The sequence below is a fragment of the Pinus tabuliformis genome, chromosome 2_2, assembly GCF_031772625.1.
Source record: "Pinus tabuliformis cultivar Carrire ecotype Pingquan chromosome 2_2, CPIR1, whole genome shotgun sequence".
NCBI lineage: Eukaryota > Viridiplantae > Streptophyta > Pinopsida > Pinales > Pinaceae > Pinus > Pinus tabuliformis.
The window spans coordinates 213,711,400-213,783,488 of record NC_142300.1 but is presented as its reverse complement, the minus strand read 5'-3'; the positions used below and the strand labels follow the sequence as shown (position 1 = coordinate 213,783,488).

At 37.9% G+C, this 72,089-nt stretch overlaps 1 protein-coding gene across 1 annotated transcript; it reads left to right on the top strand.

Moving 5' to 3' along the window:
• The first annotated feature begins 56,667 nt into the window (after positions 1-56,667).
• Positions 56,668-58,603, top strand: LOC149192082 (uncharacterized). The gene has a single exon (XM_089406302.1). It carries the CDS (start codon positions 56,984-56,986, stop codon positions 58,316-58,318), a length of 1,335 nt encoding a protein of 444 aa, XP_089262428.1. The 5' UTR covers positions 56,668-56,983; the 3' UTR covers positions 58,319-58,603.
• Positions 58,604-72,089: the final 13,486 nt, after the last annotated feature.

Below are 72,089 nucleotides of genomic sequence, written 5' to 3'. Positions count from 1 at the left end.
CAATCGTGCATACAAAGTCTCAATGCTACTGATGAGCGGAGGGATCTGCTCATAGTTTCAGATCAGCATACAAATCCATGCTTTGTCTAGCTCCATTTGCACCTTCATTATCCTCTGCAAGTAAACTGGGGCTCCCTTGTATCTCGTTGTCCATTCCTATACATGTGAAATAGAAATGTGTATGCCATGAGAATTTGGGCAATCTTCATGCACCATTGCTGAAAACCATGTAGATAGACAACTTCCTTGTGCACGGTGACAAATCCATAAAAAAATTTCGCATGGTGGTCTCAAGAGTCGATTCTTCAGCAAGTATCTCTTTTCTCATCTCTACCATATCGGATCCTATAGATTATTCTGTCCTCTGCCTAGCCACTTGCAAGTTGATGAGCCCCAAAAATGGATAATTATATGGGCTCATTCAGCCTCCTAATTCTACTTAATCCACCATTCTCATTAGTTTATTGCATGTTTTTAATTATATTTATGCTAATAGAGTGAATTGGGTTAGTCATTATGCCAACACGTCTAATGTGTGCTTTATGTAGTCTTTTTGGTCAATTTGGAGACAAAATCAAAGGTTTAAATGAGCACTTGGAAGCCAAATTCATGGAGAGGATTTTTAGGAAGGTGTCCCGTTCATTTATGGGCCCTTACCTCGAATTCTCCACCATCATCTCGGAGTTCAAGGGCCACCAAATCGATTATCACAAGGGCAGCCAAGCAAGCGCTAGTAAAGTTGTTGTTAACTACAAGTTTTGGCAGTCGAGTTCCTAAAATTTAGGAGGGATGTTGGGGTCCTCAATTTGTATAAATAAGAAGGCTTAGGGCCTCATTTCAGTTAGTCACTTTGTAGGTAGAAGTTAGCTAGTTTGTAGTTTGATTTTAGTTATTTTTTTAGGCAGTAGGCTAGCTTTGCATTTCAAATCAAGCTTTTCCTTGTGGACAGTTTTTGATGTAACTATTATTTCTTGAGCAATAAATATGAATCCAGCTTTGCACCAAATCTAATCTTCCTTAGGAGGCTGTAGCTCTTGGGGTTGGGCCCAACTCAAGTGCCTAGTACTTCCTTTGTTTACTTTTATGTGTTTTTGCTGCATTCTTAGAATAAAATCTGCTATTTAGATTTAAATCTTGTTTTGTTGTTTAGGTTGCTTTTGATGATTAAAAAGGCTTTTTATGTTCAGATTGAGTTGATAGGTTATTAACACGGAAAATCTTCAGAAAAAGGCCATCAAGGACCTCTAATCTCACCTCTCCCTCAGTGGTATCAGGAGATGGGATCAAGGTGACCTTGCTGCCACCAAAAACACTGTCTTTGCTTCGCCATGCAATCATTAGTGTTCGATTTTTATTTGCAGAAGTTGGTTACATGTTTAGATTTCTAATTGCTTAGTTTGCATAGCTATCTCACTTGTTTCATTGCAAATAAACTTTTGTTCCATTTCTTTGCTATTATCTAGGTCAGATTAGGTCAAAGTAATTAGCTTCTTGGTTTTCCAAGTCTTCATTTCTCTAATTCGAAAGATAACTTGCAGAGCGCCCGTAATACCTCTCCATCTACCTGTACTCCATCAATCCCATCTGCTCCATCCTCCAACTTGGATTCTTGCCTCACGTTTACCATTTGCTCACTTTGTCCTAATTCCCATATTTTTGTGCAACATTGATCCACTCCTCCTTGAACAAATCCAACCATTTGTGCCACTCCTCAGCTCCATACACCAAGTCATAGACCTCCTCACAGCCTTGTCCTACCCCCATACTCACTCCTTCACCTTTCTCTCTCCATCCATCCTCCAAAATCCCATTTCTGAGCATCCTGTAGAAAATTACAAACATCCTGTAGAAATTCCAGAACATCTTGTAGAACCCCTGCAGACTTCCTGTAGAAGCTCACGAATGAGGTTTCTTGATAGCCAAACTCTGTGAAACTCTCTGGAAGGGTGTTAGGGACCCCTTAGGCCATCTCTGAACCTTCCCGACCTCCTCCAAGCATTTCCTCTCGCCAATCCACCTATGCACGGTCAAAAACAGTTAAATCACATGCATGATAGTTCTAACAACTTATTCAAAAATACAAAAAGATGTTTTTTTTTTCAGATGTTACTGTAGAAGTAGCTCAGACACATGCATTTTACCTTCCTAGAAGTCAATGGAATATCTTTCAGTAGCTTGCATCCTCTTTCTTGCATCAGTAGGGCTAGCTGGTAAAATTAGGGTTTGCTAGGGTTTACGTTTCCTTTAAGCTTTCTAGTTTCTTTTTGCAAGTAGATTAGCCTTCTTTGAGTTAGCTTTCAGCCATCAGTTAAAAGGCTTCTTCTGAGAGCTCATAGAAGTTGGCTTAAGCTCCTAGCGGACTTGTGCCAACTAATCAAGTGACAGTCGCGGCAAGAGCTAGTACTTGTGCATACAGCACCATCGCTTCCAAGTTTGTTACGAACTACCGGGTTGATAAAATTAAAGAAGGGAGTTCCAGGAGTTGTAGCATTATTGCTGCAATACTGGGGCCCACCATTCTTTTTGGCGCCATTGCCGGGGAAGCATCAGAGTATTCGTGATTGCTGATTTTCTTCTATTTTCCATTACAAGCTTGTGCTAAGTAGTTTATTTCATTTCCATTATGCAATTTCGTTTCTGCAAAAGTAGAGTAGTATTTCCCGCTTTCATAGATTAGCATTTCAATTCTGCAATTTCAATTCTGCAAGTGTAGATTAGCATTTCAATTCCGTAATTTCAATTCTGCAAGCGTAGACTAGCATTTCATTCTTGCAATTTCATTTGAGCAAAATAGATTAGTCCTTTCCTGCTTTCATTTCAATTCCGCATTTTTATTTCAGCAAGATAGTTAGTTGCAGTTCAAACTATTTTAGTTTTGTAGGTACAAGCAGAAAAAAAAGAAGAAGCTAAAAACAACCAAAAAGATTTCCTTCCGTGCCTTGTAGGAGTAAAGATAATTCAGAAAAATGATTGCACAACACCCCCACTGCTTCACACAGCCAACCTTCTCTCTTTTTCGATGGCTATGATTAAAGAACCCTTAGGTGGACAATAAGACATATTTGAAGAACCTCAAGGGAAGAAGAAGAAGAAAACATTCCTCTGGAGAAAATGGCTACAAACAGAAATGTTGGGAGCAGTACCTTATCCAAAAACGAATTTTCAAATCAGATGGAAGATTTCAAGAGCGAGATGAGGCAGTTTCTTGCCATGCAACTGGATACCTTGCGGATCCAAAGGAAGCAAGAGGAAGCCAAGAGGGCTTTGGCCATCTTTTGTCCCAGGTGCACTAGAAAGCATCCTAGGAACGAATGTCCATTGCACTCCATAGAAGTGTGTTTTGTGTGTGAAAGAGACCATCCTACAAACCAATGCCCTTCCTTGCCTGGACTTAAAGCTGCATATCAGAGAGCCAAAGGAGCCACTAAATCACTCTATTATATGAACCAAAGGAGGCCACATGGACCCATACCCTACCAGCAGGGAATGCAAGGGACATCCCAGACCTATTACGACCCCTATCAAGCCACTTCCATGCCTTCTTGGGGTCCCCCTACTCATCCTTCCTGGTCCACACCCCCTCCTTGGTTGTATCCTCCTCAATACCATGCTTCTCCAGTTGCTCATTCGTTTCACTCGTATGCTCAACCACAGCCTCAGTGGAATGCACCTCATCAAGGGTGGTGGCCCCAATACAACTCTCCTCCCGCTCCTTTGCTTCCACCACCTGCCCAACCACAACCCCATCCACATCCATCTCAAATATACACCCCCACTCAACTACTCGTACCACCATTTCCAAATCCACACATTGGAGTAGCTCAACTCCATTACAATGCTAAGGCACAACATGTCCAAACAACTCCTCTTGAGCTCCAAGATATTAACCATAGCTCAGGAAGAGTATTGGAGAAAAGAGATTATATTGACAACACTGGAGGATCACATCCAACAAAAGAAGATTCAAGAGAGGAGATCAAAGAACCATGGGTTGCACTTGATGAAGAGAAGAGATCATAATCAGAGATCGAGAAATCTCCCTCATGGTTACCATCAAATCCTCCATGTAGTCAAGAGAAAAATCAGCAAAAAGAGGAAGATGAGAAGGTCATGATAGAAGGTGACATGAAGAATGATCCAGATCAGCAAGAGGACCAAGGATACTAGAGCTATATTGAGATATGGTTCCAGACAGTCACTAAGCTGCAGCAGTACTCTCTTTGTCAGCTATGTTTGATCCCTTCAAAGTCAAATTATTTGGTATCTGAAATCCGGATAGCTGTCAAAGCATTCATTTCAAGCCACCACATCATTTTGTCTTTAATCTCAATGTGCACATGGCTCCATTGGAAGTATTCTTATACTTGAAAATAATTCTATTTTTCAAGTAGGATAGGGTAGGAAAAAAAGAGAAAAAGGAAAAAGAAAAAAAATGAAAAAAAGATGAAAATAAAAATCTAAGGTCAAAACCTCCTCGGAGGCGCCTTAAATTGGCTCATTGATTGAAAACCTCCATGAGGCGGTCAATGGGTTGGAAAGAAAAAAAATAAAAAATAAGATCCCTGGGTGAAAACCTCCCTTGGAGGCGCCCAGGGCAGGCAATTAGGGTGAAAACCTCCATGAGGCGCCCTAGTTGTTTTCAAAAAAAAAAGGAAAAAAGAAAGAAGAAAAAAAGAAGAAAAAATAAACCTAATTTCTATTGAGTAATTGTAGGTTGCAAGAAGGACATTGCAGGTCAAGAGGATCGCTCAAGACGAAGACAGAGGAAGTTTTGTGCCTTCTATAAGGAGTTCTGTGTCTTCTACAGGAAGCCTACAAAGAAGCCAAAATCGATCTCCGAAGAGGACTGGAAGGCTAGGAATATGTCCATGAGGCCTGCAAGCATCCATGTTTCCATCCCTCACCCTTCTCCATCATTTTTTCCATCTCATTGTGCTTCTTTCCTAAAAACTGCGTGTTCTACAGGAAGTTCCTGTAGAAATTACAGGATTTCTACAAGAAGCTAGAAATGGATTTCAAAAAGGCAGTTTGGCAAACATGATAGCTTCCCCATGGGTTCATATGTCCTCCTACAATCCTCAAACCTCTCTCCCATCAATTCCATGCCTACATCACAGCCCAAACTCATTTTTTCTTTCTATGCAAAAACTTGCAGAATGCTTTGAAGCAAAAATACATAGAACAGAATTTGTTTTTTCCCTCACATGAAAACCGTGCATCAATTTACAAAACCATTTTATGGATAATTGTACAGGGATGATGGAAACATGCTCGAGCAGTTTCAGCCAATTCTGGTGCACGATTTCCAAGAAACCAGCCTCCATCACCTTCAACCATTTTTGCATTTTCTCCATATCCTTGCATCTATTTCAAAACCTGTTTCATAGGGAGATGGATATGGATGATAGTAACCTACCCAAGTAGTTTCAACTGATTCCAATGCACAATTTTCGAGAAATTGATCTTTGTAATCTTCAGCCATTTTCGATTTTTCTTGAAATCTGTGCATCCATTGATCGCAATTTCGCTATGGGAGGTGCATAATGATGATAGAACCATGCTCAGAAATTTTCAGATCGATTCGGTCTATCGTTTGGGAGCTGTGGAGAAAATAAGTCACTGTCTTGTAAAAATTCAACATCAGCAGCTTGAGGGTGCAAGTCTGAACGTGGAAACAAACTCCTGCAGCGTAGATCCGGCCAGAGGATACCTGCACAAGAAAAACAACCATGAATCAGCAACCAAGCCATCATGCAACCACAGAAACAAATGCATGCAGCAACAAAAAGCACCTCACAGCAGCCACATTCGACTTCCAGGTACGTGACTAAACTCGTTCCTCTAATTGCATGAATGTAATTTGAAAACTGCGTGAGCAATGAGATGGTTGTGATTAAAAAATCAGTGGCCAGCTAACTGGCCACCCTCATCCAGTTCAAAGAGCGCTCGATGGGTGAATATGACACGTGCGCTCAACCATCTCAGGAGGAAATCTGTAAGCAGGTAGTGGTGACCGTTTAAACCTTAGCTTGATTGATGGACATGGTTACAGGTAGAGAACAAATAGTTAAACACTGCAGTGGGGACCAACAGTCTGCATGGCTCACCCTCCATCAACGGAAATCTTCATAAACTTCCAATCGAACTCTCACCACTGTTGTTTCTAGTTTATCATCATCCTTGCAGCTGCAACAATCTCCATACCACCTCCATAGCAGTAAACCAAGCTTTCTCGGCCATTTTTTTTAAACCCTCCTGCTTATCGCGTTCTACAAGAAGAATTTCTACAGGAAATATGGCACAGCTTTTAGAAGCAGGGAAGCCTGGACTTTTCTTCATCGAATTTGGGGTTCTGAGAGAGGTAGGCTTGAGACACTCTTCCATGCATGATATATTCCGCAAAGATGATGAACTGAGCTGTTTTGAATTGGAGGGTTAGAGACAAGTCTGCCCGTGAGTCGAAAATAGCAATTTTCCTGTGTTGCACGGAATTTCTCAGTTGGTTCTGCGTCAATATTCTCATCCACAGTTCTTGTTAAAACATTTTTTTTCCCTGTAGAAAAGATAAAGCACTGTGAGGGCTAGCTTGTATAAAAAATAATAATAATAAAAATAAAAAATAAAAATAATAAAAAAAAAAAAATAAAAAAAAATAAAAAAAAATAAAAATAAAATAAAAATAAATAAAATTATGCACGTTTGTATGTATGCTGGGAGTAAAAAAATTGAAGTGCTGTACCCTGTCTGTGGAAACCAAATTTCTCCCTCCATAAACGGGCAGCCGAGTTCTGGGCAACAAAAGCATTAGAACCAAGGAATTGGTGTAGATTAAACTCTAAACACCTGAGATATCCTTTCTTGAAGTTCAAAGGAGGAAACCATAAAGTAGTAGTCCCTTTATGCTCCGAGCATTAAAACGAAGCACTCTCACCATGCCAGGGGGGTTTATCAGGAAGGAACCCTCGGATTCCAGTAAATTACGTGAACATCCTGAGGTGGTGAACCTCTTCACCTGTGCCAATTGGATGACCTTTTGTGACAAAATGTAGGGTCCTGATGATGAGATAAAGGAGGAATTCTTAATGTCCCTACAACCTAAATCAAAGACACAGGCCACAGCGAACTTCAGAGGGTTGACCCTACAGCTTACCCCTAAACTCATTTGTCAGGTCACTGGTCTTCCATTAGGGATACCCTGGAGCAAAGAGGAGAGGGCATTGGGCCAAAAAGCCAAGAAAGAATTCTTCCTACCTGAGGAACGTTTTGCAGAAGACAAGAATGGGGAACACACTGAGGCAAGAGAGAAAGCCAGTGGTAAATAAACACAGGACAGACCACCACAGAAAGAACAAGAAGAGAAATGAGGGAAAGGCCAAGCTACTGAGCCCAAAACTGTGGATGGAACAAAGGCACAAACACCAAGGGAGAAACGATCGCAGAGCAGGGCAGAGAGGACTGAAAAAGTCCAAGCAAGTGAGGACACAAACAAGGCAACCACACCAAAATTAAAAGGAAAGGCATCCCCAGCCAAGCAGACCGAAACAGTGAAAATAGTTTCTACAGGAAGCTAGAAAACAGTTTCTACAAGAAGCCAGAAAACAGTCGACACAGGACTTTCTACAGGAAGCATGGAAACAGGGCAACAAAAGGAGAAATCGCCTGAGATTTTAGCCAGGGAGGCAGCAGCTGTGTTGGCTACCCTAAGCACATCTCCAAAGCAAAAACGAAAGCGAAAGAGGGAGCCTTCCATGTATTTTAAGGCAAGAAGGAGTATGTGGATAAAAACTGGTAGACCCCAGCCACAGTCAAAAGAGCCAATTATGATTGTAGACACCCCAGCTAAACAAAAGGAAAAGTCTCCTTCAAAGGTATCCATCACCTATGAACGGGGAAGCCCAAAAACGTCCACCTAGAGAGAAATGATTAAAATGTTGGACACAAAGACCTCTCTATGGGATGCTGAGATTGTTCTACAGGAAACGCTAGCTAAGCTAAGAGGTACTGAGAAATTGGAGGAAAAGGCAGCCAAACAATCACAGGAAGAAGGAAAGACAAGGAAACATCTAATGAAAAACAAAGGGAGGACAGGCTGCAGGTTGAGGTTGAGGTGCTAACAAAACTGCTACAGGAAAAGGAGCACAGGCAGTGGGAAGAAGCAGAGGGAAAAACATGGTTTCATGACCGAGAAGAGGACATCATTTTAGAAGCTTGGCATGACAGGGAGGCCACCAGGGCCATCAAAGATGAAGAGATAGATTAGTTGCTCAGAGGATGAGCAACACTTTCATTAGGGGGGCGATGATGAGCCCCAAAAATGGATAATTATATGGGCTCATTTAGCCTCCTAATTCTACTTAATCCACCATTCTCATTATTTTATTGCATGTTTTTTATTATATTTATGCTAATAGAGTGAATAGGGTTAGTCATTATGCCAACAAGTCTAATGTGTGCTTTATGTAGTCTTTTTGGTCAATTTGGAGACAAAATCAAAGGTTTAAATGAGCACTTGGCAGCCAACTTCGTGGAGAAGATTTTTAGGAAGGTGTCCCCTTCATTTATGGGCCCTTACCTCAAATTCTCCACCATCAGCTTGGAGTTCAAGGGCCACCAAATCGATTATCACAAGGGCAGCCGAGCAAGGGCTAGTAAAGTTGTTGTTAACTACAAGTTTTTGCAACCGAGTTCCTAAAATTTAGGAGGGTTGTTGGGGTCCTCAATTTGTATAAATAAGAAGGCTTAGGGCCCCCCTTTCAGTTAGTCACTTTGTAGGCAGTTGTTAGCTAGTTTGTAGTTTGATTTTAGTCATTTTTTTAGGCAGTAGGCTAGCTTTGCGTTTCAGCACATTTTCAAGCTTTTCCTTATGGACAGTGTTTGATGTAACTATTATTTCTTGAGAAATAAAGATGAATCCAGCTTTGCACCAGCTCTAATCTTCCTTAGGAGGCTGTAGCTCTTGGGTTTGGGCCCATCTCAAGTGCCCAGTACTTCCTTTGTTTACTTTTATGAGTTTTTGTTGCATTCTTAGAATAAAATCTGCTAGTTAGATTTAAATCTTGTTTTGTTGTTTAGGTTGCTTTTGATGATTAAAAAGGCTTTTTATGTTCATATTGAGTTGATAGGTTATTAACAGGGAAAATATTCAGAAAAAGGCCATCAAGGACCTCTGATATCACCTCTCCCTCAGTGGGATCAGGAGCTGGGATCAAGGTGACCTTGCTGCCACCAAAAACACTGTCTTTTCTTCGCCATGCAATCATTAGTGTTCGATTTTTATTTGCAAAATTTGGTTACATGTTCAGATTTTTGATTGCTCAATTTGCATAGCTATCTCACGTGTTTCATTGCAAATAAACTTATGTTCCATTTCTTTGCTGTTATCTAGGTTAGATTAGGTCAAAGTAATTAGCTTCTTGATTTTCCAAGTCTTCATTTGTCTAATTCGAAAGATAACTTGCAGAGCGCCTGTAATACCTCTCCATCTACCTGTACTCCATCAATCCCATCTGCTCCATCCTCCAACTTGGATTCTTGCCTCACGTTTTCCATTTGCTCACTTTGCCCTAATTCCCATATTTTTGTGCAACATTGCTCCACTCCTCCTTGAACAAATCCAACCATCGACGCCACTCCTCAGCTCCATCCACCAAGTCTTGGACCTCCTCACACCCTTGTCTTATCCCCATAATCACTCCTTCACCTTTCTCTCTCCATCCATCCTCCAAAATCCCATTTCTGAGCATCCTGTAGAAAATTACAGACATCCTGTAGAAATTCCAGAACATCCTGTAGAACCCTTGCAAACTTCCTGTAGAAGCTCACGAATGAGGTTTCTTGATAGCCAAACTCTGTGAAACTCTCTGGAAGGGTGTTAGGGACCCCTTAGGCCCTCTCTGAACCTTCCTGACCTCCTCCAAGCATTTCTTCTCGCCAATCCACCTCTGCACGGTAAAAAAGAGTTAAATCGCATGCATGATAGTTCTAACAACTTATTCAAAAATACAAAAAGATGTTTTTTTAAGATGTTACTGTAGAAGTAGCTTAGACACATGCATTTTACCTTCCTAGAAGTCAATGGAATCTCTTTCAGTAGCTTGCATCCTCTTTCTTGTATCAATAGGGCTAGCTGGTAAAATTAGGGTTTGCTAGGGTTTACGTTTCCTTTCAGCCTTCCAGTTTCTTTTTGCAAGTAGATTAGCCTTCTTTGAGTTAGCTTTCGTCCATCAGTTAAAAAGCTTCTTCTAAGAGCTCATAGAATTTGGCTTAAGCTCCTAGCAGACTTGTGCCAGCTGATCAAGTGACAGCCATGGCAAGAGCTAGTACTTGTGCATATAGCACCGTCGCTTCCAAGTTTGTTACGAACTACCGGGTTGATAAAATTAAAGAAGGGAGTTCCAGGAGTTGCAACATTATTGCTACAATACTGGGGCCCACCACAAGTCCTTATCCATTTTATCATTCTCCACTTACAAGAACTTTACATTTGAGTTTGTGGCTTCTGCATTAACCTTAGAGGCATCTACCATGGTAGCTAAATGCTTTCTAACACTTGACATAATCACCCTATCCTTCACATATGTAGGTGATGCATGATCATCTAGGAAATTCTTTCTCTATGCCTATACAATCCTCTGTTGCAACTCATCAAATGATAGATTTTACACATCCATCACCGAATCATCATCAAGGAGAAAAACCTCTCCTTGCTCGCTTGGGATTGGTTCTGATAATAGAGGTGGTGGAGACTGCGAGGCAAACTTAGATGCTCTCGGCATGAGGTCGTTATCTTGGTCCTGTGGCTCTTGTTCCAACTTTATGTCAGTTTCTTCAACCATTTTCTCAATCTGTCGAGCAAGCTCCCAGATTTGTATATGTTCACCCTCTTCTTCATTTGTTGTTTTTTATAACTCTTCAACCTATATTGGCGTAGTTTTCTCTAAGATCACACCTTGCCCTTATTTGTTCCTGTTCCTACTTTTCTTCCCTCTCTCTCCTTCTTAGCTCCTACTCTTCTTTCAACTTCTTCCCTGTTTCCTCTAACTTCCTTTCTGCTTCCTCCAACATTTTCTTTTCTCTCTTCCTATGCTTTTCTCTATTTATGCGATGTTGCCTCTTTTTCCTCCACTGCTAAAGCTACTTTCTCAATGAGAGGACATTCTATGAACTTGCAACTTTTCTCGGCCTCTGGGTCCTCACCAATCTTCCTCTTACCCTTTTCTGCGTCAGTTTTCTACTTATTGCTACTATTGATGTTTCTTCGTAAGGTGTTGCTGCCTGCAGAGCAACTTTCCATTTTGTGGCTATGCTTACTGGTTCATTGAGCTTGGAGTGGTTGTAACAACATCTCCCAGGGTCCTCCTCTACCCAGTGACATGCCCTGTTGATCCATGGATAATACACTCTTGCATAGAGGTTCTTGAAAATCTCATGGGGATTGTACAGATTGTAATCTTTGGTGCTGAACTCAAAATTCACATTCTCCTTGGCTTCGACATCTACATCTTTCAAGCTCTTAATCTTGTACAATCCAATCCACAAAGGAAGAGCACGGCATGGTGCCTTATTCCTCCAATGTAACGCTGCTGATAACCCTAAGGAGATGTGATATGAAACCTCTTGCATGACCAACTTATCAATGACAAACCTTGGTAGCACATGCAGAGGCTTCTCTCTACCAAAAACCCTGATGAAGATGCCACCAGGTGAGGCATACCAATTTGCAATGTTGAGTATTGCCTCCATCGCTTCTTGGGACATGAAAGGTGGATCCTGCTCAAATATCAACTTGTGCACTGGGGTGATGAAATGGTTATCTAGCCTCACCATGACTCCTTGATAGCTGCATTCAGAAAGAAACTTGCAATAAATGTTCACAATAGTTTCTGATGGTGTCCATGTCTAACCCATGCCTGGAAACTGACGCTGGGCACAAATTGCATAAAGTAGGTACACAGTCATATATAATCTCGCTTGCTTATCCTTCGGTGGATTTCAGGAATTAGTAACATGCACTTTCAGCTGAAGAGCCAAAATATTTGACTAGTTGAATGGCCTTCTATCATTTTCCAATTGGTCCAACACAGCCACCCAACTTTGCGAAAAGGTCTCAGTGCTCTCTTGATCGTACAATTGACATGAAAATATTATCAAGAGTTGGTAGGAATTTATGAGTGACTTATTCTTGTAAACATGATTGGGTGTCAATCTGAACTTTGACGACTCTTTCACCCAACTCTTTATGATGTCTCCAGTGTTCACATTGTTATTGGGGGCATAGAAAAGTGCATCCATGTGGTTCACTGATTGTGGTACGTGATACATCTGATGATAGTTTTTCCTCCTAAAGATAGAAAATTGTGTTCCACTCGCACTGCTCATTGTCATCATCTCAGGATATATATTTGAGACAATCCAGTGAATGATGTCTCCACATTGGAATGCGGGGGACCTACATGCAACCTTATATCAGCCTAACTTTTGGATGTTGACATAGACCTACCAATCCTCTAGATCTTCCTTGAATCTTCCTGCAACGATATGCTTGATTTCCTGCCATGTTATCTTCATGTCTTTCTCTATGAACAGTTTTGTGTCTGCATAGAGTGGAAAGCTCATTGACACCTGTTCAAATACATCCCTAGTGCTGCTATCGACAGTATCCTTTCATACAGATTTCTTGGAACCCATGTTACCTGTATCACTAAAGAGATTCTCAACAACTATTGTTCTTGGAGATAGAGAGGACAATCATGGCATACAAATGTTAGATTGAAAGCAAAAGCACTTTAAGAACATACCAAGCAATAAAATGGGAAACTACTGGGAAGGATTGCACAATTATGGGATTGAGAGGTAAGTTATTGCCAGCTAGATCTACGTATTGTGTAATCTCAGCTTCCAGTGGGGAGGTGATGCGGACTGGAACTGCGCAATGCATAGTTCAATCTGGCTTGTGCTGGTTGGGAATGCGCATTGTACAATCCCAGTGGCCAAGGCTTCGGGATTGTCTCCTAGAACTATAAAGTGCACAGTTGGAGCCAGTCCTTGGAAACATCTGCACAATGCCTAGAGCCAAGGAAGAGTTTCCATATCCATAAATGCATAGTGCAAGACAAAAAGAGGTACATCTGGGCCAAGGAAGCCAAGATCTGCCTAAGGGAAATAGGTAACTAAGAAAATCTAAAAGTGTAAGTGAAGGTGGGTGCAAATCTGAGTGAATGATGATGCGTGCAATCAAAACAAGTGAAGGAATCAGTCAAATATAAGAACAATGAAGCTTATGGAGAGAGTCGCTGCAACGATGACCATTAGTTTCAAAAACTAGGTTATGCATGCGACACTTGGGAAAGGAAATGAAAAACTTAAAAAAAAACTTCTACAAGCTAAAAAAAATCAAAACTCCAGCATTTGTTCAATAAAATGGGTAAAACAAATTACTCACAAACCAAGTAAACATAAGCGATAGAAAAGCAACAAAAGACTAGAAAAGCTTGACTTACCTAGAAAAGTTGCGGTGACTGTAGCAAAGGTTCCCATATCTCCTCGGGAATGCGAGAGCTCCAAGATAAAATGTGAAAATGAGCTCTTGCGGTGTCCATTAAATATATTTGGTCGATTTAGGGTTTATGACGCGAACACGAGAAATCTAGGAAAAAGTGACACATGGCGGTAGTTTCCAAAAGTAGCTCAAGTGTAAATCTGACTGCTAAAAATTGATCCCTATCTTTTAGGGATGCTTTTTCACTTTTTTCCTTTTTCTTTTTTCATGAAAGACTTCCATGCATGCACAGATAAATTGCGCAGTTTCAGGGAGAACTAGGCAGCTTGCTGGCACATGCATCAAGAAACTACTAAAGGGATGCTTCTGCGCAATTCTTGGGCTGAGTGGCTCCTAGGATGCCTCTCATGCTTTCCGTGATTTCATAGCTGAAGGAAGGATACCAACTGGGTCTGTGCAATTGTGGAGCTGAAGCTCACTATTGGATTGAACTATGCATTTCATGAAAGCAAGGTTGGTTTCCCTCTAGGATTGCGCAACTCACTAAGGTAGGGCTAGAACCACATTTCAACCGAGTCAAGAGGTTAGCTTGTGGTTAGAAAAAAATAAGGTAAGAAAACACAAGCTATAAAGAAAGGGATAAAACTCAGTGAAAGCACAAGTACCTAGGTTAGTGTGAGATGAGTTGTTGGAAGTTTAGTAGGGAGGTTCCAAAACGAATTGCAGGAAAATTTTTGGAGGGTGGTTGTAGCCGCTACAACATTGACGACACATTGGTAGAACTCCATCTCTCTGTATGGACCTTGTCTTGTGTAAAGTGAGTTTAACTCCTTCGGAAGTATTTTTCAATTTTTTGTTCATCATGGCTTCTTCACCAGCTTGAGTTAAAGATGTAGTCCCTACCTTTCTCTTGATCGGTCAACACACATACCAAACCAACTTAAGTGGGTTGTTTCAATTAGGGGTGAAGGCTATATCGATGCGCAAGTAATATAGGTTGTCAAAGTTTTAGTTTCATTGTTGGTGTTGCTCCGCTGCGAGCAAGATTGGACGGTAACCCGACAGAGTCACTTTAGGAACACAACAATCTCTCCACTGCCATCAATCCTCGATAGTACCCTAGTGGAGTTACTTGCTCCACCTCCCTGTGCATGAAGCCTTTCTCTTCTTTTTCCTTTATTTTATTTTTTCATTTTTCGTTTTTCCAACAACTGTGCATAGGCACTTATTTATTTTATGAGGTGGAAGAGGGATCCCAACTTATTGAGAGCAGAAGAGGTTGTCCCTTTAGAGAAGGATGTTTATATATACCTCTGACATACTTGTTAAGGTTTTACCCCTCACCTTACTCTACTTGACTGAGTTGAAAATGGTTAACCGAATATAGAAAACCGATTAGAGTAGGTGGTACTAGTTAAAAGTGCAAGCGTTGTGATTTCACCAAGAATCACTCTGAAAAGAACGTATTTTCCATCAAGCTACCATTGAATAAAAGTAACATAAGATCTTCATAAGGAGATGGAATAGATAGATAACTAAATGTTGATAGTTTTACAAGTCCTCTTTTATTTCACCCTTCTTGTCTCAAGAAGCCAAGCATGGTTTCATGGGAAAGCTAATCCTACAGGTGCATAAAATAAACAAACAAACGAAGGGAAGTAGTAAAACAAAAGAAAATCCAAGTAAGAAAAAGTAAAACAAGAAAGCAAACACTACTCCTCCTCCTAAGCTAAACACGTAATGGACCGACTCACGTGAAGTGATATTTCCAATGCATCCATCGATGCATTGGTAGAGCCATGTAGATGATGGCATGACTCACAAGAAAGATATTCAAGAAAACCAACAAACAAGAAATATAAAGTGATGAAAACCAATAAGCTCAAAGTTTGGATGCGTCCACAACAAGGAAAAGATTAAAATCACATTAAAGGCACTTTGCAGATGTACCATGGTGTTGTATCACACTGTGCGCAAAAAATAAGCATGTACACACTTTCAACCTTGGAAAACAAGAAAGCATGCAGAAAGAAGAAAATTTTCATTTCGAAACATGACTTGCTACATATGATTCCTCCAACACATGAGCGACAAGATCGTGTGATTCTGGTGGAGGATGTGAAATATGTAAACTAGATTGATTTTCAATGTCATCAAGAGAGTGATGAGGAGTCTAGGTTGAATAAACAAATTTATTATTAGAAGTGGAACTAACCTTAAGGCTACGAGAACCTGACATAACCATCAACTCGGGCTAAAGTGCCTTGACAACTTGAGGGGTTTCAACTTCATCAGCAGGTAAATCACCAAACATTGGTGATGAGCCTAGGTAGTGCAATAAGAATGTTTCAACTCCCAAGGATACCAGCTTTAATTATCAACCCAGGGTTCATACAAACTTGGAGGTGACAGTGCTATATGCACAAGTAAAAGTGAAGGTACTTCCTGTTGTCACTGCTCATCTGGCAAGAGACCCTAGGGGTTCCAAGCTAGACTTCTATAGGATCATAATAAGCTTAATTCTTTGATGGAAGAAGAGAAAATCTATTCTAAGAGAGAGCTACTCTACTGCAGTAATGAAGAAAACAACATGTAATGCTAAACGACACCATAAACTAATTAACCAAATAAACAACTATGCTAATAAAAATTGCTAAATCAATCACTAACCTAATGCTACTATCTAAGTTGCAGAGGTAAAGAGCATCAAACTATACTAAGGTGTAAGCAAAGAAACTTAAGCTAAATTGGTTTTCAAGCGGAAGAGCAATTGGAGGTCAAAATCAGTGAAAGGAGGATGTAAGGAAGCAGCAGTGCATAAGAACCGTTGGATCAACCGACGAATAGAAGATGAACGGTAGAGATCTTATCGCGAAAGATTAAGTGAATAGATGGATGAACAGGTTGAACACACAGGATGAATGACAGAGGTCTTATCGCGGAGGTTAAGTGGATATATGGACAAACTAGATGAACGAACAGGATGAATGGCAGAGGTCTTATCGCGGAGATTAAGTCAAGAGATGGAAAAACAGGATTAATCAGAGGATGGACGGTGGAGATCGTATGTAGGAAAAAAAAACGTGCAGAAATGATGGAGTGGGTTTCGAAGGCGGTACGTAGTTTCTCGCGCGCCCTCAAGGCTGTAAGCTGTATTTTGAAATTTCACGCAATTATCCTAACTGAATGACATGTAGCATGAGAAAACCACTTTTCTCACGTGCTCTTGGGCAGATAACGGTCATGCAAGAATCCGCGCGAGATTTTGTGATAGCCATCGAATTAGGCTAGACAGATCAACAGTGGAGATCGGCCAAGCTAGTTGGTGATAGGGTGATGTGATAGCCGTCGGATCAAGCGAGGCAGATTGACGGTGAGGGTTTAAAGTGCATAAAGTGTTGAGGTGACGTGATAGTCATTGGATCAGGTGAGGCATATCGACGGTGGGGACATAAAACACATAAAGTAAGTGGAAGACTTCATGTGAATTGGACAGTGATTAGAAAGGTTTGTTATGGATCAGATGGTAATGAAATGATGCATGAAGAACATACTGAAGGTGGTTTCAAATGAAAAATGATAGAAAAACTAGTGAGGGTGGGCAAGTAACTGCATCAAACTACAAACTCCATAACTCATGCGAGAACCAGAAACCTGTGTTTTCGGGGTTGCTGAAGGGTATCTTCCTCAAGTCATGGTCCCAGAGGGAGGATATGAGGTTGAGACATGTATGCACAACCTTATGGTGATGTTTTTCCTCTAGCTACCCTGTGAACTGAAAGAAGGCACAAATGAAAGTAAACTTAAGCACAACCGTTCTACTCTATGCTACTGTAATGAAAATGCATCTATTTAATCAAATGAACATAACCAGAATACTACTTAAGCAAATGAACACAACAAAAATCTATGCTACTTAAGCAAATGAACAATGAAAACTAGGAATCTATGCTAACATACATGCACAGTAAAGAGGAGCTTTGGTTGCTCGGGTTAGGCCCTAACCCAAGAGCTTCAACCCTTTGAGTCAACTCAGGTCTGGCTCAAAATGAAACTCATTTTTATTATAAAAACCATGGATTACAAAACAAACCTTCACAAATCTTGCAGCTTAGGAATAAAGTAGAGTTTTACAATAGAAGTTTTGAATCCTATTAAGGTCCTGTTGTGGTCACCAACAACCCCCCTCTTTGTTTGATATTAGTAATAACATCAAGCAAAGGGGGACCCTTAACCAAAAATCCAAAAAATATTTTGTTTAAAAAATATTTTGTATTAACTCCCTAAGAGCTATATCGCGTCGCAAAGGTAGAGAGAATCGTTTTCCCAAAGCGCATAAATAAACTGAAAAAGAGCGACGCGAGAACCCATCGCATCGCGTGCATTAAAAGCGCTCAAAAAGGGAAAACCTAAGGAATCGCCGACGGCCGATATGCGACGTCGCACGTCACAATGTCGCATAAGCAGCACAGAGTGATAAAGCGAAAACCTTGCGATCTTGCGATCTTGCGATCTGCGATCATATAAAACTGCGATCTGCGATATTGACAATTTGCGATAACACTTAATGACGTCGCAGTCCTCGATACTGCGATTCCAATCGCAGAAAGGACTCATCACAAGAATTCTCCGACATAAACGGTAAACCCAAAATTGAGCGTGCACCTTAAGGGAAATTAATGATCGCATGCTTCAGTATCCAAGAATGATTGTATCGCGTTTTTCGAAGAGTCAAATCATGATGAGTGTCATAATTACGCATTCATTAGAACTTAATGCTTTCATGTCAATCTTTTCGTCATTTCTCTTCTTCTTTGCGTAAACTGCAAGACATGTAACTGATATAAATCTATATGCAGGAAACATCTAAGGAAAAGAGGAAAGCGCTAATGGGGTAACAGAGAGAAGATTCCTCCGCAAATGGATGCCGCATGCAGCAGGACCGCGGATTCCAGAGTATCGCCCAACAGGCGCTGATGAAAATAGACTATCTAAGACTCAGAGTCAAAGGCGCACAAAAGCAGCGTGTTTGCAAAAGATCTTGAAGCTCAGACTGGGTAAAGCAAAAAGAGAAACGCAAAAGAAGGAGGACACTCCAGAAAAGCCTGGAACAAAGAACGGAAGCAATTCTCGATACAGGGGATTGTCCGGACAACGCGACTCCTAAATCATTAAGTCATTCGCACGAACGGAAACCGAAATAGCAACAGCAAAATCAGTTCGAAAGGAACCTGGGTTGTACTAAGTATACGCACAGCGAATACACCCAGCTAGAGAAAGGTTTTCGAAAATATCTTCTAGTCTGTCAGAAAGGGGTGCCAGCTCTTGTTATTTCTAATTTTCAAGCTCGAACAGAAGGAAAGGACAACCAGCCGACTCTTTCAGGGCGAACAGCGCATTGCTTACAACACTAAGGAGCAGATACATAAACGGTTAGAAATTAAATTTGATTTTTAGAAATAAATTTGCTTTTAGTAAAAGGGCGGTCATTTGAAGCCGTTCCCTAAATTTGTGTAATTAAGATTAATTAGTTAGTAGTATTTAACCCTTCTCATTGCATTGGAGAGGGGTCCAGAAATTTGTCAAAAACTTGTCCTTGGAACATGCACTTCTGCACCCTCAGAGGAGGTTTTGATGAATGGAAGGATCAAGATTTATTTATGTTTGCATTTTAATGTCTGCTACTGATGTTGCACTACTGTACTCTTAGTAGATATTAGAACAAGTAGAGATAAATCACTATTGCTTGAAGTCTGTGAGTAAAAATCAGTCATAAATGGTACTTTTATCTCTTGACGAATTTCTGCTTATATTCTTAGAGTGATATGCAGCTGATATTGTTTATATGTTAATGTATGAGCATATGGGTTATCATTTGGCACTTTTGTACGGTGGACTCATTTATTTATGCTTGACATATGAATGATTTATTTATGCAATATGCTGTTCACAACTGTTTTGTTTAACTTCTTATGCAGAATGGTTCATCTTAAATGGTTTATATTCTTGTGATAGCTGAATGATCTTTATTACCAGTTATTATATGAAATCTTTCTAAATCGCATAATGGAAAAGATATATCCCGGGTTAGTGTAGATTACATATGTTGCTTTCATTAGATTACTATAGCTTAGAATCAGTTTGCAAGTTAGATTTAAATAAGTTTTAGAATGCTTCCAGAATCAACATAATCAAACTCTACACACACACACATCCCATGCATTGGGAAGCTGGTCCCGTTACCCCCAGTCGGACCCGCTACATCAAACGGGCAAGGAGCCGCCAACCAGGTTCTGGACCGGGTGGGTATCCCCCTTGTTGTTGACCCGATTTCGAAGCCCTCAACATATTTGGCGCTAGAAGGAGGGCCTGAGCATATTGTCTGTTGGAATTTTTTTAAATTAGAAATCTTGAAACAGGATGGCTGCTCATAGAATTCCTATTTGGAGTTGCATCCATGTTCCTGCCTCTTCCAACACTCCACCAGATGTGGTAAGGCTATTGTCTCAGGTAAAATTCAATGGTAAGAATAATTCTTCTGCATTCCACCATGCCCTGCAATTCATTCAAAGAGCTTCGAGTTCTGATATTCAGAAAATTGATGAAGGCGTTTTGTGCAGGATTTTTACTCTTACATTCACAGCCGAAGCTAGAAAATGGTGCAGAAACCTCCCAGTTGCATCAATCCACAGCTGGGACCAATTCGTTAGGACTTTCATCTTGGAATTTGATTGCTATGAATACGACGAGGTCTATGATGAAATCGACTATCTACGGAAACAAGACGAACCCGTAAGGGATTTCAATATGCGATTTCATCTTAAATGTCTACAATATGACCTCGAGAATGAGCTCACAGATGAAGAATCTTCAGATTGTGACGAGTATTTCGTACCTCCTGTATCTGACCAAACAGAGATTAGCCTAGGAGTCTTGCATGCTATAGTACCAGAAAACAAAGACGAAAATACTGAAAGGGAGACTACCTTGGAACTAGAAGATGACTTTGACATAGAGTCAGACAATATCATTTCAAATCAACAAATGTTGATGCCAAGGTTAGATCCACCAACTGTTTCTCTTTCAAAAAATATCGGCACAAAAAGGTATGATCTAAAGCTCGATGCTTATAGTGAATCTGATGAACAAAATTTATTTGATGTTTTTAAATGCATTATTCCAGATTCGCATTTTTCTCTTTACCCCAATGTTTTTAGTGATGACGATTTTTCCCCTCATGATATCAAGCATATCTCAACCGACACAGAGGGTTATTCAAACAAATCATCATTGGGTTTTCAAAATAAAGAGACCACTTTAGCACAGCCTTTGATCAATATCAAACGAGAGCTGCCTGACCTCCCTTGTCTGAAAACATATAATGAAAAAGAGGAACCTAGGGAAAACTGTAAAGTCTTTCGTGATAGTTGCTTTGACAATTGTGATGATGTTGAGTTATCACAAGTAACTCATCTAGGGTCAGTTAATAAGGAACATCTTAGATCAGGAATTATTCCATCCGACCCTCATCTCAAAGCAAAATCTCATTTGAATAATTCTACTATCCAAGACAATGCTCCGATCTATGATTCATATCAAGAGGAAAGCTCCATCCCTGTTCGCAATCATGACTTAGTTCCTGATTCACAAAACCTGGCCAGTTCTTGTGAAAAGCAAAAAGTTGCAAGTAACTCCCAGTTGTGTGATAACACTATTTGTATAAATACCCAATCATTTCTTTCTCATTTGCATTCATTTTGTACAAAATCAGATTTCTTTTTAAATTTTCAAATTTTTGATAGATTATATTTTAGCGATTTATATATGAGAACTTTCATTATCGCTAAAAGCTCAACGTCAACAAGCAACGGGTTACAAGCCATCGAAACTGAAAAACCCTTTTCACAATTTGACTCGTTATCCCTCCTATTGAAAGATCACCAATTCACATCAGAAATTCATCCTAATTTTTATGATCCAATAGGTACTCAGTTGGAAAAAACTTCTCATGAGAAAAGAAAATCAGACAGAATTCCAATTGAGGTTGTAGGTTCTTATTCCCTAGCCAACAATTTCGATCCAAGGGAAATTCGGTTCTTCTTACTGATGCTTGGAAGATTCATACGGCTAGGAATAATAATGAATCGTTGGTTCCATTGGAAATATCATTTTACTTAGTTATTTCCTGTATATAGTTAGAATAGGAGTAGGAGTAATTTAGCTAGGTTGTTAGTTTTGCTTTCAATAATTGATAGGCAAAGTTATTCATATTCTCTACATGACCCTAGGGAATGTTTGCCTCTCTCAAAGTAATGTTTGTTCTGGCTAAATGGCATTTGACGTTTACTAAAGACACCTTGTCTCTGTTAAAGATTTTGGACTTCGGCTCCTATGAACAGCAAATCTTTTGAGAATTTGATCTTTATTATCGATAGAAATCGAACGCCAATTCTCTATCAGATTTTGATTTCGCTTGTACAAATAGCAAAATTTTTGAAAATCTGAATTTTATTATTGACAAATAGAGTTAACTTCACCTTGATTACGATGCTAGTTTCAACCTCTAAAAACTTTGACAAAAGCAACCTTTGGTAAAGAATTGTTTTGTATCAGCACAATGAAAGGTATCATCAATAATAAAATAAGTATTCTCTGTAAAACTGTTGTTTTCAAAAACTCTATTATTGTCGTCCAGAGCTTTCTTAAGGAAAAACAATGACTTCCTCCCTGCTAAAAGGAAATTGCAGCATTCAGAGAAACAATCCAAGGAAAACACTATATCTCAAAGAATAAGAGGTCTCATCACGAGCCGACTTATCATGATCACAGATATTATAACTTGCTGACTTTGCCAATACTGTCTATCAAAACAGGGCAATGACTTAAGATTGTTGCAATCAAAAGACAAGAGGTCTCATTACGAACCGGCTTGTTCAGCAAAAGTGTAAATCAAGTGAATGACTGTGTCATAATTTGGCCACCAAACCAAGACATTGTTCTTTAGAGAATTAAAAAAGGAAAAGTGTGTCAAAAAGGATTTTTTCTCTGGAATGTTGCGAGTAACCTCAAGCAGGAAAAAGGATCATTGCTGGATAACATGGTAACCCTGTCGAGGCTATTGACGCTTGCGGGCAGCAGAGGCTCTACCTACGACAAATGAGCATACTTTTAAGCCAGTACGCAGAGAAGACCTTATTTTATATTTAATCAAGACCAAGTAATGTCTGGTGCGAATGCAAGAAAAAGCCTGAGGAAGCAAGCAATTGGGATATAAAAAAGGTTGAGACAAAGTATCGTTGACAAGGTGAGGGGTAATCTACTCTATCTGTCCATAACAAAATTTAGACATATAAAAATTTTTGTTGTTTCAAAAGTGAACGGTCAATAGAAAAGCAGAGATAACTGGTTCTTCACAGTGAATCGCCATTGTTGTGGTCACCAACAACCCCCTCTTTGTTTGATATTAGTAATAACATCAAGCAAAGGGGGACCGTTAACCAAAAATCCAAAAAATATTTTGTTTAAAAAATCTTTTGTATTAACTCCCTAAGAGCTATATCGCGTCGCAAAGGTAGAGAGAAGCGTTTTCCCAAAGCGCATAAATACACTGAAAAAGAGCGACGTGAGAACCCATCGCATCGCGTGCATTAAAAGCGCTCAAAAAGGGAAAACCTAAGGAATCGCCGACGGCCGATATGTGACGTCGCACGTCGCAATGTCGCATAAGCAGCACCGAGTGATAAAGCGAAAACCTTGCGATCTTGCGATCTGCGATCATATAAAACTGCGATCTGCGATATTGACAATTTGTGATAACACTTAATGATGTCGCAGTCCTCGATACTGCGATTCCAATCGCAGAAAGGACTCATCGCAAGAATTCTCCGACATAAACGGTAAACCCAAAATTGAGCACGCACCTTAAGGGAAATTAATGATCGCATGCTTCAGTATCCAAGAATGATTGTATCGCGTTTTTCGAAGATTCAAATCATGATGAGTGTCAGAATTACGCATTCATTGGAACTTAATGCTTTCATGTCAATCTTTTCGTCATTTCTCTTCTTCTTTGCGTAAACTGCAAGACATGTAACTGATATAAATCTATATGCAGGAAACATCTAAGGAAAAGAGGAAAGCGCCAATGGGGTAACAGAGAGAAGATGCCTCCGCAAATGGATGCCGCATGCAGCAGGACCACGGATTCCAGAGTATCGCCCGACAGGCGCTGATGAAAATAGACTATCTAAGACTCAGAGTCAAAGGTGCACAAAAGCAGCGTGTTTGCAAAAGATCTTGAAGCTCAGACTGGGTAAAGCAAAAAGAGAAACGCAAAAGAAGGAGGACGCTCCAGAAAAGCCTGGAACAAAGAACAGAAGCAATTCTCGATACAGGGGATTGTCCGGACAACGCGACTCCTAACTCATTGAGTCATTCGCACGACCGAAAACCGAAATAGCAACAGCAAAATCAGTTCGAAAGGAACCTGGGTTGTACTAAGTATACGCACAGCGAATACACCCAGCTAGAGAAAGGTTTTCGAAATAATCTTCTAGTCTGTCAGAAAGAGGTGCCAGCTCTTGTTATTTCTAATTTTCAAGCTCGAACAAAAGGAAAGGACAACCAGCCGACTCTTTCAGGGCGAACAACGCATTGCTTACAGCACTAAGGAGCAGATACAGAAACGGTTAGAAATTAGATTTGATTTTTAGAAATAAATTTGCTTTTAGTAAAAGGGCGGTCATTTGAAGCCGTTCCCTAAATTTGTGTAATTAAGATTAATTAGTTAGTAGTATTTAACCCTTCTCATTGCATTGGAGAGGGGTCCAGAAATTTTTCAAAAACTTGTCCTCGGAACATGCACTTTTGCACCCTCAGAGGAGGTTTTGATGAATGGAAGGATCGAGATTTATTTATGTTTGCATTTTAATGTCTGCTACTGATGTTGCACTACTGTACTCTTAGTAGATATTAGAACAAGTAGAGATAAATCGTTATTGCTTGAAGTCTGTGAGTAAAAATCAGTCATAAATGGTACTTTTATCTCTTGACGAATTTCTGCTTATATTCTTAGAGTGATATGCAGCTGATATTGTTTATATGTTAATGTATGAGCATATGGGTTATCATTTGGCACTTTTGTATGGTGGACTCATTTATTTATGCTTGACATATGAATGATTTATTTATGCGATATGCTGTTCACAACTGTTTTGTTTAACTTCTTATGCAGAATGGTTCATCTTAAATGGTTTATATTCTTGTGATAGTTGAATGATCTTTATTACCAGTTATTATATGAAATCTTTCTAAATCGCATAATGGAAAAGATATATCCCGGGTTAGTGTAGATTACATATGTTGTTTTCATTAGATTACTATAGCTTAGAATCAGTTTGCAAGTTAGATTTAAATTAGTTTTAGAATGCTTCCAGAATCAACATAATCAAACTCTACACACACACACATCCCATGCATCGGGAAGCTGGTCCCGTTACCCCCAGTCGGACCCGCTACATCAAACGGGCAAGGAGCCGCCAACCAGGTTCCGGACCGGGTGGGTATCCCCCTTGTTGTTGACCCAATTTTGGGGCCCTCAACAGGTCCTAAGCCTCTCTATTTATCCATCTAAAGTCTCCAACGACTTCCTTCCAATTACGGAGGCTAGGCTCCCCACTCAAGATAAACTGGTTTCTGTCACTTTCACTTGCTCGGCTGTCTTCTAGTCTTTAAAGTGATGGTTATTTGCACTCTGAGCTGATGGAGGAATATTTGGATGGAGGTGTAGTAAATGAGGAGGATTTACCTCCTATAATTACTCTCCCTTGTCCCATTCGATTTTTTACCAAGGTATTTCCCAAAGATCCTTGTTTTTACCCTTTATTCCTTTATTCCTACATTTTTCCTTGCTTTTATCCTTTATTCCTGCATTACATTCACATTAGACCACAAAGCAAAATATCCAACTCCAACTCATCTCAGAAACAAAATATAATCAAAAGTATGAAATAAGTTGTGAGAATAGTTGGTTTGGCTAAGCTAGGAGGTGAATTAAGGCCAATTAAGGCCCATATAATTACCCAATGATGAGGTTCATCATCACCCCCCTACTGAAAGTGTTGCTCATCCTCTGAGCAACTTAGTCAATTTCCATGTCCTTCATGGCTCTAGCAGCCTTTGTCACATCCCATGCTTCTGCTGTGGTCTCTTCTTCTTGTTCATAGAAGCCTGCTTCCTTTCTACTTCTTCTCACTACCTCTTTTCCTCTTCTTCTTTTCTCCCTTCTAGCATCCCTAGGAGTAGTAGTGGACTACATAGGTGTCCTGTTGAGTGCCTCTCTCAACCTTTTAGGGGAGTGATATTCACTGATCTTCAAGATGTGTGGCAGTGTGTTCCATCTCCTTTAGTAGGCATGTATATTATCATCTCTTAGCAGCCTAAACATATCCTCAAAATGTGAAATTGCTTGCTCTTGGGTAGCAAGATATCTAGGCGCCAGCTGAGGATCATTTGAAATTAGATTATGGGCGTTGATTAGGGCCATGGTATTTGATTGTTCCGCTTTGATGAAAAAATAGGTTCATTTTGCTCTCTGGTCAATATTCTTTTCATCTCTGCAGCCCTTGACTTCTCATGGTTCATCGATGATGCCAAAGCCATTGATTGTAGATCTCCTAGATCCGCATTAGGATCCAAAATATTCATGTCTGTGAGGGCCATGTTGTGCAAGTAAAAATTAGGCATTTTGGCCCTATCCTCTAGTGCACTTTTACCACAAAGATCAATAAACTGCCCGCAGTCCTGAAATGGCATGGTGCCCCTTTGTGCTAGTGTTTTAATATGAAATTGTAGCCATTGTTTTCTGAGGTAAAGAGCATAGAATTTAGCTGGCATCCTATGCTGGATGGCCTCTTTTTGTTCTTTCTCCTCTGTTTCAATGCCTTCTTCCTCTCTGTTTTTCTTATCTTCTTCCTCTTGTTGTTCTTTCTCCTTTATTTCAATGCCTTCTTCCTCTTTTGTTTTAGCATCATCCTCCTTCTCTTCTGCTTCATCATGTTCCTTTGTGGGTTCTTCACCTTCTAAGAAGAATTTCCTTTTTTCCACCTCACTGTCTGCTTTGTCTTATTTTCTCCATGAAATTCCTAGGGAAGTGTGATGACCCTACTGATGAACTCTGGGGTGAGATCTATAGTGATCCCTCTAACTATAACAGTGGCATGGATTTTGTTGTGTGGAGTGAGGGAATGAGCAAATTCTTGAGAAAACATAGTTTCCTGTGTATGTAATCCACTATCTTTTTAGAGGACTTCTAGTTCATTTGCTTGTAAATGGGGATGGATTTTTAGATCCTACCTCTTTAGAATGGTGGTAGTGGAAAATTCTCTTGATATTCCCTCTTGAACCCCTCTTTGCCTATCCTATAGACTGCCTCTATGTATCTTGTAGACTACTCCTGTAGACTGTTCTTGTAGGAATTCTCTTGCAGAACAATGGATCCTTGCTTCTAGTGGGTGGCTAGAGTTATGAGAGCTACTTGAGTGAGGGAGTTTCAAGGAGGTGGAATGCATGAATGCATGCAAACGATGTTTTGTTTCCCTTTATACCACCTCATCATTCCCACTCCTTGTAATCAGCTCCCATAGTTGTTAAATCCATAGTTAACCACTTCTTGTCCTACTCCTCCTCTGTTCTTTGAGTTGACTGTAGCCACATGTGAGAGGAAACCCTGCTTTGTATGTGATAACTGAACTAAGGTGGCCAAGTTAACTGGCCACCTTTTCAATTAAAAACCAACTACCTCTTAACCTTTACAACTTTTGATCAAATGATGCATATGAGTGAGTGAGTGGGATACTTACCTGTGATCTTGATGCCATGTTGCAGTTGTCAAATATTAGCGGTGTTGCGTTGTCTATTTGCTACATGGTCATTCTTCTTCCCCCTCTACTGTTTTCTGATGGTTCTTGGCTTTTGGAGGTGTCTGTGATTGGAGATCTGATGTTGTTGCTGTTGTGGAGCTCCAAGATTACCACTTGGCAATGTTTGGTGTCTCCCTTAGAATTTCTTGATCATGTTGCTGGCTGGTGCTGTGAGGATGCTGTAATTGATGGAAAAAGGGAGTAGGAGTGTGTGTGGATGCAGGGATGATGGCAATGGATGAGGTGATTGGTTAGATCATGTCTAGTATGAATTTTGGGGACTTAACCAATCTACCATTCAGGGGATCCTGTAGAAAACACAATCTTTACCTAAATTGAAGCAATGAAGTGAAAAACAAGGGACTTGATGGAGGGATGCATGGTAATGAGTGGAGGAGATGAATATATGTGAGGCAGGGCTCCCTTTGGATCTTCTCTTTGCTCCTTCATTGTCTTTCTCACCCACCTGCAAATAACAATTATGTTTTTTTTCTTAAATTATGATTATTATTATTATTATTATTATATATATATATATATATATATATATAATATATTGATATATTTTAAAACACCTAGGCTGCCTCAGAGAGGTTTTCACCCTAGATATCTACCCTAGGTGCCTCAATGAAGGTTTTTACCCAGGGATATTCTTACTCTTTTTCATTTTTTCTCATCCTTGGGCCGCTTCACGAGGTTTTCAACCCAAATATGGGACTCAAGCGCCTCATGGAGCTTTTCACCTGAATCCTTATTCTTTTTTCTCTTTTTCAGTGCCCTGATGAGGGAGGAGCTAGAAGTTGCTCCACCATCATCACTGTATTATTGATATTGTCAACGAACTCTTGTTTTGATAAAGGCCTCTTGTAAATTTTCAATCGGTGTCCATTAGCAATAAATGGAATGGCTTCTTCATCATAGTTCTTATTTGCACTGAACCATTATCATGGCATCTTTCCACCACATAAGGTTTGAGCCATCTTGTCCTTAGCTTGCCCTTGAAGTATTTATACCTAGAATCATATAACAATGCCCAATATCCCTCTTGAAATTTCTTCTCCTTAATATGTTTGTCATGCCAAATCTTCCTCTGAGGTTGAACTATCTCTGTATGTAGGACGACCTACATTCTGAATTCATCCAAGCCATTCAAATGTAACAATATTTCTTTCTATGCACGACTGAGATCCAAATCTAGTTGGGCTGCCATCCTCAATGTGTTATATTCAAACTCAATGGATACCAAAGCCTTTTTCCCATAGACCAACTCATAGGGTGTAAATCTAGTGGTGGTCTTCCATGTTGTATTATAGGCCCAGGTGGTCTCAACTAGTCTCTCAGTCCAATCCTTCTTGCTACTGCTCACTACCTTGGTTAAGATGTTCTCCAGTGCCCTGTTGGTCACGTCGACTTGCCCATTAGCTTGTGGATGATAAGGAATGGACGTCCTATGCTTGATTTTGTGATGGCTGAGCAGTTCTTCAATCATGCTAGAGGTAAAATGGCTGCCTTGGTTTGTGACTAGCTCTCTAGGGTACCCAAATTTGTAGAATACATTCTCCCTTAGGAACTCAACCACCTTATCTTCTGTTGTTGCCTTAATTGCCTGGGTTTTAGCCCACTTAGTCAAATAATTAGTGCACACAATGATGTGATATTTTTGCTTTGAAGGAGGGTTGATAGGCCCAATGAAGTCCATGCCCCACTTGTCAAATGGCTCGAAAGTCACTTGAGGTTGTAGGGGCACTTCATCTCTTGGAGTAGGCTTTCCCATCCTCTGGCACTGATCACACTAAGTAATGTACTTTTTCACATCCTGATGAAGAGTAGACCAATAATAGCCTGCTTACAACACTTTTAATGTTGTCCTCTTTGCTGCAAAGTGACCTCCACAAGGCCCATCATGATAGGTCAGAAGGATGTCAAATACTTCATCTTCCCTTACACACCTTCTCCAAATTTCATCTAGGCCAAGTTTGAAAAGATTGCCCCCAATCCAGGTGAAAGGGGTGCTCTTCCTGACTATCTTGTTCTTTTATTTAGAGGGAAATTTTGGTGGCAACTATGCTGATACCAAATAGTTTTCTATATCAGCAAACCATGGGGAGAGAACTGAAACAACAAAAAAATGCTCATTTGGTAACTAGTCATCCACCATTCCTTCTTCACCTACAGGCAGATTCATCCTAGATAGAAAGTCTACAACAACATTTTCCTTACCAGGCTTATCAACAATAGTTAGATCAAATAGCTATAATAAAATCAACCATCTTATAATTCTAGCATTTACATCTGGTTTGTTCATTAAACATTTGATTATAGCATGACCAATATGCACAAATGTTTGATAGCCTCTAATGTAATGCCTAAATTTTTTTAATGAATGCACAACAACCGGGAGTTCCTTTTCAGTCACAGTATAGTTTAGCTCAACCTTTGACAGGTTCTTACTGATAAAATAGATGGCATAGGGAAATTTCTCCTATTCTTGACCTAAGGATGCTCCTATGGCTTTGTGTGAGGCATCAACATGAATATGAAAAGGGAGGGCCCAATTTGGGCCTCTAAGGATTGGTGCAGTGGTTAAGTTACCCTTTAGAATGTCTAAGGTCTCTTGACAGCTCTTTGACCATATAAACTCGGAATCTTTGGCCAACAACCCAAACAAAGGAGAGTCCAACTTGTTGAAGTCATGTATGAACCTTCAGTAGTATCCAACTAACCCTAAGAAACTCCTGACATCTCTCTACATTTGTGGAGGTGGGACCCTTTGGATGATTTCTATTTTGTTTGGGTCCACTTATAGTGCTTGTTGAGATATTGAATGACGTAGCTCGGTCCCTCCAGTCATTAGGAATTCACATTTTTTTGGACTGAGAGACAGGTTCATTTCAATGCATTTGCGCAATACTTTTCCTAGGTTAATTAGGGCTTCTTGAAAATCACAGCCATAAGCTATAAAGTCATCCATATATACTTCCACAGCATCATGTACCAATTCAGCAAAAATACTCAAGACTGCTCTCTTGAACGTGGCAGGAGCATTGCATAGGTCAAAAGGAAGGACCCTATAGGAAAAGGTACCCCAAGGATAGGTGAATGTGGTCTTATCCTAGTCTTCTGGATAGGTTTGGATTTGGTTGTACCCACTGAATCCATCTAGGAAGGAAAAAAATCTTCTTCCCTGCCAAGCTATCTAGCACTTGGTCAATGAAGGGTAGGGGAAAATGATCCTTCTTTGCGCCTTTGTTCAACTCCCTATAATCAACACAAATCCTCCACTTACCATTTTTCTTGGGAACTAACACTAAAGGAGAGACCCTGAGATAGGGTAAATGAATCCTGCATCTAGCAGTTTTTGCAATTCTTCTTTGACTATGTCCTTAAGAGTTGGATTCATCCTCCTTTGTGGTTACCTGACTGGCTTGCAACCTTCTTTGATGTATATGTGGTGAGTACACACTGAGGGGTGTACTCCCTTCATTTCCTTATGTTGGCATTATGACACAGGTTTGGCGCTATGACACAAGTGTTGCCCTGGATGGAAACTCACTCAAATGACAGATCATAGTTCAGGCTCTCAGAATGAAGGAAAAAGAGATATACGTGGGTTCCTCTTAACCAATGTGTGTATACACGATGGTTAAACAATCAGAAGATGCGTATACATATGCACACACTTTCATGCAAAGAAAAGTGTGTACATGTGGGAAAAATTATTATTGGTGCATGGTATTTATTCCTTTGTATTTGGACCATGGTATCTCGTCTGAAGTGTTGAACCCAGGTATTTGGTCCAGGGTATTGATTCTTTATGGTTTTGGACCATGGTATTGTGTAAGGCCTAAGACTATAAAAGGGGAAGGAGATCATTAGGCAAAGGTATTGACTCAAGCATTGAATATCTTATGAAGAGCTAGATCTGGAACAATGGTCATTGGGTTATGGTGCATAACTGGATCTGAATCAAGAAGGAAGCTGAGCACAAGAAGAAGGATAAGTACTATTGATGGGTCAAGATCTTAAGGCTTGAATAGTAGTATCTTTGTGTTATTTTGATCTGTTATTTTTGGCACATGACTTGATCTATAAATTTGATAATCTAAGTATAACTAATGTCTGAATAAGTGAAAAGGATAAATTATCTTTTATATATCTGTACGCAGGTTCATCGAAGCAAAGGCGCATATACATGTTGGTTCTGTAATTCAAAATAGCGTATACATAGGTTGGCCTTAATTCAGAAGTGTATGCATGCAGGTTGTACACATTGAAGTAGCGTACGTCTCTTGAAATATGTTTTAGCTACTTCTGTTTATTGCTGCAGTGTTATGGGTTCAGAATTGGTGTCTGGTTACTATTACTGTTTTATGGGTACAGCGTTCAGAGAAGTGACTATTTGATTCAGTTTAGTTTGGTGCAAATGAGATTGGTTATGCAGATATACTTGATGTTTGATTGATGTTATTCATGGATCCAGTCTGAAAATTTGTGAAATGTGGTCCCTCGAAGAAAAGAGAAGGTTGTAGCCTTCTATAGGTCAGCATCTATGTACTAGTACCTTAGCTAGTATAAGAGCTAAGGGGTTGTAGCTCCCTTCCAGGAGAAGCTAGAGAACGAGAGAAGGTTGTAGCCTTCTGCAGGTAGAAGCCTACGTACTTGTATAAGACTGCACCAGTACAGATCCATTGTAAAAAGAAGTTTCTAATTGGAAGAAGATAGAGACGAATTGCAGCAGGTGGTTTTCACCCACATTGGGTTTCTACCTTATATCTTGTGTTGTTGTTTGTGATTTTCTGATCTGTTTTATTGTTCCTGGTTACTCGTTTATATGGTTCTGACACAGATTAATGGTCAACATCAGAAGAATAAATTAAATTACAAGTCTGCAAGTTATACGCGAGTTTCCTTAACTGTAGTTGCGTATATACGCTGTTTTCATTGACTGAAGTAGTGTATGCAAATCTGATTGGGAAATGAAAAATAATTGACCTGATAATAATGATTCACCCCCCCTCTCAGTATTATTTCCAACAATTGGTATTAGAGTAGGTCCTTCAGAAGACGCTTGATCGCTTGAAGGAAGATCTATCATCATGAGAAACTATGAAAAGGAGGCATCTATCATGCCACCAATCTTTGATGGAAGCAACTTCATCTATTGGAAGGTAATAATCACAACCTATCTTCAATCTCTTGGTACAGAAATTTGGGATATGGTGGAAACAGGATACACATTTCCATCAGCAACTCCTATAGATACGGCTGGTAAGAAGCAGTATGAAACAAATGCAAAGGCTGTCAATACTCTATTATGGAATTTATCTCAATCAGAATTCGTCAAGGTTATGCAACTCAAAACTATAAAAGAAATATGGGACAAGATCGATCTAAGCTATGAAGGAGATGATCAGGTAAAACGTGCAAAACTATAAACTCTCAAAATTCAATATGAAAATCTCAGAATGCACAATGATGAAAGTGTGCCTAATTATTTCTTACGTATGTATGAGATTGTTAATCATATGAAAAACTTGTGTGAAGAGATAAAAGAAGTTACTTTGGTTGAAAAGGTTCTAAGATCTTTGTCTTCTAAGTTTGAATCAAAAGTTTCGCCCATAGAAGAAAAGCAAAATCTACAGAGCATTACCATGTCACAGCTGCACGGAATCCTAACTGCTTTCAAAATGAGAAAATGGGGACCATTAGAAATGAGAGAATCTACATTCAAAGCCTTAGGAAAAGGAGAATACAATGAGTCAGTACATATGTCAGAAGGAGAGGAAGAATCAAACATTGTCAAGAATCTTCAATGGGGTTCTGGAAGATTCATAGGTAAGCTACCTTTTAAATGCTTTGCTTGTGGAAGAGTTGGTCACTATGTATCCAAGTGTCCTCATAAAGATAAGCTTGACAAAGGTAAGGAACCAGTTATATGGAACAAAAAATAGAATGTAAGTAAGAAGAGCTATACACACATGAAGACAGTGATGGATTTTCAAATAGTGATGAAGATGAACAAGGTAATGATTATAGACTTTCGATGGCTTTTGAATATGATGATTTCTTGGATGCTATAGATGAAGAAGGTCTTTCTGGAGAAATTTCTAAACTTAAACTTTGTTTAGAAGAAAAGAATATGATTATAGATACTCTGAAATTCCAACTTGCTGAAAGGGAAAAACACAGTGAAAAATTAGAATGTGAAATTGTGGGACTTAGAAAAGATATTGAGAAAACAAAAGCTCTTAATCTTAGATTTGCTAAAGGATATGAAAATTTAGATGAGATTATCAAAGTACAAGGTTCTCCTCTAATCAAGACAGGTCTTGGGTATACTGAAGAATCATCTCAAGTACAAAAGCAATCTACCTCCAAAAGTTAGCTTGAAGCAGCAAGGAGAAGTGAATAGGTTGACAATCGACAGCAAAGGCACAATGCAGATCACCAGGTAAATCAGGAATAATTTACTTCAAGAATGAACAGAGATCACCAATAAATAGAGGGTAATCTACTTCAAGGATGAACAGAAGCTACAACCAACCGCAGGTAAATCACCCTCAATTTGCCTCAAGAATGAATGGCTATGGAAATTACAATCACCTGGACGGAAGGTTTGATAATTGTAGGAATTTCTTCAATGGCAAATGTTTCTCTTGTCATAACTTTGGACACAAAGCAGCTCAATGTGTTGCTTACAAGACCATCATAACCAGAGAAGCACGAAATCAAAGGAGTGTGACTGGAATCATGAAAAGAACCTACAATAACTTTTTTGCTCTTGAAAATGAAATAGAATGTTCTATTTGTAACAACTTCGGTCATGAAGATTCTAAATGCAGGAGTAGGTTTCAGCAAACAACTCAGAAGGAACAAGCTTCATTGAGTCCCAAAACATGGAGGAAGAAAGAACCACAACCAGAAAGATGTGGTATAGCATTATATGCTGAAGGATAGGAAAATCAGTGGTACATCAACAGTGGTTACTCAAAACATATGATAGGTGATAAAGAAAAGATTCAAGCATATAGTGCCTTTGAAAAGGAAAAGAAGGTCTCATTTGGAAATGACACCCCTGCATTCATAAAAGGTAAAGGTTCTATTATTTCGAAAGAAAAAGTAAAAGCTGGAAATGTTATGTATGTTGATGGCTTAAAACGTAATCTATTGAGTGTGAGTCAAATGTGTGATCAAGGAAATGAGGTAATATTTCGATCAAATGGATTTATTGTTCGTGAGCTTGATACAGGAGAAACAATGATCAAAGGCATAAGAACTCCAAATAATTTATACATACTCAAGGGAGGACAACAGCAATGATATCTAAGCAAGAATGATGAACACTGGCTATGACACAAAAGATTGGGGCATCTAAGCTTCTCTCAGATAAGGAAAGCATGCAAATATCAGGCGGTTTGTGATCTCCCTGACATCAGAATTCCAGACAATACAATATGCAAATCATGTCAGTTTGGTAAGCAAACCAGAACTAATTTCCCTGAGAAGGAAGGATCATCTAGCAAGCCACTTGAACTTGTCCATACTGATATATGTGGTCCATCTAGGAAAAGGTCACCTCAAGGAGAAGAATACTTTATATTGTTCATTGAAAACTTTTCCAAGATGTGTTGGATAAGACTTCTGAAGCATAAAGATGAAGCTTTCGAAAATTTCAAAGCATTCAAAGCCTTGGTTGAAAATGAATCAGATCGCAGAATCAGATGCCTCAGGTCTGATCGAGGAGGGGAATTTACCTCGGATGAATTTTTTGATTTTTGTGAATAACATGGAATAATAAGGGAATTCTCTACTGCAAGGACTCCTTAGAAAAATGGAGTAGTGGAAAGTATGAATAGAATGGTTCAACAAATGGCTCGTGCTATGCTTGATGAGTTTGGAACTCCCGCAACCTTCTGGGGTGAAGCTGCATTTGCTGCAGTTACTATTCTCAACAAGAAAAACATCTGGGTAAACAACACTCAAACTCCTCATGAACTTTGGTATGGTAAGACTCCCACCGTAAAATACTTCAAAATTTTTGGAAGAAAATGTTACATCAAAAGGACTGATGAAAACCTTGGCAAGTTTGAACCTAGACTAGATGAAGGCATTCTCCTTGGTTACTCTCCCCACAATAAAGGATATAAGTGTTACAATAAAAGACTTGGAAAAATTGTTGAAAGTATTGATGTAGTGGTTGATGAAGAAGGAAACATTCCTAGGCAAGTAAAATCCGAATATTTCGAAGATGATGAGGACTATCCTTCAACATCAAATCAGACTTATGATGAAGAAGAAACCCATGAGGCACCAGAAGAACAGATAAGGATAGAAGAAAAGACTCCATCCAGGTACGTCCAGAAGAATAATCCAGAAACTCAAATTTTGGGGCAAAAAGAGGCAGGTGTACAAACAAGAAGAACTATTTTAGAAGCTTCAAGCTATCTAGCATTGCTCTCCTCCATTGAACCACAAAATGTAAGTGAAGCATGCAAAGATGAATGTTGGGTCAAGGCCATGAATGAAGAACTTGAGCAGATTGAAAAGAATAACACTTGGGAGTCGGTTCCTAGACCAAATGATAAGAATGTCATAGGGACAAAATGGATATTCAAAAACAAGCTTAATGAAAATGGAGATGTTATTAGAAACAAGGCCAGAGTTGTTTGTAAAGGGTATGCTCAACAAGAAGGTATAGACTTTGAAGAAACTTTTGCACCGGTTGCTAGACTTGAGGCCATAAGAATGTTCCTTACTCTTTCTAGCTTTCAGAAGTTCAAAGTATTTCAAATGGATGTGAAATCTACCTTTTTAAATGGAGACTTAGAAGAATAAGTGTATATTGAGCAACCAGATGGATTCATCTTTGGAAATGATCCAAAACTTGTGTGCAGACTTAAGAAGGCACTCTATGGCCTTAAATAGGCTCCAAGGGCTTGGTATTATCGTTTGGACAAATACCTCCATCAACAAGGTTTTTCAAAAGGATCAGCAGATAGCAATCTATATATAAAAATTGATAATGATAAATTTCTAATACTTGTTGTGTATGTTGATGATATCATCTTTGGTAGCAATGAAGAAGCCATGAGTCAAAACTTTGCCTTGGTGATGCAGAAAGAATTCGAAATGTCCTTGCTTGGTGAGCTGACATATTTTCTTGGCTTACAAGTCCAAAAAAATAAAGACGATATTTTTTTATCTCAAACCAAGTACCTCAAGTAGATCTTGAAGAAATATGGCATGGAAGATTCGAAACTAGTATATACCCCTATGGTAATAGGATGCAGCCTCAGCGCAAATGATGAATCAGCAGCAGTACATCAACCAACAGATAGATCCATGATTGGTAGTCTGCTCTATTTGACAGGTACCCAACCAAACATCATGCATGCAGTGGGAATAGCTGGAAGATTCCAGGCAAATCCAAAGGAAGCACACCTTCAGGCAGTAAAGAGGATTTTCAAATATCTTCAAGGAACAAAAAACTATGGCTTATGGTATCCTATGGATTATGGCATATACAGATGCAGATTGGGAAGGAAGAGTGGATGACAGAAAAAGCACTAGTGATGGTGCATTCTTTCTGGGTTCCATAGTAGTATCTTGGTTCAACAAGAAACAAAATTCAATTGCTTTATCTACAGCTGAAGCAGAATATATGGTTGCTGCATCTTGTTGCATGCAACTCCTTTGGATGATGCAAACTTTGCAAGATCTTCAAATCACTTGTACTCCACCTATCTCCATCTTATGTGATAATACAAGTGAAATCAGTATTTCAAAGAATCCAGTCATGAATTCAAAAACAAAGCATATACCTATCAAATATCATTTTCTCCGAGAACAAGTGCTTGAACAAAAGGCCAAATTGGAGTATGTTCCCTCTAAGGAACAGGTTGCTGATATACTCACCAAACCACTACCCAGGGAGACATTTGAATACCTCAGACAGAATCTGGGAGTAGTTGATGCATCATCTTGCTGTTGAAACTTGTCGGTTTCAGAGAAAAGTCGTTGTATGCGGTTTTCATGAGGAGGATCCGCATACATATGCTAGTTTTAGTGGATATAGTCACGTATATGTTGGCTTGAAGAAAATCAGTGGGGCCAGACTCAGGATGAAAAGAGTCTGATATGGGTCTGACAGAGACCATCTGGCATAGGTTCAGGGGGAGCATATACTTCTAATAATGCATTGTTGGCATTATCTTAGAAGATCTTGGTTCAAGTTCACATTTGTTTTTGGTTTCACGTGGAACAGGTGTTGAGGAAGAACATGGTTGCTAGTCTTAATGATGATTGACAGATACTGCTAATGATAGTTGTTGATGACTATCATACTCTTGTTGTAGATATTTCGTCTCTATGTCATGTATTTCTTTTCTTATCAAGGTCATGTAAAGGCCTACTTTGGTTTCCCCACTATGCCTAGGATGGATAATGTAATGTTCTTGTTTTATCTTATGTAAACTTTTGGTGTATCCCCACTTGGTTGGGTGAATGAGTCAATCCCCACTTGGTTGGGAGATGGATGTATGTATGAGTCTTTGGTGGTAGGAAGGTCATTTATGATGTATAAAGTTATGAATCTTCTTGTAGAACATCTTCTTGCAGACCTTGCCTATAGTTAGGGGGAGCATGGACAGCACAGCAGAGCAGAGATTTCAACATGAACTCAGGGGGAGCATAACCCTTTTCACTTGATAAAAAAAGGGGGAGAATGGCTTTGAGTGACTTGGGGTTGTCATCAAGTCTAAAGGGGGAGATTGTTGGCATTATGACACAGGTTTGGCGCTATGACATAGGTGTTGTCCTTGATGGCAACTCACTCAAATGACAGATCATAGTTCAGGCTCTCAGAATGAAGGAAAAAGAGATATACGCAGGTTCCTCTTAACCAAGGCGCGTATACACGCGGGTTAAATGATCAAAAGGCGCATATACATATGCATGCACTTTCATGCAAAGAAAAGCACGTACGTGTGGGAAAACTTATTTTTGGTCCATGGTATTTAGTCCTTGGTATTTGCACCTATGGTTTTGGACCATGGTATCTCGTTTGAAGTGTTGAACCCAGGTATTTGGTCCAAGGTACTGATTCTTTATGGTTTTGGACCATGGTATTGTGTAAGGCCTAAGAATATAAAAGGGGAAGGAGATCATTAGGCAAAGGTATTGACTCAAGCATTAAATATCTTATGAAGAGCTAGATCTCAAATACTGGTCATTGGGTTATGGTGCATAGCTGGATCTGAATCAAGGAGGAACCTGAGCGCAAGAAGAAGGATAAGTACTATTGATGGCTCAAGATCTTAAGGATTGAATAGTAGTATCTTTGTGTGATTTTGATCTGTTATTTTTGGCGCATGACTTGATCTATAAATCTGATAATCTTGGTATAACTGATGTCTGAATAAGTGAAAAGGATAAATTATCTTTTATAGATCTATACGCAGGTTCAGTGAAGCAAAGGCGCATATACACGCTGGTTTCGTAATTCAAAATAGCGTATACATAGGTTGGCCTTAATTCAGAAGCGTATGCATGTAGGTTGTACACATTGAATTGGTGTACGTCTCTTGAAATATGCTTTAGCTACTTCTGTTTATTGCTGCAGTGTTCTGGGTTCAGAATTGGTGTCTAGTTATTGTTACTGTTTTATGGGTACAACATTCAGAGAAGTGACTATTTTATTCAGTTTAGTTTGGTGCAAAGGAGATTGGTTATGTAGATATACTTGATCTTTGATTGATGTTATTCATGGATCCAGTCTGAAAATTTATGAAACGTGGTCCCTGGAAGAAAAGAGAAGGTTGTAGCCTTCTGTAGGTCAGCACCTACGTACTAGTACCTCAGCTAGTACAAGAGCTAAGGGGATTGTAGCTCCCTTCCAGGAGAAGCTGGAGAATGAGAGAAGGTTGTAGCCTTCTGTAGCTAGAAGCCCGCGTACTGGTATAAGACTGCACCAGTACAAATCCATTGTAAAAAGAAGTTCTAATTGAAAGAAGATAGAGATGAATTGTGGCAAGTGGTTTTCACCCACACTGGGTTTCCACCTTATATCTTGTGTTCTTGTGTGTGACTTTCTAATCTGTTTTATTGTTCTTGGTTACTGTTTATATGGTTCTGACACACAGATTAATGATCAACATCAGAAGAATAAATTAAATTACAAGTCTGCAAGTTATACGCAAGTTTCCTTAACTGTAGTTGTGTATATACGTTGTTTTCACTGACTGAAGTAGCGTATGCAAATTTGATTGGGAAATGAAAAATAATTTACTTGATAATACTCATTCACCCCCCCTCTCAGTATTATTTCCAACACCTTATAACTCCAAGTGAAGGCTTCTAGGTTTTCTCTCAACATGTTGCATAGATTTTCCTCTTCTAAAGCAGAAAGAGATGGATTAATTTTCAAGGTTTTCTCTAGGTTGAATTCTATGGTTTTTACATGGAGTGGTTGGAATTGGCCAAGCATAAGTCAATTGGATGATTTTTCTGGGTTTCCCTTACTTCTTCTTCTAATGGTAATGAACTAGGAGTTGGACTTTGGAGCAAGTGTTCAATTAAGTCATCCTCATCTTGCTGTCCTCCTCCTATGGTTTCTTCCAAAGCATAAAATTGGGCAAAATAAACCTCATCTTCTTCCTCCTCCTCCAACCATAAAGGTAAATCATGCTCTAGGGTAGGTTGAGCAGGAGGGTATAGGACTAACTGTTTGGACATATGCCCATTCTTGATGGTCATATTCCCAGCTCTGCAGCTAATGTAAGCATCATTTGTGGCCAACCATGGCCTCCCAAGGATGACAGGGTAACCAGTAAGCTTAGCCTTAGGCTGGAGAACTAGAAAATCTGCAGGGTACTCCCAGGAATCAATGGAGACCATCACATCCTCCACAATTCCCTCAGGGGTGACTATGGAATGGTCTGCAAGTTGCAGAACTGTTGTGGTCTTCCTCAATGACCCCTGGAGGTTGAGGTTGAGCATGGTGTCCTTGGTCATCACATTAATGACAGCCCCAAGATCAATCAGAGTGTGTGGGAAAATGGTGCCATTGATGTACACATCTACTACAGGGCTTCTAGGGTCCAAATATTTTGGACCCAGCATTACGTCAGACAACTACCCAATGACATTAATGGTAGGAGCATCCCTTTAAATTCTTCCTGGATACTTGAAGCACTTCTCCTTAATTAGCTTATTGTAAATGGGAACATATTTGATTTCCTGGAGAAGGGGGATCTTTACACATAGATTTTTCAATTCTCCCAGAAGTTTAGTTTCTTTTGGGGTAGGTTGGAGTGGTTGGGTTTATCTCTCAAGAAAGGGTGGATTTACATTAAGTTTTCTTCCCTCTCTTTCTTCCTCAACCTCCCTATGTGGAGAGGGAGGTTGGTTGTCTGGGAGAATTCTCCTAGATCTTAGGTTGATCTCCTGGATTTCTATAGCATAAGCTAGGTATGATGTCTTTCCACTGTAGACTTATTAAGCCTGCCTATTGTTCGGGTTCGCATTTGGCTAGGTAGGAATCTAGGGTTCCGTAGGTGGAGTATAGTGCAAGAGTTGTGGCTGGGTAGGTGGTGGAGGCAATAGGGCTAGAACATTGTTGACTTGGGGCCTCCACCCCTGGAGTGGGGTATTCCACTGATGTTGTGGTTGAACACAAGGCTGAAATGACTGGCTGGCTGGCTGGGAATGATACTGAGATGCATAGGACCAAGGAGGGGGTGTATACTAGGAAGGATGAGTAGGGGGTCCCCAAGAAGGTATAGTTGTGGTTTGGTTGGGGTTGCAATATGCATGGGCTGACCCTTGCATACCCTGTTAGTGTGGTCTAGGCCGAGGAGGTCTCCTTTGGTTGATGTAGTAAAGCTGATCAATGACCCCTTCAACTCCTTGATATACAAATTTGAGTCCAGGTAAAGAAGGGCACTTGTCTATGGAGTGGTTTTCTTCACAGGTTGAGAAAATCTTAATACAGTTCAATGGACATTCGTTCCCAGGATGCCTCTTGGTGCATCTAGGACAAAAGATGGCTAGGGATCTTTTTGCTTCCTCTTGCTTCCTTTTGATGTTCATGTTGTCCAATTGCAAGGCAAGGGTTTGCAACATATCACTTTTGAAATCTTCCAGCATATTTCCAATTTCACCCTTGATGGATGAATTGGAGGATGATGTACTAGCCATAGATTGACTACCCCTACCCTTTTTCCTAGTTTCCCTAGAATGGTTTCTAAAGACAATCTTAATATCCTCATAGGGTAATTGGTAGATATCTCCTCCTTCTATCATATGTAAGGTATCTAGAAGATCCTCCCTTACTCCTCTAAGTAGCACCAGATTCAGTGACTCAGGGTCAAGTGTGCACCTAGCCCTTTTGTAACTGAGCTGGAATCTTTCTTCATAGTCTTCTAAGGATTCATCCTGGCCTATGTTCATCTTGAAAATATCTTCTTTAGTGTCCTTTGAACTACTTTAGTCCCTATATTTGTTGTTAAAAGCCTACTGCATCTGAGCCCAATTTGTGATGCTATCTCCAGGTAAACCCATGAACTAGTGCAATGTTGCATCATTGAAGGTAGATGGAAACAATTTTAACTTTTTCTCATCATCTGCATAGTCATAGGTTCGGAATATAACAACAAGCTAAAATAGGAAAGTGTCAGGGTCCTCTGTGGTTAGGCCATGGAAATGAGGTAGAGCAGAGGGGCTTATATTCTTCATCTTAGTGTCCCCATTGGTCTCCCTGATGGGGAAGGCACCCTCAATTCTCTCTCTATTTCCTCTATCATTTTGGTTTTCAGCCATTGGTTCAGTAAGAATGGGTTCTTCGTCTTCTTCTAACCCTGTAGGTTCCTCAAATATGTAAGGTTGCTCACCTAAAGGGTCTTCCAGTTCACCGTCACTGAAGAAGAGAGAAGGTTGAATGTTGGATGCAGTGGGGGTATTTGACAAGAATTTCCCTAAATTGTCCCGATTCCTATGAGGCATGAAAGGAAATGTTTTTTGGTTAGTTTTTGGAAGATTTTTTTTTCAAGCTGTAAAGTACTTTGAAGAAAGGAAATTGCTGATTGAATGAAAAACCACTAACAAGAAAAACTACTTGTTGAATTGAAATTCTACTTGCAGAATGAAATTGCTGATTGAAGGAAGACTACTGACAGAAAAATACTACTTGTTGAATTGAAATTCTACTTGCAGAATGGAAAGGAAAGCAAATAATGACAATTGAAAGAAAGGAAGAAACTAGATTAATTTTGCAGAAATAAACTAATGGAAGAAAATTGGAGACTAGAAATAGAAGAAAGCAATAATCACATTCTACTTAGACACCTCCCCAGAAATGGTGCCAAAAAGTGATGAGCCTAGGTATTGCAACAAGAATGCTGCAACTCCCAGGGCTACCAGCTTTACTTATCAACTCAGGGTTCATACAAACTTGGAGGTGACAATGCTATATGCACAAGTAAAAGTGAAGGTACTGCCTGTTGTCATTACTCATCTGGCAAGAGACCCCAGGGGTTCCAAGCTAGACTTCTATAGGGTCAAAAGAAGCTTAATTCTTTGATGGAAGAAGAGCAAATCTATTCTAAGAGAGAGCTACTCTACTGCAATAATGAAGAAAACAACATGTAATGCTAAACCACACCATAACCTAATTAACCAATTAAATAGCTATGCTAAGCAAAATTGCTAAATCAATCACTAACCTAATGCTGCTATCTAAGTTGCAGAGGTAAAGAGCATCAAAATATACTAAGGTGTAAGTAAAGAAACTTAAGCTAAATTAGTTGTTAAGAGGAAGAGCAATCGGAGGTCAAAATCAGTGAAAGGAGGACGAAAGGAAGAAGCAGTGCATAAGAACTATTGGATCAGCCAATGAACAGAAGATGAACGGTGGAGATCTTATCGCAAAGGCTTAAGTGAATATATGGATGAACAGGGTGAATGAAATGCACAGGATGAATGACAGAGGTCTTATCGTGGAAGTTAAGTGGATAGATGGATGAACCAGACAAATGAACAAGATGAACGACAGAGGTCTTATCGTGGAGATTAAGTGAAGAGATGGACGAACATGATTAATTAGAGGATTGACAACGGAGATCGTATTGCGGGAAAAAGAAACGAGTAGAAATGATGGAGCGGGTTTTGAAGGGGGTTAGTAGTTTCTCGTGCACGCTCAAGGCTGCAAGCTGTATTTTGAAATTTCACGTGATTAGCATAATTGCGCGACACATAGCATGAGAAAACCATTTTTCTCACATACTCTCTAGCAGATAACGGTCATGCAAGAATCCACGCGAGATTGCATGATAGCCGTCGGATCAAGCTAGATAGATCAACGGTGGAGATAGGACAAGCTAGTTGGCGATCGGGTGATGAAATAGCCGTCGAATCAAGCGAGGTAGATCGACGGTGGGGGTTTAAAGCACATAAAGTGTTGAGGTGACGTGATAGCTATCGAATCAGGAAAGGTAGATCGACTGTTGGGACTTAAAGTGCGTAAAGTAAGTGAAATACTTCACGCGAGGCGACAGTTGGATAAACAAATGAATAGGACGGTGATTGGGAAGGTTTGTTGTGGATCGGAAGGTAATGAAATGATGCATGAAGAACGTGTTGAAGGCCGTTTCAAATGAAAAATGATAGGAAAACTAATGAGGGTGGACAAGTAATTGCATCAAACTACAAAATCCATAGCTCATGCGAGAACTAGAAACTTGTGTTTTTGGGGTTGCTAAATGGTCTCTTCGTCAAGTCATGGTTCACAGAGGGAGGAGATGAGGCTGACACACCTGCGCACAACCTTGTGGTGATATTTTTCCTCTAGCTACCCTATGAATTAAAGGAAGGCACAATTGGAAGTAAACTTAAGCACAACCAATTTACTCTACGCTACTGTAATGAAAATGCATCTATTTAAGCAAATGAACAGAACCAGAAGGCTACTTAAGAAAATGAACAGAACACAAATCTATGCTACTTAAGCAAATGAACAATGAAAACCAGGAATATATGCTAGCATACATGTACAGTAAAGAGGAGCTTTAGCTGCTCGGGTTGGGCCCTAACCCAAGAGCTTTAGCCCTCTGAGTTAACTCACATCTGGCTCAAAACAAAACTCATTTTTATTATAAAAACCATGGATTACAGAACAAACTGTCACAAGTCTTGCAGCTCAGGAATAAAGTAGAGTTTTAAAATAGAAGTTCTGAATCCTACTGAGGTCCTAAGCCTCTCTATTTATCCATCTGAAGTCTCCAACGACTTCCTTCCAATTAGGGAGGTTACGCTCCCTGCTCAAGATAAACTAGTTTCTGTCACTTTCGCTTGCTCGACTATCTTCCAGTCTTCAAAGTGATGGATGTTTACACTCTGAGATAATGGAGGAATATTCAAATGGAGGGGTAGTAAATGAGGAGGATTTACCTCCTATAATTACTCTCCCTTGTCCCATTCGAGTTTTTACCAAGGTCTTTGCCATAGTTCCTTGCTTTTACCCTTTATTCCTTTATTCTTGAATTTTTCCTTGCTTTTATCCTTTATTCCTACATTACATGCACATTAGAACACAAAGAAAAATATCCAACTCTAACTCATCTCATAAACAAAATATAATCAAAAGTATGCAATAAGTTGTGAGAATAGTTGGTTTGGCTAAGCTAGGAAGTGAATTAAGGCCAATTAAGGCCCATATAGTTACCCAAATTTGAGGCTCATCAACTGGTGGCTTCGAAAGATTAACAACAAGTGAATCAGAGTTGTGATCAAATGAAGGATTAAAGAGATCACGATAGCCATGATCAGAAAATTCAAGATGTACGTTAGCATCTTCATGATCTGATGAATCATATAAAGGGGTTGATGAGAAAAAAAAATTCACCCTCTGAATTTTGTGAAATGAAAGATGAAAGATTGGGTAGATTCGAGGAGAAACATTTGTCCTCTCCGCAATGAAATGACAGTCTAACATCCTATGTGTTCTATGAATGATCAGAACTAGAGACATCTGGGATTAATTTTCATGAGAAAAAACAGAAAAGGCAGAATCACAGAAAATGTCAGGATAAAGCAGACGAGGTGCGAATACAAGGAGGTCATTCTTCACCATAGGTTCTTCTTTAGATTCCCACATATACTCATAAAAAATGATAGTGCAGATTGTCTTCTCAACACCAACTCCGTCCACAATTTGATCCTCGTGAACATCACTTGTAAAATCTAGAATGGATGAACATGACACACCAGAATCTGGAGGATTAAATGAACCAGAGGAGAGAGGTTGAGAAAACGAGATAACGTGATAACCAATGGGCTTGCAGTCCAAATCTGCACATAAATCCATAGCAGGTGGGCTGGAAGAAGGTTACAGTTCTACAAGTTGGTTCAAAACTTCTCCCACCTCGTCCTGCAGAGTTAGAGTTGTTTGATGAGAAGAGGATGGAGAGTCACTTGTGATAGAAACCTTATCCATCTTAGACTTGGAAGCTCTAACATTGAGGTATGTTGGGAGGGGTTAGAAATATTCTAATTCATGTGGATTGTTAGATATGTGAAGAAGATACTAAAATATTTCCCTTAGAAATTTCCAGTCAATTTCATCTTCTAGGATTTGGAAAGAAATATTACGGAACCATTGCAAAAATTGCACAACAGATCCATCAGGTTCTTTGTGTAATTCAAAGAATTTTCGATTAAGTTATTTATGGTCATAATGAAAGAAAGAACGAAATAACTATCTGATCATGTGATTGAAACAATGAATAGAGGTTGCAGGCAATGTGAGATACCATTGCTTAACATGCCTTTCGAACGTGTAAGTGAACAACCCACAGGCAATTTTGTTTGAGGGGATTTCATTCCTATCACGGATTTCCAAAAAGGAAACTCTGTTTCTTAACAATGTTATTTCATGTTCATCATCATATTTAATTCGTGACATGTCATCGATGACATTTCTTACACTTCGAAATCATAAGCATGAGAAAAACATGTCGGGGTTGAGATTATGATGTATGTCCTAAATGATGTGCAGAGATTCAAAATAGACTTTGAGGGCTCAACTTGTCATTTGGCCCTCCTTTTAGCACTAGAAATTTTGATGGTTTTGGACCCGCCAACATTCGAGGGGATCTCTCCGATAAGAAGTCCTAACTAAACCTCAGACAGTTTGGAGTAGGAGTCGCAGCAGTGGGCGGTAATGTAGTACCTTGATTGCAGTAGTAGGCAAAGATAAGTATGACGACTTTGATTGGAAGAAAGTGTGCAACTTTGTAGCAAATCAAGAGAGATGCATGGGGATTCTAACACACAGAGGGAAAAAGGAAGTGTGTCCCTTAGAATCTTGTAATAGTACGCAACCTGAAAGGAACACACGAGCAGAATGACATCACAAGTTGGAAGCAAATAGTCCACAAACCAAAGTGACAGGTTAATCCAACAACACGCCTTCAACAAGATTCATATAATTGCATACAAAATAGTTCATAAGAAAATGCGTAAGTTAAACAACATACATTGCTAAAGTAACTAGAATAGGCCAACTACAATAACAACATATGGATGAAAACGTGTTGGCTCAGTTATATATTATTAAGTGAAAGTTCCATCCATAAATACACCATTGACAACCACTAGCCCCAATATTGGAACATTACAGTCAACATCGCCTGCTCCTTCAAAGAAAAATACTTGCTCTACACTATGGAGAAGCCAAGGCTCGTCACAATTCTCCAAAGCCTAGCCAAAAGCTTGGCTCCCAAAAACTTGTACTATGATTTATGAGGTTTTATTTATAACAAAGAGTGGGGTGACCCTTGACATTCCCCTTTGACTCTTTGACTACCCTCACGACTCTTTAACTTCCTTATAAATAACTCATTACATTGCATAGTGACTATTCACATTCCACTAGTGACACTTGGAATTTCACTTACAATATATTTACAAATAATATACATTTTACACATATACCCACGTGGGACAAAATAGGCTAGACTCAGCCTAATAGGAAAAACACTATGACTCAGAATCTTGGGGAAAGACCAACTAGGCAACATCCTCTTGATAGTCTTCGGCGATGAACTGATACCAAGCTTGGTACTACGCTATGGTGCCCCATACTGTTTGGTGATGTCTTTCGAAAAATAGAATCTTGCATCCATGGCTTCTGGGTATATGGTCTTGGAACCTTTTTCCAACTCATCTTGAAGCATGCGCAACATTTTCTTGAGTGTGGTTGGACAACCAATGTACCTCTGCGTGTTTTTTGCGGTTAGCTACAAATCATCATTGGTCACCTCTCGCATCAACTGCTCCATGTACGTATTGGCCTCCATCCAGACTTTGTTCTTCTCAATGGCTTCGGTGAGGTAACCAATTGAAGGGATCTTATGTGTCCTCACCATGACATCCAGACTCTTAAACAATTGTGCATAGGAAGCCTCAACTATATTGATGAGCAGAGGGAGTTGTTCATAGTTCTGAATCAAAATCTAAATTTGTGCTTTGTCTAGCTCTACCTGCAGCTTCATTATCTTCTGCAAGTAAAGAGGGGATACCTTGTATCTCATTGTCCATTCCTATACATGTGCAATAGAAATGTGTATGTATTTGAGAGTTTGGGCAATCTTCATGCACCATTGCTGAAAACCATGTAGATGGACAAATTCCTTGTGCACGGTGACAAATCCGTTATAAAGTTTCTACATCATGGTCTCAAGAGTTGATAATTCAACAAGTATCACTTTCCTCATTTGTGCCATAGCGAATCCTATGGATTGTTCTGCCCTCTGCCTAGCCGCTTGTAAGTCCTTAGCAATATGATCATTCTCTACTAACAAGAACTTGACATTTGAGCTTGTGGCTTTTGCACAAGTCTTAGAGGCATCAACCACGACAGTTGGATGCTTTCTAACACCTGACACAATCAACCTTTCCTTCATATATGTAGGTGACACATGATCATCTGGGAAATGCTTTCTTTGTGCCTATACAATCCTCTACTACAAGTCATCGAATGACAGATTGTATGCATCCATCACCAGATCATCATCAAGGAGAACAACTTCTCCTTGCTCTCTTCGGATTGGTTATGATATTGGAGGTGGTGGAGACTACAGGGAAACCTCGGATGCTCTAGACATGAGGTAAGTATCTTAGTTCTATGGCTCCTCTTCCAACTCCATGTCTGTTGCTTCAACGATTTCTAAATCTGTTGAGAAAGCTCCCAAACCTGCATCTTCTCACCCTCTTCTTCATCTGCTGGTTGTTCTAACTCTTCAATCTATATTGGCACAATTTTCTATATGATGACATCTTGCCCTTCTTCTTGTTCTTGTTTCTGCTTCTCTTCCCTCTCTCTCCTTATTAGCTCCTACTCTTCTTCCAACTTCTTCTCTATTTGCTACAACTTCCATTTTTCTTCCTCGAACATTTTCTTCTCTCTCTTCCTGTGCTACGCTCTCTTTATGCATTGTTGCTTCTTTTTGTCCACTGCTAAAGATGCTTTCTCAATGAGAGGATCTTCTCTGAACTTACAACTTTGCTCAGCCTTTGGGTCCTCGACAATCTTCCTCTTACCCTTATCCTGCGCTGATTTGCTGCTTATTGTTGTTATTGTTGTTGTTTATGGAGGTGTTGTTGCCTGTAAAGGATATTTCCATTCTATGACTATGCTAACTGGTTCATTGATCTTGGACTGGCTGTAGCAATACCTCCAAGGGTCTTCCTCTGCCCAACGACATGCCCCATGGATCCATGGATAATACACTCTTGCACAGTGTTTCTTGCAAATCTCATGTGGATCATACAGATTGTAATCTTTGGTTCTGAACTCAAACTTCGTAATCTCCTTGGCTTCAACATCTTCATCTTTCAAGCTCCTAATCTCGTACAATCCAATCCATAAAGGAAGAGAGGGCCATGGTGTCATCTTCCTCCTATGAAGTCTTGCTGATAACCTTGTGGAGATGTGATATGCAACCTCTTGCATGACCAACGTATCCATGCAAAACCTTGGTAGCACATACAGAGGCTTCTCTCTGCCAAACAGCCTGATGAAGGTGCCACTGGGTGAGGCATACCAATATACAATATTGATTACTTCCTCCATCGCTTCTTGGGACATGCAAGGTGGATCCTGCTCAAAGATCAACTTGTACACCAGGGTGATGAAATGGTTAGCTAGCCTTGCCATGACTCCTCGATAACCGCATTCAGAAAGAAACTTGCAATAAATGTTCACAACAGTTTCTGATGGTGTCCATGTCCAACCCATGCGAGGAAACTAATGATGGGAATAAATTGCATCAAGTAGGTACGCGGAAATATAGAATCTTTCTTTCTCATCCTTGGTTGGATTTTGGACATTAGTCACATGCACTTTCAGCTGAAAGGCCAACAAATCCGACAAGTTAAATGGCCTTCCTTCATTTTCTAACTGGTCTAACACAACCGCCCAACTCTGCAGAAAGGTGTTCGTGCTCTCTTGACCATACAATTGGCATGCAAAGATGATCAAGAGTTGGTAGGCCTTTCTGAGTGACTTAGTCTTGTAAACATGATTGGATGTCAATCTAAACTTCGACGAATCTTTCACCCTATGCTTTATGATGTCTCTAGTGTTCACATTGCCATTATGGGCATAGAAAAGTACATCATACAATTCACCGGATGTGGTAAGTGATACGTCTCATGATAGTTTTCCGTCCTGAAGGTAGTAACCTATGTTCCATTGGCACTGCTCAATGTCATCGTCTCTGGATTTGTATGTGAGAGAATACAGTGAATGATGTTCGTACATGGGAAGGTGGGGTACCTGCATGCAACCTTCTATAAGCCTGACTTGTGGATGTTGACATAGACCTGTCGATCTTCTAGATCTTCCTTGAAGCTTCTTGCAAAGATATCCTTGATTTCTTGCCATGTTATCTTCATGTCCTTCTCTATGAACAATTGCCTGTCTGTAAAGACTCGCAAGCTCATTGAAACATGTTCAACTACATCCCCAACGATCCTCTCGACAGTACCCTTTAGTGCAACTTTTTTGGAAGTCATGTTACTTATACTGTTGAAGAGCTACTCAACAATTGTTGTACCTAGAGATAGAGAGGACACTCATGGCATGCAAATGTTAACTTGAAGCCAAAAGAACTTCAAGAACAGACCAAGAAACAAACTGGGAAACTGCTGGGAAGGATTACATAATTTTTGGATTAAGAGGTGAGGGACTGTCAGCTAGATTTGTGCATTTCTCAGTCTCAGCTGCCAGTAGGGAGGTGATGTTGACTAGAACTGTGCAATGCGCAATTCAGTTTGGCTTATGCTAACTGGGATTGTGCATCTCGCAATCCTAGTGGCCAAGGCTTCGAGACTGGCTCTTAGAACTGCACAGTGCGCAGTTGGAACCAGTCCTTCACAGCCTCTGCGTAATTCTTGCAGCCAAGTCAGAGCATTGAGATCCAAAAATGTGCAGTGCAAGCCAGGAAGAGCTAGATCCAGGCCAAGGAAGCCTAGATTTTCCCAAGGGAAACATGTAAATGAGCAGATATGAAAGTGTAAGTGAAGGTGCATGCAAATATAAGTGAATGATGATGCATGCAATCAAAACAAGTGCAGAAATCACTCAAACAGAAGAACACTAAAGCTTATGGAGAGAGTCTTCACAACGACGACCGTTAGTGAAAAAATTAGGTTATGGATGTGACACTCGGGAAAGCCGATGCAAAACTTGAAACACCACTTCTACAACCTAAAACAAATAAAAAAACCGATAGTCATTCAATAAAATAGGTAAAACAACACACTCACAAGCCAAGTAAACAAAAGCGACAGAAGAAACAACAAAAGACTAGAAACGCAAGACTTACCGGGAAAAGCTACGACAACTGTGCCAAAGGTTCCTAGATTTCCTCAGGAATGCCAGATCTCCAAGATCAAATATGAAAATGAGATCTGGCGGCGTCCATTAAATAGTTTTGTTTGGTTTAGGGTTTATGATGCGAAGGCCAAAAATCTAGGAAAAAGCGACACATGACAGTAGTTTCCAAAAATAGCTCAAGTGTAACTCTGACTACTAGAAATAGATCCATATTTTTTAGGATGATTTTTCTCTTTTTTCTTTTTTCTTTTTTTGGGAAAGGTTGTCATGCATGCACGAAGAAATTGCATAGTCCCGGGGAGAATTGGGCAACCCACTGACACATGCATTGGGAAGCTACTAAGGGAATTCTTCTGCACAATTCTTGGGCTGAGTGGCTCCTAGACTACTTCTCATGCTCTAGGTGGTGTCCTAACTGAAGGCAGACCTCCAGTTGGGTCTACACAATTGTGGAGTCGAATCTCACTGTTGGCTTGAATTGCGCATTTCCTAAGAGCAAGGTTGGTTGCCCTCTAGGATTGCACAACTCACTAAGGCAGGGCTAGAACTTGATTGCAACTAAGTCAAGAGGTTAGCTTGTGGTTAGATAGAAAAGAAAGTAAGAAAACACAAGCTATAAAACAAAAGATAAAACTTAATGAAAGCATCAGTACTTGTGTCAGTGCGAGGTAAGCTACTAGGATTTTAGTAGGGAGGCTCTAAAATGAAGTGTAGGCAAAATTTTGGAGGGTGGTTGTAGTCGCTACAACACAAACCTAGAAGAATACTTTTTCCAACAAGTATTTTGAGGCCCTTTTCGCTCATGTAGCCCAAATGCTTATAAAGTAAATCCATTGAGTTTCCTTCTTTTGTAACAACAACCACATCTCATATTTTTGTTGTTTCCCTCAATGTCTACAAGATCCTATCTTAAATCCTCTAGCCATGACCAATGACCCTTTACTAATTGTCCAATTTCCTTTACCATAGCTTATGGAGCAACCTTCATCATCTATTCGCCCAAAAATATCAAGCTCGTACATATCTTTGGGATATGTCTAACACATTTTAGTGATATATTTTGTTCATGCTTCATCTTGATTTAGACACATCCCACTCCACTGATATTATAGAAGTGATTGTTTCCCAAATATACTCTACCATAATCACCAGCTTTATATGCAAAAAAAGTGTTTTTGCATGGAGTTACATCGTGAGATGCCCCAAAGTCAAATGATCATTCAATGCTACTGCAAGAGGTATATAAACATGCTTCTTGTACTGAAGCAACAAATAAAAAATCACTTTTTCAAGATGCAGTAGTGATTTCACCTTCACTTGTGTTGCTTGAAATTTGATTTATGTATGTCACTCTTTGTTCATTATGTTCTTTCTTCCAGGCCCAATAGTTTCTTTTCTTGTGTTCTAGTTTTACATAATGGACAGAAGTAAGTCTTGTCGTTCTCAATTTTGATCACCCTCTTTATCTTACATGCCCTTAACTATTATGTTCAATATTCCTTCCACAATCAACAAAGGATAGAGCTTCTCCTCCCTAGTTTTTCATAATTGATTTGCACCACAACTCTTCATTCATTAAATTGATGTTAGCATATTCAAAATTTAGGTTCATTGTGGGTGTTGAAGTGCTCATAGCTACTATCAAATCCTCCTAGATTTGCAAGGAGCACATAAGTACGATGGCTCTAATTTTATCATCCAAAATAGTTTTTACAAAGGCAAGTTCACTGGTAATTATATTATATTCATTCAATGTTATGCAATTGAAGCACCCTCCTTCATATTGAGATAATATAGTTTCTTCATCAAGCAAAAAATGTTTAATGTTGTGTTTTTCTCATACCAATCATGAATCTTTTTCCGCAGTCCTTATGTTGTCTTTTCACCATCCACATTGAAGTAGACATTCTTTGCTAGCTACTACTAGATTGTAGCAATGGCCTTTCTGCCGACAATTTCTAACATTCATATGTCATTATTGAGGATTTTTTTCCACTCCATCAATTGGGAAACACATATCGTTTGAAATCAATATATATTTCATTTGTGATGTACGTAGGGAAAAACTAGCCTTATTTAACTTATGCTTCTCACTTAGTGATATTGTTTCCATACTTCAGTGGTTAGGTATCCATACTACATAGTAGACCCAACACACACTAATAGCAACAAGGTAGCTCTGATACTAGTTGTTAAAAATAAAAACAAGTAGAGCACAAAATGAACTTAAAATAAAATAGAGTAAAATGATAAAGGTTACCAACATTGCACTAGATTTACCAGGAACACAAACTACAAGGAAAAGATTAGTATCTTTAATTTATTAGCAAAGTTAAATACACAATCTTCAAACTTCAACTTAACTATACATAACCCTTCTCATCTACTCAATTTCACTCATTCATTCTTGCTCACACACCCATTTTACATTACAACCAAGATTCTTAGCCTGTGAATAGACTTTGTTAATCAATATCATGTACCCAAACAATCATAACTTATTTGACTACTTCTATAACATTCCAACTATATATATATATATATATATATATAGATAGATATGTATATATAACTTTTACATCTAACCAATGAATTTTTTTTTTAATTTATAGATTTTTTGTTATGATTTTTTACTAAAAAAAATACTTCATTCCACAAGTATTTTTTATTTATTAGTGAAATACGTTTTTATTTAATAAATAAATAAATATAACAAAATACTCTAATTTAATAATATATCTAATTTGATAACATATATAACGCAGTGACATAATTCTCTTCCATTTAATAATAACATTTTATTTACCCTAAAACTACCTAGTAAAGTGTTTATAATTTAATTCAAACTCTCATAACTATGCTACATTAGTATTTATTCTATATAATAATTATACAAAAATTAGTATTTATTCTATATAATAATTATACAAAATTACTATTTATCTTAATATTAAGAAGAATAACTTTCTCACATATATATGATTTATTTTTTAATATTTATTTTAGAGTTATAATTAAAACATTTTTAAAAATATCTATTTAATTTTTTGAAATATAAAATAATTAAAATTATTTGTTTAATATTAAAAAGTTTATTATTATTTTTATATAATTTTAAAAGCAAATTATATATTAAAAAATAAATCAATCTACTTTTTACTTTTACAATCTTCCAAAACTTTAATATTAATAACCTATCAAAGATTTAAAATTTTGTTTTATCTATTTTGAATTAGAAAAATCTATTCTTATTAATCTACAAAACATGTCACAAAAAAATGTGGTTGGACATTCAATTAAGTAATTGTGTTGTGAATTAAAATATGCATAACTAAGATGATTATATATATATAGAGGGTTAAAATATCATACTACATGTATTAATATTATTATAATGTCTCCAATAAATATGCCTTATAATTATATAATGATTGAACATATAAAATTTAGTGTAATTAAATTTATATATATATATTCATTTTTATTTAAAATATAAGTATTTAAATTATTTTTTTATAATTTTGAAATTATTTACAAATTTAAAAATATATTTTAAATAATAAAAATACAGTATTATATATATATATATATATATATATATATTAAAATTTAAAATAATTAAATTTCACCAATCAATATATAATGATAAAATAGATATAAATAAAATAATAAAGGAACCCTATCACCTACCCAATCCTTTATGTGCGAAAAAAGCATTGCTACTTGTAAATTTTAAGCTATATAACCCTCCATGTAAAACAAAACCACACATCAGATTTGAATAATATATCTAGCCCTCACCACGTAATTGATATGAGCTCGAGTTTGCCACAAAACAAATTGGTACTTTCCATACATCCCTTTTTTCAGAGTTAACTTTCCATACATCCCTGCAAATGCAGTTTCTCTGCAATCTGCTGAATTTTGTCAATGAAAGCATGGTCTCTCTAAAACCTAATAAACTTACTTACTGCATTGCATGGCGCTTATAAAATTCTTAACGGCACTGCAGCAACTGGCCAATCACTGAGTCTCATATTTTAATCTACAATTCCCTCTCTGTGGCGGCCGTGATTATTGAGAACAATCACGATTGAAGAATCCTGCCTTTGGAGGCCCACAGATTAAACTTTGAAATAATGGCCCTTGATTAATCTAGGCGAAATTCCGGCCGAAATTTAGGCGCTAATCGTGAGTCCTTTCAAAACATTGTTCCTTTAAGGTTCAAGGGTCTGCTTCAAAACTTCGATAACTCCTAAGATCAAACATTGGCTAAATTTTGTGAGCGTGGTCTACGCAATAATATATTTATATAAGGAATCCTGTAATTTTTGGATTGTAATATTTAATTTTTTTTTAGTGTTTTACTAAAGATTTTAATATTAGTATTGTAGTCAGCATAATAAAAAATGAATGAGTTTAAATTCCACCCCTGATCACTGTTACCTGATTTTTTAAACATCATTTTTTTATCTTTTGGTTAATTGAACTCTTACTTATGTTTTAATATGATGTCCTAGCCTTTTTCTTGATGTATTTCAATTTATTTTTATATTTTTAAATTATTTTTATGTAAAATGATATTAATTTTGAATATATATATAAGACTCTGTGATGTGATATGAATGGTTGTGTGATGTGATATGAATGGTTGTCTTTGATTTGATTTGATTTATTTATTATTTTTATTGTTATTTATTTTTGTATATTTTTATTATTTAATTATTTTAATTTAATATTTATTATTGTTTATGTTATTCGAATTAATATTTAGTTATTTAAAGTTACTTTTTGTATGAGTTGAGAGATTTATTCTATACTTACTTAAGTATGATGTGTAAAGATGTTCCTTCATCAAAGTTGAAATTTTGTTTATATCTGTCAAAATAAAAAATTTAAAAATAAAAAAAATTTAAATAAGGGTACAAAACATTGAAATAATGTATACTCATAAAAAAATTTGCACTTGAAGAAATTGGATCCCTCTTGGCTCATATTAGATCTGTATTTAAGATGGATCTATCCTAGTTTGTATTTTTTTTGGTATATATTCTCTTATCAAGATCAGACTCTCCATAGAAACTCTAAACCAAACTGGATGATTCTAAATGCTAAAACACAAAAAATTCTAATGTAATTTTTACCTAAAATTTTTCAATTTACAAAATATAAATTACAAAAGCCTAAATTCATAAAATTCTTATCCATTTTAACCAAAAAAAATCTATTAAAAAAAAAAAACATGCAAAAATGTAGCCTATTTAGACTACACCAATTTTTTGGCTTGCAATTTTCAATAATCCCTGTGATAAGGTCTAGTGACCCACCATAGGTCCGTAGTACTAGGACTCCTTTGCGCACCTGTAAATTCATAAGAACGCTTTTGTTTCCTGGGATAGAGGATTAAAACCCTAACCCACATGGCACCGCACACAGACGGAAAAATGCCAACAGCCTGTTTGGTACGAGGAAGGCCAACAGCCTGTTTTGTAAGGATTGCGCGCCATGCATGCAATGATTTCGCGTCCCATCTCTTTTGCCGGGTTTTGACACTCTACGTCTTAATTAAACACTAGTGGCACAGACCTAGCTGGTATCTATAAGACTCACACTCCATTCTCAGATCAATTGGAATATAGAAACCCTTTCCCACTGTCACGACTGAGTCAGAACATGGTGCAGTTTGTTCAGGAGGAGAGCACAAATGCAGAAAATATTCCAACGCTGCGGGCGGACCATTCGCCAATCGCAGGCAGAGTATGTTTCTCCTTCGCCGCCTATGCCCGAAGCGTCATAGACCATCTCAGGCGATGCCAGGTACCCGTGGCCAGAGGACTTTCCGACCAAGAACTCGGCGCCATCGAAGCCTCGTTTGCCTTCGTTTTCCCGCCGGACCTGCGCTCCATTCTCCAAGAAGGCCTGCCCGTCGGAGTTGGCTTCCCGAACTGGAGATCGGGGGCAGCGGGCAGGCAGCAGTTGCAGATGATGGTGGACCTGCCCACAGCCGGGCTTGCCTACGACATCGCAAAGGGTAGATTCTGGTGGAAGGATTGGGGCTCCCAGCCATCAACAAGCCGCGAGGCTCTCCACATTGCCCGGAAAGAGCTGAGCGCCGCGCCTACCCTCATCCCCATTTACACCCATTGCTACATTCCCTCTTACCCCTCACTCGCCGGAAACCCCGTTTTCTTCGTTTACCAAAACGATTTCTACTACGCCGGGTACGATGTCTCCGATTTTTTCCAGCGAGAGGCTTTTGTCCCCCACGAAAATCTAGATACCCCGACTACCCCAAGATCAGCCTCTTGCATCAGAGACCTAATCGATAGTGCCCACATGGATTCCTGCAAAGGAATCGCCGCTAATTCCCCTCGGGCAATCGCAATGTCAGATCTCTTTGAGGGCAATTCTCAGCGAAGAGACTCATCCCCGCTGAAGCCGACTTGTACCCAATTTCACCAGAAACCCCTTCCCGCGGCCACCAAGGTTCTGACCCGGTTCACAATTCAGACCCCTTCCTGGGCAGCCAAAACCGCCCGCAGAATTGATTTCTGGAGCGACCTAGTCGAAAGCAAGCACGACATGAACGTAGCAGCGGATTCCGCAACCGGAATCTTCTCCTCCGACCTGAAACTGGAGATCGATCTGACCGCCAAACAGGCCCGCTGTAAAAGGGTCCGGTGGGAAGACCTGGGCGCGACGGAGCTGAAATACTCGAGCCGTAGATGGGTAACGAGTTACTTGAAGGAACTTCAGTCCAGGTTGCGAAATGGAGGATGGAAGGAAGAAGACATCTGTGATGTTATTAATAATTCCATGACCTGTTCCACAAGTTCTCTTCACCTTACCAAGATTTGTGTTGACAGACAGAATTACGTGGAGAATCTGGCCACCCGGTTTGATGTTCTCTCGGGTTCTCTGAGGAAAGGAGGATGGAGTCCCAAGGACATTGTTGAATGTTTCCACCAAGATGCCATTTATGGTGGGACTCCAAGGAGCCTGGGATAGGATTAACTATGGGCTTACGGAGTTTGGAATTAATTTTCAAGTAAAAGGTTCTGGTTTAATTTTTGGAAGCTTCACCCATAAGTCAAGTAATGAAACCACCAACTTCGGCTTCTAAAATTTTGGTATTTGGAATAGATATACCACCCAAAGACCAGTGTTCCGAAACAATCTCTGTTTCTATACCTAGTGCAGTTGTTGTTGATGGGAATTCAATGCTGCTTTGTAAGTAAACCTCAAGATGTTTACCACCCCGTTTCATTCTTACGCGTATTGTTCATTGCAACTTTGGAGTTTTAATATATATATATATATATATATATCTGTGTTTCTCTGAGATTTTTTATGTTATAGAAATAATTGACTGTAAAGAGCATGCTTTCCGAATAATATTGCCGCAGTATATACGCGTACGATACATAATGATTGATCAGCGTAAAGGTTATTTAGAAAAATGATTATTTGATCAGCTTTTCTTTGACAGTCGCCTTCACTTCTTTGAAGATATGATTGTAGATTTTGTTGGATGGAGCCCTAGTCATTTCCTGTCACATGTTATCATTATATTTTCTCTCACATGTATCATATTTTCTATTACACGTACAATGTTATTCCTATTTCTATTACACGTACAATGTTATTCCTATAATTTCTTGTTAAGTTAAGGGTTAAGTAGTGGGAATATGTATTGTGCATTATTAAGTTGAGTATGCTGTGTTATTTAGATTTTTTGAAAGGGAAGAATCTGTCTTTTGATCTACTTATTTATGTGTATATATCGAAACCAAATGTTTTGACAATTACCTAAAATTACTATTTAATTTTGAAGTACCATGTAACTGCAAACTAAAATCTCAAAAAAAAATAAAAATAAAGATACACATTATTATCTTAACAAAGTCGATTTTCATACCAAGCATTCATTATTATCATTATCATTGTTTATTTTTCTATAAATATGCATGACTAATATCTGTTGTTGTTATTTTCTTTGTTTTATTATTATATGACTTTTCTATTTCCCGTTGTTGTTTTTTTTCTTCATTATCATTATAGTGGTTTATTCTTCTATAAATATGCATAATTAATATTTGTTGTTGTTATTTTGTTTGTTTTATAGTTGTTGTGTTTTGTCCATTATCATTATAATTGTTTATTCTTCCATTAGTATGCATGATTAATATTTGTGGTTGTTATTTTGTTTGTTTTATAATTGTTTTTTCCCTGAGTTAGTAAGGTTATATTTTTTGTTATTAATTTTTGAAAGTAATACACATTTTATTTAAAAAATTATTTTAGTTTTTTTTTATTAATATTTTAGTTTATTTAATTTTTTTCTAACTATTTTGAAAAAATTGATATGATAATAACTGAACTAATATTATTATGATACTTGACAAATATTTCAAGTGAATTATTTTTAATTTTAAAATTATAGGTTAAAAAATGTTTTTAGATATGTTTAATTTTTCACAATATTTTAAGTTTTAATTACAAATTATATCCTCTATAGTATAACAAATTGGATAAAAACTTTAAAAAATACTTTTTTTTTTTTCAAAACCAAATTTTTACTAAATTATAATTATTTTTAAATCTATAATAAATATTCACCTTTCATCCATCACGATTTTAATACTATAAATTCACTTGAAAATCAAATTTGAAATATTTATATGAAATCACTTTTTCCATAATATTATTCTCACTAAAAACATAGTCATTATCACTTAAAAAACATAGTCATTATTAGTATTATTTTCGCTTAATTTAAGTCTAAATACTTGTTAAGATTTATTTTTTTTAAGAAACAAGACTCAGCTCCCAATAAGAATTTGGCTCAAATAATTTAACACAAAAACAAATGAAAAACTATGGTAAATGATTGTTTGGACAACTTTTCTTTGAGAGTTGTCTCTACTTCTTTGAAAAATATGATTGCAGATTCTGTTGGATATCTTGTTATCGTTATGGTTATATTTTCTATCATATGTATAATAGTATCACTATAATCTAGTTGAAGGATGGTCAATGGGAACATTTACATGTATAAAATTATCACTATAATCTAGTTGAAGGATGGTTAATGGGAACATTTACCTGGTTTCGAACAAGAGACTAATATGTGTTTTGTGGAATTTTCAATTCATGTTAACCCCGGGTCCAGGTAAGATGGTTATTAATGTTATATTTTTTTATTCATTATTATCATTATAGTTTTTTTAAGAAAGATGTATATATATATATATATATATATATATATATATATATATATATATATATATATATATATATATATACTTCGAAATTATTAATTTAATTTGTTTTTTCAATTATTTAAAAAAATAGATAATAATGAAAATATCATCATAATATTTATACAATAATTACAAAATAAATTTGACTTAATTATTTAATTTTAAGTTTATAAGTTAAAAATTGGTTTTGGATTTGTTTATTTTTTTTCATATTATTTTTCATATTTTTTTTATTCCAATTTATATAACTATATAGTTTGTATTTTATCATCATGAATTGGTAACTCTTTGGAGTAATTTCCCATGTCCAAGGATATTTAGGAATTTATGACTTAGCAAGAGTTGAGACTCCACTAGGGTAGGGGAGCACACTCCTTGAGCCTTATCACAATAAAACAATGATGTCTCCATGGGATTTGAAACATGTCGAGGGATAATATCCCAACTACTAGGTTGTCTACCTGACTACAACAAGAGTGATGACCAATGTCAAGTGCCCATTGATTTATAATTGTTTAAAAGTCCATAATAAATGTTCACCTTACATTTACCATTTTTTGAATGTTATAATTCCACTTAACCTTAAGATGAATATCAATTTCTATATATTTATATGAACTCCCTTATTCCAAAATGTTATTGTCAAGCATGAACACTAATGGGATTCGAAACATGTGGAGGGGATAATATCCCAACCACTAGGTTGTCCACCTCACTGCAACAAGAGTGATGACCAATGTCAAGTGCCCATTGATTTATAATTGTTTAGAAGTCCATAATAAATGTTCACCTTACATTTACCATTTTTTGAATGTTATAATTCCACTTAATCTTGTGATGAATATCAATTTCTAGATATTTATATGAACTCCCTTATTCCAAAATGTTATTGTCGAGCATGAACACTAATGGGATTTGAAACACGTGGAGGGGATAATATCCCAACCACTAGGTTGTCCACGTGACTACAACAAGAGTGATGACCAATGTCAAGTGCCCAGTGATTTGTAATTGTTTAAAAGTCCATAATAAATGTTCACCTTACATTTACCATTTTTTGAATGTTATAATTCCACTTAATCTTATGATGAATATCAATTTCTAGATATTTATATGAACTCCCTCATTCCAAAATGTTATTGTCAAGCATGAACACTAAATAGTATCGTCATTATCAATATTATTTTCACTTAATTAAAAGTTAAATACTTATTAAATACTTTTATTTTTTTAATAAAAACTTATATTAAGAAAAACAAACTTCAAAAAACTTCAACTATCACTTATAATGAAAATACATGAGAAAGTATAAGATTTTAAAGAAACAAGAAAGACTTGACTTCATCTAATATGAGTTTGGTTCAAATAACATTATACAAAAAAAAAATTGAAAAAAAGACTAGGTAAATCCAAGATAGCCAAATAAGAATTTTGAAAAATATATAAAACTAGCTATAATTGGGGTTGGTAGTGTCCTAGACCTGCTTATTTAAATAAAAATGAAGTGAAACACAAATGAATTTCTTACCAATTAAAAATTCGTTTTTCATTGTAGAATTAATATATCTCTTTGGGAAATTATGGATACCTTTCTAGGGGGCTTCACATTTTGCCTCTTATTCTTGAGTGAATTATTTTTAATTTTTAATTTATAAGTTAAAAAATGTTTTTGGATTTTTTTATATCTTTTTTCACACTATTTTAAAGACTTTACGACTCCAAATTATATGACTATATAGTTTTATTCTTACCATCATGAATTGGTAACTCTTTAGAGTAATCTCCTCATGCCCAAGATTAAACCTTGTGTCTCCCACTTAACACCAAGGGTATCTAGGAATTTATGACTTACCAAGACTTAGACTCCACTAGGGTGGGGGAATTTACTCCTTGAGCCTTATCACAAGGCCAAAGATGTCCCCATGAGATTTGAAACATGTGGAAGGGATAATATCTCAACCACTAAGTTGTCCACATGACTACAGAAGAGTGATGACCAATGTGAAGTGCCCACTGATTTATAATTGTTTAGAATTCTATAATAAATGTTCACCTTCTATTTACCATTTTCTCAATGCTATAGTTTCACTTAATGTTATGATGAATATCGATTTCTAGATGTTTATATGAACTCCATTATTCCAAAATATTATTATCAAACATTAACACTAAAAAGATATCATCATTATCAATATTATTTTCACTTAATATATATATATATACTTACTTGTATTAAGAAAAACAAACCAAAAAAAGACTACCATCACTAACAATGAAAAAAAAAGAGTCTAAATGCCAATTTTTAAAAAAACAAGACAGACTTGGCTTCATCGAATAAGAGTTTGGTTCCAATAACTTTACATACAAAAAAAATAAAATGAAAAGTACTAATCTAATAAGGGTTTGGTTCAAATAACTTTAGATACAAAAAATAAAAAATGAGAAATAATAAATAAATCCAAGATGGCGAAATAACTGAAGCTTTTTAAAAATATATAGGCCTTGAGATTGATATCAACCTAATATTCTACTTCACTGGTGGGACCTGCTTGTTGAAAGAAAAAAGAAAATGAAATGAAACACTTATGAATTTCCTACCCATTAAAAATTCCTTTTGCATTGTAGAATCAATATATCTCCCTTTGGAAAACTATTAATAACCTTCTAGGGGCTTCACATTCTGCCTCCAAATGACTGATGTGGGCCCACTCTTAAATCATTATGCCCATTATGATTTCAAGTTGCACTGAAATGGTTTCTTATTCGTCTTGAATCACTATGCCCATTATGATTTGAAGTTGCACCGAAATGGTTTCTTATTCGTCTTGAAATTTCTCGAAGAAACCGTACTTTCCTTCAAATTTTCTATCTTATCTTTTTTTTTTTTTTTAACACTAGGACAATCGGTAACTGGTGAGAGTTATCCATTTTCTATCTTATCTTTTTTTTTCTTTTTTTTTTAACACTAGGACAATCGGTAACTGGTGAGAGTTATCCTGGGCAGGCCCAGGATCAAATCCAACAAGAACTTATGCCTCAACAAGAGCCGAGACGTCCACTCTGGGGTCGCCTACTCTTCTAGCCAAGACACAACAGGCCATGTACTCAACGAGATTTGAACCTCCGTCTCGTGGGTTTCACCCAACGAAACTTACCATTAAACCCCATGACTGAGATGGTAAATGCTTTCCCACGGGTCCATTTTTTTAATGACTAACGGATTAAATCCAACCAAAAATGTAGGAGGCACAATGCTCCACCCACAAACTCTTGATTTTTGTCAAGGAAGATGGAGCTCATAAAAAAACGCCTTCCTAAACTAGTCTAGAATAACAGAGCGCATAAGAGTGCAGAATCGGAGAGGAAAAACATACTAGATACCAACGTGGTGTTCTAAAGAGCTCGGTCCCGAAGAGGAGAACTTCTTATATATGAAGGCCTCCCAGAGGAGGGAAACCACCCAATAGACATACATGAAGGAATAGCAAGCCTCTGACTTTTAAATAAACAAAATGAGAAAAAGACGGGGAAAAGCTACACCAAGAACCAGTTGGAGGTTGGAGCCACAAGGCACTGGTAAAGCCACGAACCAGTAGTTCACAGTACACCAAACTGAGGGCCAATGTAGAAACCAAAGGTTAACCATACTGGAAACCGAACCAAGGCATGTAATCTAGAACCGAGAACCAAAACACCAGTAACGAAAAACTTTGAAAGTCAAGGCCATTGCCTTATTTCAACGTTGATGATGTGAAGTAAGGATGAATGCCTCCTAATTGATGCACAAATGTATTTGAAGAGCGTAGCATGAGAACTACTGCGTCACTTCCGAGCTTGAATTGTGGGTATTACATCATAACTATAAAGTGCCAGGTACCACTTCAATGTGACCTTGAAAAAGGTTCAAGATACCACCCTCGTCCTCCCCAGGCTTATTATTAATGGCATTGCTTCCAATTTTCCCCAAAACTGCTGTATTTGCAAATTATGTACCAATCGGTTATTTTCTATGAAAATATGAAAAATTCCTTGATTTAGGGATACAAGTTAACATGTTTCAAATCTTATAGAATGTTAATATGAGCCTATAGTCTATAAGGATATAAGGTTGGTGTTGTATAAGTGATGGAATGATATTCTTTCAATCCCTTATCATTTAGAGTCTCTCAATTTTAAGAGAGTTAGCAAGCCTCAATTCATATAAGAAGGCATAGGTTTTCACATAATTATTTGAAATAATTATAAGGCTACAAGCATATGTATGTTCAACTTGCCCTCTTGGATTAATGAGAACCCCATTTGCACCTACCACCCTTTAAAAAAAATTAAAGGACTTAGAGGTGAGAATTGATCTACTTATGCCTACATAGATCATAAGACCATTGAATATATCTCTCTCGGTACAACCACACATTTAGCGTTACCTTAAGTTGGCTCCAAGAAATCCCTCATGGGGATTGAAACTTACCCACTAATGAAAAGCTCATTCCTCTTAAGCAATAGATCTAACCCAGTTTGGAAAATACTTATTAAATACACATAACATATATAACCCATTCAACCTTAGAAGCCATTAGTATAAAATTTCTTGACCCTTTAGTATACGAATGGCTTCTAGGGATGAAGGGTTAAGAATGGCACCTCAAACCACCATAGATGACTTCTCGAGGCAATGTATGGACTTCTAGTGTGGATATGAACATTGTTAGGATATTTTGGGCACTAGAAATGCATCTTCATTATTCGAACATGATTGAGAGAGGCAACCAAAGCCTTAGGTCCTAAAGGAAGCTTCTAGGCATCTAGGGTCATCAACAACATGATGAGCCATCATAAATGACCTTTATATGGTATCCCTCATCTCTATGGGGAGCATAAGAATTACAAGCTTTTGAACATTAAGCATGAGTCTCTACACCCTAGATATGTCTAAGGGAACAAACCCAAGAGTTAGGACCTAAGGAAACTTATATATTTTTGGCAATATGAATGACACCATGAATCACAATAAATGACCTATCAAGGGCATCATTTTCCTATATCTAGGTATATAGACACCACTAGCATTTTTTAGCATGAACAACTGCAAATAACCTCGTAAGGGTATCCTTGGCCTATGATTAGGGATGTTGCTGCTGCCATGTGCTTTTTCTTAAAAGTTATGTTTCTTAATGCCCTCGAAACAATTAAGAGAAAAAGATTATTCCTTATATCTTGAAGAAAGCTTTGTGTTATCCAAAGCCATGAATAATGCTTTGAAGCATCACAAATTACTTGTATAGGGAATCATTTGCCTCTAAGGAAGGATGTTAATACTCACAAGGTTTTCATCATTAGGTACAAGTTTCAAAGCTTTAGTAACGTTGAGGGGGGGAACCCAAACCTTAGTTGAATTACAAACTTTCTAGGCATCTAGGGCCACATGCAATAGGTCAAACCATCACATTGGCCTATCAAGTTTTTAGGGAGGTTCTAGGGCTCAAGGGTCGTGGATGACATCTTGAACCACCATATCTTACCACTTAAGGGGATATTTTTCCCTTAGGTGGGATATGGGCATGATTAGGACACTTTTAGCACTAGGTATGGGTCTTGGGTCATTCGATATGCTCAAGAGAGGAAACCTAGGCCTTTGATTGTAGAAAAAGCTTGTAGGAATCTAGGGCCATCAATACTATGTTGAACCACCATAAGGGACCTTTCTAAGGTATCCTCAGTCTCTAGATGAGGATAGTAAGCATTATGAGTTTTTTAAACATTAAGTATGAAGATTTTGAACCTAGATATATTTAGGGGAGAAAAGCTAGGATTTACACCCCAAAGGAAAAAACAATGTAAACTTTGAAACGGGAACTATAAACTCAAAACGAGAACTCTGCCCAAAAAAACATGAAAAACAATGCTAAAAACGAAAAGTGTGTATACTAGAATGATGGTTTTTTTTAGTGTTAATTTTGAACATGTTTTAAAAATGGCAGTGAGAATGAATTTTTTGTGCAAAAATTGTGCAAAAAACAACTTGAAAATGAAAAGTGCTAATAATGGAACGATGGATTATTTTTTTAGGGTCAATTTCCAACATTTTAAAAAAATTCCAGTAAAACCAAATTTTTATGTGCAAAAATTGTGCAAAAAACACCATCAAAACAAAAAGTGTAGATGCTGGAATAACACTTTCATTTTTTTTTTTGATAAATTTTCAACATTTTGAAATAATGGTGTAAAATATTTTGTTATGACTCCAAAAAACATTAAAATTTCAAAAAAATAATGAAAACATAAAATTAAAAATAAAAACAATGAAAAACACAAAAGAAAGTTAAAAAAAAATACCAAAACCTAAATAAAAATATATATTAAAAACAAAACACAAAATTAAAAAAAGAATCAACCATAAAAATGTAAAAAGAAAAAAACAAAATTAACCTATAAAATATAAGAATTCAAAAATTAAAAAAATTTAAAGAAATAAATAATAAGAAAAACATATTTTCAAAAAAATAACATTTTTTTAATGTGGTAAACCATAAAAAGAAATGAGAAAGAAAAAAAAAAAGAAAAAGAAAAAAAAGTAGTATAAAATTAAGTAAAAATAGGAAATTTAAAAAAAAGCATTAAGAAAAACTAAATAAAATAAAATAAAATAAAAAACAAACTAGATTAAAAAAATAGAAAAATAACAAAAAAAAATTAAAAAACTACAAAAATTAAGATTAAAAGCATTTTCAAAAAACCCTAAAAAACAAAAATAGGCTGAAATTAAAAATAAAATAAAAAACTGAAAAACAATTAAAATTAAAAAAAAAATACATATTTTCAAATTAAAAAATAAAATAAAAAAATATTTAAAAAAACCAATATATTTTTATTTAAAAAATAAAAAAAATCAAATTTTATATTAAAAAATTTAAAATTTGGATTTGACAATGATTTAAAATTTGGGTTTAAAAAAAAAATTAAAATTAAAAATTAAAATTAAAAAAAGCTAAATATATTTTTGATATGTTTTAAAATAACATTTTATATCTATATATATATATATAACAAAATTTAATTTTTATTTAAAAAGAACAATTTTATCGGCCACTGCTCTCACGAGCGGCTGGGCAGTGGCTATTTAATTTTGAGAATCGAATAGCCACTTCCCAGCCACCCCCACGGGCGGTTGGGTAGTGGCTATTTCGATTCTCGGAACCGGATAGCCACCACTCAGTTGCCTGTGGAGGTGAGAATCAGATAGCCACCACTCAGCCGCCTGTGGGGGTGGCCGAGTAGTGGTTATTTGATTCTCATAATTGGATAGCCACTGCTCGGGCGGGCAGCTGAGCAGTGGCTATCCGATTCTCAGAATCAGATAACCACCACCCGGCCACCCCCACAGGTGGTTGAGTGGTGGCTATCCGATTCCAAGAATCGGATAGCCACCGCCCAACCGCCCGTGGGAGTGGCCGGGAAGTGGCTATTCGATTCTCGGAATCAAATAGCCACCGCTCAACGCTCGTGGGGGCGGTGGCCGATAAAATTGTTTTTTTTTTTAATTAAAATTAAATTTTATTTTTTTTAAATACAATAAACATATTTAAGAAAAAAAAAAATTATTAAAAAAAAACAATTTTATCAGCCATTGCCCCCACGAGCAGCCAGGCGGTGGCTATTTGATTCTGAGAATCGAATAGAAACTTCCCAGAGACCCCCACGGGTGGTTGGGCGGTGGCTATCTGATTCTCGAAATCGGATAGCCACCACTTAGCCGCCTATGGGGGTGGCCGGGTGGTGGTTATCTAATTCTCAGAATCAGATAGCCACCGGTCGGCCAACCTAGCCAGCGCCTGGCCACTCGTGCGGGTGGTGGCTGATAAATTGTTTTTTTTTTAAATAAAAAATAAATTTTGTTTTTTTTAAATACAATAACTATATTTAACAAAATTTATTTTTTATTTAAAAAAAACAATTTTATCAGCCACCGCCCGAACAAGTGGCCGGGCGGTGGCTATTTGATTCCAAGAATTGAATAGTCACTTCTCGGCCACCCCCACAGGTGGTTGGGCGGTGATAAGCCACCACTCAGCTACCTGTGGCGGTGGCCGGGTAGTGGTTATCTGATTCTCAGAATCGGATAGCTACCGCTCGACCGCTCGTGGTGATGGTGGCCGATAAAATTGTTTTTTAAATAAAAGATAAATTTTGTTAAATATGTTTATTGGATTAAAAAGAAAACCAAAATTTATTTTTTATTTAAAAAAACAATTTTATCGGCCATTGCCCCCACGAGTGGCCGGGTGATGGTTAGGGCGACCGAGCGGTGGCTATCTGATTCTGAGAATCAGATAACCACCACCCGGCCACCCCCATAGGCGGCCGAGTGGTGGTTATCCGATTAACTGCCTAACCGCCCGTGGGGATGCTCAGGAAGTGGCTATTCGATTCTCGGAATCAAATAGCCACTACTCGGCTGCTCGTGAGGGCGGTGGCCAATAAAATTGTTTTTTTAAATAAAAAATAAATTTTGTTAAATATGTTTATTGTATTTAAAAAAAACAAAATTTATTTTTATTTAAAAAAATCAATTTTATCAGTCACCACCCCCACGAGCGGCTGGGCGGTGACTATTTGATTCTGAGAATCGAATAGCCACTTCCCGGCCACCCATGGGGGCGGCTGAGGGTGGTTGGATATCCACCTCAAGGGCGATCAGGCGGTGGCTATCCGATTCTCGGAATCGAATAGTGATCGCCCAACCACCCATGGGGGTGGCTATTCGAGCGGTGGCTATCCGATTCTGAGAATCAGATATCCACCTCAAGGGTGGTCAGGGGGTGGTTATCTGATTCCGAGAATCAGATAGTCACTGCCTGACTGCCGGTGGGGATGGTTATTCGATTCTCGGAATTGAATAGCCATTGCCCGACTGCCCATGAGAGAGGCTATCTGATTCTCAGAATCGAATAGCCATCGCCTAGATACCCGTGGGGTTGGTTATCCAATTCTCGAAATCAAATAGCCATTGCCTGGCTGCCCATGGGGGTGGCTATCTGATTCTCGGAATCGGATAGCCACCACCCAGCCGCCCGTGGGGGTGGCCGGGCAGTAGCTATCTGATTCTCATAATCAGATGGCCACTATCCAATTTCGAGAATCGGATAGGCACCCCGAGGGGTAGTCGGGCGGTAGTTATCCGATTCCAAGAATCGGATAGCCACCACCTGACCGCCCATGGAGGTGGCTATCCAATTCTCAGAATCGGATAGCCACCGTCCGTTCGCCCGTAGGGGTGTGGCCCTGAGTGGCGGAGCTACGTGCAGATATATTTTTTAAAGTTTTAATCATAAATACATTTTTTTTAAGGTTTTAAATGTTTTTTATTTTTTTGAAAGTGAAAATAAATGTTTTTTTTTAAATCATATATATATATATATATATATAAATATATATATATTTTAAATTTAAAATGTTCTTAGGTTTATATATATATATATATATATATATATATATTTTTATGTTTTTTTTTGTCTTTTTTTTTATTATTAAATTTAAAGTGCCAAAAACTGTGCTCTAAAAAGAATATGTGTGTTTTGCATCCCCCTTTTCAAAATCGGGTCACTCTTTTGTTATTTCTATGAAACGGGTAACAATATCAGTTCCCATTTCAAAGTTTACATTGTTAAGACCCTATGCATCTACAACCAAGTATGACATCTTGAAATACCAAAAATAACTTATCAAGGGCATGATTTTCCTCTAGCTAGGAATTTACGTATCACTTCCATTTTTTGAGCTATGGGTATGTTTCTCATAGCCTTGGGCATGGTTATGGGAGCAAACACGAACCTTAGGATATATGGGAACTTCTAGACATATAGGGCTAAGAATTATTCCTCAAACAACCATACATGCCCTCTTGAGGACATCCTTGGAATAAGATTAGGGATGTCAATGCCACTAGGTGGTTTTGACTAATAATTATGTGTGCCTACACCCGAGAAATGATCTAGGGAAGAAAGTTATTACTTACATCCTAAAGAAATATTTGAGGCATCTAGAGCCATAAATAATTCCTTGAAGCACCATATATTACCTTTGGATGGTATTGTTGAACTCTATGAAAAACTATTAGCTCCCTTATAAGGTATTGATAATTAGGTATAAGTCTTCATCTTGAGAACACTATAATATTCACATTTTATACAAAGTTTAATTTTCAATAATCGAATGAATGTATTCTTATGTCAAAATGAATTGGATTGATCTATGAATGATGTATATGCATGTAACTGTATTGATTAAAAAAATGTTGACATAGCTAACTAGGAATGGTATGGGATATAATACACAAGTTGGAACTTAGCTTTGAGAATTACCTTTCTAAAGCCTTGCCATGAATTTCAAATTTAAATTTACCACCTTTATTTTCACCCTTTCCTAAAATTATTGAATGAGAGTAGCCTAGTAGCTCGAATAATCTCCCTTCTTAATTATGGAGGTTGGTTGGAAGTTGAAAGGTTCCTCTAGATTTAATGAAAGCTAGGATGAAAGAACTGGAGAATTAAAAAGAGACCAAGGATGGCCATGGGAAGTGCAAGGTATATCATGAAGGTTCAATTTTTCATTGTGGGTATGCTAAAAAATATATAGAGTGGGTACTCATTGCATGTGGAATTCAGTTTTGCATCCGATGAGAGTCTACACTTGACATTTTAGCAAACATATAAGGAGATGAATAAAAAATACAAATGAAAAAAATATTTTCCTTTTATTCCCTCCAAATTATTTATCCTTAGTGATGACATCATCATATTGAATCCCATTGGTTCTTTTAAATTTGATTTTTTTTGTACATTTTTTTGTTTTGAGGGACATTTTTTACATCTAAATTATCCTAATGTTTTAGCTAATTCAATGGTTTGGAAAGAAACCCTACATGATCCAGATTTATGAAGGAACAAAATGAAATATAAATTTATAAAAAAAACAATGAGATACAATGAAATTAAATTTTAATTAATAAATAACAAATGTCGAAAACAGTTTACATGTAGAATGAAAGCAAACTAGCTCAACAATGGTAGCTTACTTTTGAGATGATATGTGACAATTACATGCCTTCTGATTTGTGTTACAATGAGGGTCTGAGGCCTTTTTTATAATGAAGAAATAATGAGAAACCATAAACATCCAAAAACCCAACCCTAGGAGATGAAGTGCCAAAATATTATAGGACCCGATAGGGTTAGTTTGAACATCAACTTCCCAGGATCGTAACTTTGGCATGCGATCTCCATCTGGCGCACATGATAGCCCATTAGAAAGGTCTATCCAAGGAGAACAAATTTCAACCACAAACATCAATTACTCTTGTTTTCTTGTTTCCTCCAAAAATGTCATTTAGGGCCTCAAATCAACTCTAGAAGTTTAGGACCCAAAAACTACCAAAAATAGAAAGTTGTTAAAATAGGAAATTGTGTTGAAAATAAGAAGTTGATAGGAAACAATTCTAGGGGTGCAAATGGAATAGGTGG

Bases quoted from the DNA above. Each gene is read 5' to 3' on its own strand.
- LOC149192082 (XM_089406302.1), top strand. From the start codon at position 56,984: ATGGTGCAGTTTGTTCAGGAGGAGAGCACAAATGCAGAAAATATTCCA.